Below are 66,943 nucleotides of genomic sequence, written 5' to 3'. Positions count from 1 at the left end.
CCATTCTGAGCTGCCATTTTATTCCTATAAAATGAGGATCATCACACCTACCTCCTGGGATTATTGCTCATTCATTTCTTCCTTCAGTCAGTTGACATACGTTTATTTATTGATTGATTTTTGAGACAGAGTCTTGCTCTGTCTCCCAGGCTGGAGTACAGTGGTGTCAGCCTAGCTCACAGCAACCTCAAACTCCTGGACTTAAGTGATTCTCCTGCCTCAGCCTCCCGAGTAGCCGGAACTACCAGCATGTGCCACCATGCCCAGCTAATTTTTGTATTTTTAGTAGGGAAGGGTGGGCCTCACCACGGCTCCTGCTCGGTGGTGAAAGTTTCTCATTGTCCACTTGGCCACCTGCAAAGTGGCTGCTACTCTCTGGCCCAACCTGGGGGCTCCCCCGACCCGTACCTGTGGGGGGCTCCACCTTATTAGAACTACCATTTTAAATGGACATGAGATCACATCCCTCCACTGCTCAAAACCCTCCTATGGCTCCCACTTCACTTCAAATAAAATCCTAAGCCCTTCTTCGGGCCTACAGGGTCCTACGGGGTCTGGCCTGCCCCTGCCACCTTCCTGAAGCCTCTTCTACCACGGCTGGCTCCCCGCCTGGGGCAGCTCCATCCATCAAGCAGGCACCCACCCCAGAGCCGCTTCCGCCTGGAACCGCTTTGGGGAGGCTGAGTAATGGCCTCCCCGAGACTCCACTCTGACCCCCAGCACCTGCGGACACGTCAGCACCGGCACCTCCAAGGAAATGTGCATAACGTCCCCAGAGTTGCACATCGGGGGCGGGGAAGAAGCGGATGCTTATCCTCCAACTCCCGTCCCCAGGCCAGGGGCTGCTCTCTGGGGGCACCGACTGCCCAGCGTGTCCCCCCGAGTGGCCCAGCAGACTCCCAAGGTGAGTTAGGAAGCCCCCAGCACACACACGAACCATCCCTGTGACTGCTGAAGCCGCAGGGACTTCCCAGGCGGGCTGGGGGACAGGGGTGGTTGTCCCCAATTACTTGTCTATTGCCACATAACAAATTGCCACAAATTTAGTGGCTTCAGACAGCACACATTTACGATCTCAGTGTGTGTGCGTCAGGAGCCCAGGTGTGGCTCAGCGGGGCCCTCTGCTCGGGGTCTCAGAAGGCTGCAGGCAGGTGGCCACCGGGTTGCATTTGCACCTGGAGGCTCCACTGAAGACGCCTCTGCTGCCGAGTTCATTCAGGTCATTGACAGAGTTCATTCCCCTCTGGCTGTGTGACTGAGGGCGCTGGCTCTCTGCTGGCTGTCACCTGGAGGTCACTGTGAGGTCCTGGAGGCCACTTGCAGTGCCTAGAGGCTGCCTGCAGCTCCTTGCCGCGGGGGTTCCCTCAGCACGGCCCGAGTCTCCGATGGTTTAACCCAGTCTGGGGGTGACGGCCCAGCACTTCCACCAGGTGCTATAGGTTAGAAGCAAGGTCACAGGCCGGGTCTACACTGAAGAGGAGGGGATCACACAAAGGCATAGGCACCAGGAGGTGGGGGGCACTGGGGTCACCTAAGGATTGCCTGCCACAGTGGGGCACGGACAGCCTGGGCTGTGCCGTGCGGAGCGGCCTCGCCGCGGGACCGTGCCTGGCTGTCGATGCCGCTCCTCCAGCTACCGCACAATGGGGGCTGCTGTGGGTGTGGGACACTGCGGGGTTTCCTGGGAGCCAGGCTTGGGGGGGCACAGGCCTCAGTTCACCCTCCCATCGCCAGCCCCTTCCCAAGATCACTGAGTGACCTCAGGCAGGTTACTCAAACCTCTGTGCCTCCATGTTCTCAGCGGCAAAACAAGGTTAACAGCGACCCCAGCCACACGGGCGGTTGTGCGGCCACAATGCTCACGAAGGGCTTGAGTTTCGGCCACACCAGAAAGTCCAGAAATATTTGCTATTATTACTGCCTTTCTCTGCCTCTGCTTCCCGGGGAGCCCCCTTCAGTTCTCAGAGAACGTTCCCCCACCCTGCAGGCATCCTTGAGTCTCTGGGCACCATGTGGAGACTCACGTGTTTTGGCAACAGTGCCTGGTACACGTGGGGTGAGTTCTGCCCTGTCCTCGGGGCAGAAGTTCTGTTCCGGGAGAGTTTCACATCTGTCCTGTTGTTGCTTCACAGTAGACTATTAGCGTGATGAATTTTAAAGGGCATGAATATTTGATTTCTCACTCTGCGCTTGGCTAAACAGTGTATACGGTTTCTGGGAATAGCCAGGCCGGGGGATTTCCACCGGCCGGCTGAGCCAGGCGTGGCATCTTGTCCCAGCGGAGTGGCTGTCTCCCCTTTCCAGGTCCGAGGGGGCTTGCTGCGCCGAGAGGGCCGGCAAGGCTGGCGTGTGTCTGGACCTCTCCGGCAGCCCCTCTGACTGGGGGCTCGGCTGGGCCCTCAGGCCTCGGCACAGCGGGGAGGGTGGGGGAGGGACAGGCAGCAGGGCCCAGTGCAGATCTGGGGGCCTGGGCGCTGCCGGCTCACACCCCCATCGTGTCCTTGGGAGAATGGGGTGAGTGAAGAGGCTACGATTTACCACACTTGGAGGACCCCGCGCCCCAGAATGGCCTCGTTCCCTCCGTCCCTCTGAGAGCACCGGCCTTGAGCCAGGCAACCTGGGTTTGAACCGGAGCCCCACCCTCCAGTTACTGAATAGCTCGTCTTGCCTCAGTTTCCTCCTCTGTGGAAGGGGATCACTCAGGAGTTGACAGAGTAGGACCTGAAACGGGGATGAGCGCTGTCACCCTTGGCTAGTGCCAGGGACCTGTTTTGGGTCACACACTCCTTGCACCCCGAGCTGGGGCGGGCTGGGGAGCGGGAGCCGTGCACGGGCGCTGGGCAGTGATGGCACAGGAGGCAGGTCCCCTGGGCATTGAGGGCTGCTTTATTTCACCAGCACCACCCAGTCCCTTCTCCTGCCCCGGGAAGGGCGGCAGAACCTGAGCAGCAGCCCCGCCAGGGCCAGCACAGTGCCCGCGAGCAGCACCAGCTTCAGGCCCGTGAGGACGGAGCCCGCCTTCCGTGGCGAGGCTCCCCCGGCCTCTTGCAGCTGCGCCTCGTCCCATTCCCTCTGGGCCTGCAGTGCCTCCGGGCTGGGCCTGGGATTGAACTGGGCCATGAGCTCCTGCTGCACGAAGCACCTGTAAACGGCCGGCTGGAAGATCTGCAGCTGCCTGCCGCCGGTGGTGAGGTCCAGCTGGGTGTTGACGGCCTTGCCCGAGAGCTGGCGCTGCCACGTCAGGGGGGTTTCGTCAGCTTCCCAGATGACTGGCCTGCGAGGAGGACAAGACCAGCTGCAGGACCCCGGGGAGAAGTGGGGACCGATGTCCGAAAGGAGGTGGGGACAGCAGTGCCCTCCTCCCCCCGGGAGCAGCAAACGCAGTGCCCCCCTATGGAGCACCACGCAGCTGTCAACAGGGAGGTGGGGCAGCACACGGAGCTCCCAGAGCTGGCCCCTCACTGGCTGGGCGACCCAGGCAAACGCCTCCAGCTCTTTGAGCCATTTCCTCATCTGAACACGAGAGTGAGAGGATGCAGTGACCCCAAAGGGTTATCTACAGGAACAGGTGAGCACACTCCCTAATAATGTGTGCACCTGCCCTCTCTGTCCCCATCCCCCCCATGCCACCTCTCACTCGCCCTCCCCAGCCACACTGGCCTCCCAGATGTTCCTCTGACCCGCGGATGCAGCCTCAGCCCTGGCTGTTCCCTCTGCCCGGAAGGCTCTTCCTCGGCCCGGGTGGCCCCCTCCCCCTCCTTCAGAAAGGAACCTTCCCTGCCCCCCATTTACAACTTTATTCCCCCATCCCCACCCCTGTTATCCCTCTCTGCACTCATCACCGCCTAAAATGCTGTATATTTTGCACATCTTAAAATACTACATATTTCTTGCTCCACAAGGGCAGGGATCTTTGTCCGTTTCGTTCTTCACCGTTTCCCAGGTCCCCAGCACAGTGCCTGGCATGTAAATGAGCAGTGAAGATGTGTTCAGTGAATCAACGAACCAGGCACAGCACACGCCCGGCGTGGCTGAAGAACAGCGAGGACATTCAACACAGTAAGGGCAACACACAGCAGCAACAGCTCCCACCGGTGCAGACCGCGGACTGTGTGTCAGACGCCGTGACAAGCACTTTGCGGTCATCAGCCTCCCTAAACATCACACTGACCCCATGAGGCCAGGGCTAGCAAGACCCCTGTGCTGAGCTGGATAATGCCCCCCTGAAATGCATGTGCTCCCCAGAACCTCAGAATGTAACCTTAGTTGGAAACTGGGTTATTGCAGATGTAATTAATTAAGATGAAGTCAAGCAGGAGTAGGGTGGGCCCTAAATCCAAGGTGACCAGTCACAGAGATACAGACAACAGGAAGAACGCCAGGTGATGACAGAGGCAGATGTTGGGGTGAGGCAGCTACCAGCCAAGGGAGACCAAGGATCTCCGGCTACCGCCCGTGGCTAGGAAAAGGCAAGGATTCTAACCAGCACCTCGGAGGGGCTGTAGCCCCACTGACACCTTGGCTTCAGACTCCCAGCCTCTGGAATGGTGAGAAAATACATTTCTGTTGTTTTAAGCCAAAGTTGGTGGTACTTTGTTATAGCAGCCTTATGAAACTAATTCACCCCCATTCTGCCGGTGAGGAAACCGAGGCTCAGACGGAAGCCAGGAGGCCAAAGTCACACACAGGGGAGGGCAAGGGGACCCCATGGCCAAGTATGTGGGGATTTAGGGTCTACGCCACCACCTCCCACCACAGATCCCTGAGGCAAGGGCTGCACCCCTCTGAGCTGCTGCTTCCCCGTCTGTAAAACGGACCTCCTGGGAGCTCGCGGGGCAGCGAGGGTGGGGAGGGAGAAGACGGCACATCGCCATCCTCACAGCTGGGAGTGGGTGGACTTATTATAACACTTATTTCTTATTACTCGGGGGCGGGGAGGTGGACTGGGGAAGAGGAGGAGAAGGGGAGGTTTCCCAGGAGCTCCAGGAAGGAAGACAAGAGCACGAGTGTGAGCTCCGGGAGGCGGGCCCTGACAGGCACCCTGGGGCACCATCCTCTCCTCCAGGGTCGTGCTGACCCTCCCAATAAGGCGGGGACCTCTCAGAGCTCCCCAGCGTCTCGGCTTTCCCCACCGCAGTCTCATCACGCTGCCTGGGCTTCTCCCACCCCAGCTCGCACCACCCTGGGCTGCCTCCCCTTGGACCGTGAGCTTCCTGAGCGCAGGGCCTGCAACCAACCGCCTTGACGACGGCCGAACCTGCTGGGCCGACCCCCTGGAACCCCTCCCTCTGTTCGCAGATTCATCAGGAAGGCTCCCGTCACCTGTAGATGGATCCTAAGGGGCAGGAGAGCCACACAGACTCTGACTCCTGGTTGAGCTCGAAGTTGTCAAAGGTGATGTAACCCACCCCCAGCGGTTCATCATCAAAGCACTGGGCAGTGCAGGCCTCCACCTGCATCTCGGGCCGCAGGCGGCTGGACCACAGCTTCACCTCTCCCAGGTAGAGCCAGCAGGGCGTGGGCTCCTCCAGCGGCTCCTCGATGTAGCAGTACCCCAGGCGTTTGCGCTCGCCCGGCTCCTCGCAGCGGTTACAGTCCTGCCAGGGCTCCCACCGGGTGAAGATGAGCTCCTTGCCACCCAGGAATAGGGTCTCATTCTGCAGGGGCTGTTGCCCCAGGTCTTTGTGTGTTATGTGCAGCCTGGTAACGTCCTGGAAGTCAATCTCGTACTGCGCCACTTGGGTGCCATTCTTGTTCAAGCAGCAGTAGACACCCGTCTGGGAGTGCGACGGCTCTCTAATGAGGAGGCTGCCCTCAGGAGTAATTTCTGTGTTGGAAACACTGGTGAGGTTGGAGGGCGGCTGGTCTCTGCTGTGTGCGAGGTAGTAATGCCAGTGTGCCCCTGGGGAGTCGCAGTGCAGTAGGATGTCATTGCCTGAGAGCAGGGCCCTTTGGCATTGCTTGCCTCTGGGACAGCTGACGGAAACGTAGACCCCCAGCACTGGGACAGCGAAGCTGAGCAGCAGCCCCAGGGGGGTCACCATGGTGGACTGGGACAGTGGCAGTGGGCCGGCTCCACCTGGGCATTGTGAGGTCACCCATGAACTCCAGCCTCAGCCCTGCTCAGTGCATGAACTGCAGCCCGCATGGGCGTGTGAGGTCACCATCCCCTTTTGTTTTGTGACAAGCTGACAACCCTACTTAATTTCTACTCCATTTCCTTGGGATAGGAGGAAACGATGTGTCTGTTCAGGGTTGTCTCTACCACCTGCCTCCTCCAGCTTTTCCCCAGGGGTGAGTCTACACTGCTGGGGATGGTCCAAGAGCATTGAAGTGTCACCTGTGAACATTCAACACATTTTTCCCGAACACCTACTGGGCTCTGGACACACTTCTCAGCACTGGGGATACAGCAGCGAACAAACCCTCTCTGGTTACTGTTCTGACGTCTACACCTCTCCTCCCACAGCCCCCAGCCACACTGCCTCCCTGCTGTCCCTGAACACGTCAGGTGAGCAGAGGGACTCCTGCCCCAGGACTTTTGCATGTGCTAGCCCCTGGCTCTTCCTCCCAGATATCCACATGACTCAATTCTTCCTAAACAAATAAATACTTTTCTCAGCTACCCCTTTTCCAATCCCTTTTCTAAACCCCATCTCCGTCCTGATATTAAAAATAATTATTGTGCTGGCTTGACCAGCTGTCATGCAGTAATTTCACAAACGTTCACCGAATGCCTACCGTGTGCCAGCCGCTCCTCTAATCAGAGCAGTGAGCGGGTTAGACAAAGCCTTTGCCTTCCCTGAGCTTATCTTCTAGTGGAAGAGAAACGCAATAAACAAATCCGTAATACGTAATGACAGGTACAGTTGGTTCTCATCACTTGCGGCAGTTATGTTCTATAAAGTTGCTCAGAACACTGAATTAGCAAATACTGAGCAATTGCTCCTAGGGGAAATACACGGTTAGGTTCCTGTAAGCTTTTGGTCATAACATATTTGTCAACCGATCAATACATAACCTTGTTTTATGTGTATTTTTGTTTAAAGGCACCTTTTTAGTATATACTGTTGATTCATTAACATTGAACTCACCGCCACAGCACTGAAACTTGTGCTGAACAACGCTTACCTAACACACATGATTTCCCTGTAAGGCACATCACAGCCTTCTTGCCTTTAGGAACACTAGAAGCAGAGTGTTGCCTTATTCTACCTGAGCTGGGAACATGTTCCCTCTCGCGTGACTCAGATTTCTCACCACTCTGCACATGTCTGCAAATGCCTATAAAAGCACTGTGGGTATTGATTTTGGAGTTACAAATGAATTTCAGTGAGTAGGCAAATTTGTAAATTCAGAATCCACAAATAATGAAGATCATCTGTAATAATAATTACTCAAGAAAAACAGGGCAGGGAAATGGGGATAGAAAGCAGAAGGGTGGTGTGTGGGTGTGAGCTATTTTAGGGAGGATGATCAGGCCTGTCTGAGCGCTCGCTAAGGACGCCAGGTTTACCAACACCTGAATGGAGTGAGAGAAAGAGCCACGTGGATATTCGAAGGAAGCAGATTCCCAGGAGAGGACCAAACCCAGCCGTGGCTGCCTGGTTAGAGTACTTAAGGGGCATGGCGGCCAGAGTGGCTGAAGAAGACTGAACAAGGGCCATAGAGGGGAGGTCAAGGGTTTATCTAGGTCTTTGCTAAGACATTTGCCTGGCTCCATGGCTCAGGGCTTTCTCAGCTGTGCCCCCAGCCCCCAGGGCAACCTCTCCAGGCTGTATTTGGCAGAAGACTATGCTTAGACTCTCTCTGGTACTGTTGCTTCCACCGTGTCTTGCTGTTGCCCCCACCCTGCAAAACCATCTTGAGTTTTTGTCAGCTTCCGGGACCCTGTGAAGTCCCTCCGTCTAAGACACACTAACATCCATACCCCTATTCCTTCCTCTCCGTCTCCCTCCTTCGCTCTATCTCTGTCTTTCTCTCCTGAGCCTAGAGACTCTTCTAGACAGGTAAGAGGGGCTGTTGGGAAACTTTGAGAAAATCCACTCCGAACTTTCGTTTTATGTAGGTGAGAAGTCACAAACTGGTTGGATGCAGCCTGAAGAAATGTTTTGATTGGCTGCTCTGGAGTGTTTTTAGAATATTTAAATCAGTGACCAACATGTCAAATCCAAGAGATTTCATATGAGAATCTAGAGTCCCTGCTATTCTTTAAACAATGTGGGTGAAGCTTCTGCTTACTGCTATAGTTAAGTAGCTTGTATCAGACCAACCCTATTGCTAATAACAACTGTAGACTTTAAGATAACCATGATTATTATGTCTAAGAGAAGACAAGATGAGGAATTTGAATCTATATAGAAGAAAAGTGGAATATTAGAATTAATAAAATTTGTGAAATTAGAAATGTACTAGAAGGGGTAATAAACTATTAGGCACAACAGAAGAAAGGATTAGTAAAATGAAAGATGGGTCAGTAGAAAAATAGCTATACTGAAACATGCAAAGATAAAGGATAAAAAGACACGAAAAAGAATGTAGGAAGCATATTAGATATTGTGAGACGTTATAATGTTCATGTAAATGGAGACTCAGAAGAAAAGGAGAGGTAGAAACCCAGAAATATTTGAAGAGATACTGACTTAAAACTTTCTAAAACTGATGACAGACATCAAGCCACAAATTCAAGGTCTTTCAACCACACACAGTATAAACATAAAGAAAATCACATCTAGGCAGGTTATAGGAAAAAAAAAAAAAAAAGCATTGCTGAAAATCAAAGAGGAAATCTTTAAAATAGCCAGATAAGAAAAAGACAATTTTTCAAAGCAAAATTTCAAAGCAACAAACATTAAGATTTTCAACTGACTTTTAAACAGAAATAATGGAAGCTAAAAGACAATGAAATGACATCTTCAAAGCACTAAAAGAAGATACCTGCCACTGCAGAATTCTATACCATAGTTAAAATATCCCTTAAAGATGGGGGCAAAAACTTGTAAGATTTTTCAGATGAAAACTAAGAGAATTCACCACAGCAGAGTACGCTAAAAGTAATACTAAAGAGAATTTTCCAGGTAGCAGGAAAATGATCCCCAGTGGAAGCAAAGTAATGCAGAAATGAAAAGCACAGGACAGTAAATATGGGTAAAACTAAATCAATAGTGTGTGTTTTTAAAAGTAATTTCTTGTGAGGTTCAAAATACATGTAAAATAAAAATACTTGACTTCAAGAGCACAATAAATAGAAATTCAATAAATGGAGCTAAATCGTTGTAAAATCTTTGCATTGTCTGGGAAATGTTACAAGTACAAATTTATATTCTAATGAGTTAAGAATTAATGTTGAAATCTCTGTAGTAAATACTAAAAGGATAATAAAAAAGATGTATATCTAATAAGCTAAAAAAGGGGAAAATGAACTCATAATACTTTATAAATCTAAAAGCAAGAAAATACAAAAAGAACCAAAGGACAGAAAAAATAGGAAGCAAATAGCAAGATAATATATTTAAACCCAAATATATCTGTAATTACATTAAATTTAAATGAACTAAATATTCCAATTAAAAGACAAAGATTTTCATTCTTAATACCAAAACAAATATCTAAATATATAATAGCACTTAAAGGAGATTTATTTTAAATAAGATAATATAGAAAAGTTGCAAATAAAAACTTGGGAAAACATCATGCAAACACTAACCCACAGGAAACTTGTATAGTAGCTATACCAATAACAGAAAAGAAGACATAGGGTCACAAGTAATACAGATTACAAGAGACATTTTATAAAATGGCCAATCCAATAGGAAGATATACAATCCTAAGTTTCTATGAACTAAAAACATATAAAGCAAAACCTGATGTTTCTAAATGTCAAAATATACAAATCCACAATCACAGTTGGAGATGTATATCTCTCAATAATTGACAGAACATGCAAGCACAAACTTAGCAGAGATGTAGAAAATTTGAACCACATGATAAATAAATTTAGTCTAATTTATATATATGAAACACTGCACTCAAAAACAGCAGAACATACATTCTTTTCACATTTACATGAAACAGTTGTCAAGGTTGACCATATTCTAGGCCATAAATCAAATCTCAACAAATGTTAATGAAATTGAATCATACTTTTTGGTCAGTGGAATTAAGCTAGACATAAATAACAAAAAGATTAGAAGAATTTTTCCAGATATTCAAAAATTATGCAATGAAATGTCTAAAAAATCAATGAGTTAAAAGAGAAATCGCAATTGAAAATAGAAAGTATTTTTAACTGACTGAAGATGAAAATATAACTTATTAAAACTTACGGGATGCAAGTAGATTGTGCTTAGGTGAAATTTATTGCCTAAATACATACTTTGGGGGAAAAAAGAATGAAAATTAGAGATCTAAGCAAGCATCTCAAGAAGTTGTAAAAAGAAAAGCAAATTAAGCCTAAAGAATATAGAAAAAGGAAACAATAAATACCAGAAATCAATGAAATAGGAAAGAAGTACAATAAAGAAAATTAACAGATCAAAATGTGATTCTTTGGAAAGATGAATGAGATTGCTCAAGCCCTAGCCTGACTGACTGAGAGAAGAGAGAGAAAGCCAAATAAATAATGTCAGTAATGAAAAAAGAGACACCACTTTAGCTCCTACAGGCATAAAAAGATAAGAGGACATTACAAATAACTTTTAGCCAAAACTTCTGCAAATTTAGATGAAATGGACAAACTCATGGAAAAACTCAACAATGACACAAGAAAAAAAAACTGAATTGTTCTATATTTAGTATTAAAGAAATTGAATCTGTACTTTAAAACTTATGCACAAAACCCCTCTCGAGCCCAGAAAGCTTTAGCAAAGAGTTCTTTCAAACATTTCTCAACAATTAAGAAATGACATCAGTCTTACAAAACATTTCCAAAAACAGAAAAAGATGGAACACATCTGAACTTCTATGAGGCCAGCATCACCTTGATACCAAAACCTTCTAAGTACATTACAACAAAGAAAAACCTCAGGTCAATATCTTTTATGGGTATAGACACAGTATCCTAAAGAAAATATTAGCAAATTGATCCCAACGATTAAAAAACAAACAAACAAAAGAATAAACATGACCAAATTGGGTTTATCCCAGGAAGGCAAGTTTAGATTTATATTTGAGTATCAGTCTATGTAATTCACCACATTTAAAAAAAGGAGAAAAACCGTATCATTATCTTAGTAGATGTAGAAAAAGCATTTGATGAGATTCAATGCTCATTGATAGCTCAAAACTCTTGGAAAATCAGGAACAAAAGGGAGTTTTCTTAATTTGATAAAGTATTTCTATTAAAAACCTAGAGCAGAATTATACTTAATAGCGAGATATTGAGAGTAACACAAGCATGTCTGCCATCAACTTCTCCTTTCAGCATTTTACTGCAGGTAAGTGAATTTAGCAAAATAATTAGATACAAGTTCAAATATAATTTATGTACCAGCAACAAAGAATTAAAAGATGAAATTTAGAAGACACAATTTATGATAGCATGAAAAAAATCAAATACCTAGGAATAAATATAATAAAAGATACATGTAAGTCCTCCACATTAGTAACTACACGTTATTGAGAGAAATTAAGGAAAGACTAAATCGTGGAAGAATTTATCACATTCATGGATTGGAAGACTAAATATTGTAATATATTGATTCTCCCCAAATTTATCTTTAGATTCAACAAAGTCTTGATTTCAAAAAAGAAAAAAAAGATATTTTGGGTGGAAACTACAAATCGATTTCAAAATTTTTATACAAAGGGCCAGGCATAACCAAAACAATCTTGAAAAGCAATGTCAGGAAATATTTACTACTATATATTATGACTTATTAAAAAGGTATAATAATTAAGATACTGTAGCATCGGCACAGGGATGGATAGATAAATTGTATCCATCAGGGTCCAATCAGGAGACAGAAACCACATCAGCAGTGTCTTGGCCTCTAGATTTTACATTTGGTCTCCCCCTAAATATCAGGAGCCTGAGCAGATAAGAGCTAGGTTTTTGTTAGTCACCACTTTGACCTTGACATTATCTGCCCAGGGCCGAGCTCAGAGGCAGCACCAGGGAATTCTTGCTGAATGAACATCTAAGCTAGCCAGTGAAGACACCCCTTTCTGCATAGACTGACCACGAAGGCTTATGGTCTGGGAGAAAGAGCCTGATTTTCTGTTGGAAAGTAAACCCCTAGCCCCAGGGGTGGGGAGGTGGGCGGGGGAACAGGAAAGAAAGCCTGGGTGAGGGTGAAAGGCAGGGCTATTGCCCTGGTCCTGTCACCTGTAGATGGAGGCCAAAGGGCAGGTGAGCCACATACTGTTGGTCAACTTGCTCGGCTGGTGAATGTCAAAGATGAAGTATGGCTGGCTGATTTCCTTGTTGTGGTCGCAGGGTACATGGCAGGCTTCCACCTGCAGCTCAGGCCGCATGCGGCTGTACGGCGTCTTCCTCTCTCTCAGGTAGAGCCAGCAGGGCATGGGTTTTTCCAGCGGCTCCTCAACATAGCAGTACCCCAGGCGTTTGCGCTCCCCGGGCTCCCCACAGCGGTTACAGTCCTGCCAGGGCTCCCAGTTGGTAAAGACGACTATCTTGCCACCCAGGTGTAGGGTCTCATTCTTCAGAGCTTTTTGGTCCAGCTCTTTGTGCGTAATATGCAGGGTGGTGGCGTCCTGGAAGTCAATCTCGTAACCCACTAAGAGGGTTACCTCATTGTCCTGGCAGTGATAGAGGCCTGTCTGGGAGGGCTGGGGGTTGGTCAGTTGGAGGCTGCCACCAGGCAGTCTCCTTGTGTTAGGCATCAAGTTGAGCAGGGAAGGATTCTCCCCAAGAATGGAAGAGAAGTACCAGAGTGCCTTGGGATGGTCACACTTCAAGACAACATCATTGCCCGTGAGTAAAGCCTGCTGGCATAGACTCTTATAGGCACAGCTGATTAATATGTGGGCCCACAGAGTGGGGAAAGAAAGGCTAACCAGCCACAGGGTGGCCAGCATGGTGGACCAAGACGACAGAAGGAGTCTAGGAACCCACCCTGAGCATTGTGAAGTCACCTGCAGAACTCGAGGATCAGCCCTCGGCAGTGGAATGAACCCTGTTCCATTGTACTTCTGGACTACAGTTCAGTTCATGTCATCAAATGGTATGGCATGGGTTGTAGGGCTGAAAACACAAATGGCCATAGGAACTGGGCACAAACCAAAATGAGTAAACTTAAGTCAGAACAAGTGGACTAAAAAGGCCAGTATTTGGCTCCACATACTCCATAGACAATGATGACTTCATGCCCATCAGAAAGAAGGAGAGACACACAGAAATCACTGGTCTCTACCATTTCCAAAATCTGGTGGGAAAACATGACAAGGACCTCCTATCTTGTAGATGGGGAGGATTCCTTAATTAGTACCAAATTGGCTCCTTGGTGGGGGTGGGGCTTCCCAAACCATTGTTCCTATGGCTCATGTCCCCACTCTTCAGGGAGAGATCTGCTCTTCCCTTATCCTCCTTGGCTACACCCGAAGTGGAACTGGAAGATGTGCCCTCCTTGCGACATCAAAAGTTTTCTCAGCCTGCTTTCTCTCTCCCAAAGTTTGGGACCTAGGAATCCCTGTAAACCTCCAGTCAAGTTCCTGCGTAAAAAACAAAACAAAACAAAAAAAGAAACCATATCCACAGTTCTGTCCAAGATCTTCTTCTTCTTCCTCCCCCTCCCCTTGCCCCTCCCCCTCCTCCTCCTCCTCTATCTCTCCTCTCTCTCTGTCTCATTGCAGGTAACTTAAGCTGTATAAAGCATCCTTGGAGACCCATATCTTTAATCTCTCTTTCACTGAGACATCTGTCCACCTGAAAGGATTTTCTGGTAATATCTTAATTCATTGAGAGATTTTAAACAATCGTTAAAAACAATTTAACTAATGCTATAACCTTGATTTTACCCCTGCCAAAAGCTGAGTTCTAATTGGGCTTTGTCTCTCAGTGGCCAACATCCACTCCTAACTCCTATATTCCAACTGCTTCCCCTGAAGCTGCGAGTTCATTAAGTACATGATCTGGCTTCCAAAGTAGCTCAGGCAACAGTCTCCATCCTTCTGGTTTCAAATAAGTTTTCTTGTTCCCAGTGTATCTAAGTCAATGCCATGTATTTTTATTTTTGATTACATCAGCACTACTGACATTAATTTTGGTATCTAGATAGGCTATTGGCTATTGGCTACTGTAATAAACTTCCCCCCAATCTCAATGACTTCAAACAATGAAGGTTTGTTTTTCACTCATGCTGCATGTCTATTGCGGGTTGACGTTGTGATCACTCAGGGATTCAGCGTAGTGGAGCAACTGCCATCTCAAACGTTTCCAGTTTCTTCAGAGGAGGAAGAGCGAGCTCCACAGGATTTCAGGCCTATATTAAGTGCTCTGTCCTTCCATGACACATGCCACTTGCTCACAAAACATTGGCCAGAAACAACTATATGGCACTACTAGTCCACCAAGCCAACAAAAGAAATGGAATTCTGCTATGTCCAGGAATCTTTCGGCAAATGGCAGTAGTGATGATCACAGCTAAGGTTTATTACAAGGAGTATTTCCTCTGGTGTGTCCCTTTATAACATAAAATTAAAACCATTTCCAAAATCTTCCCATCAGTTCTTCCCTAAAGTTCCATTGGCCAGGATTGGGTCCTATGTCCAGATCTAAATGAATCCCTGAAAAGAAATGAAGTTTCCATAGCTGGCTTAAACCAATCAATGAGGCAAAAGGCTTGGATACTAAAAACTACAGAAGACTGCTAAAACAAGTTAAAGAATATCTAAATAAATGGAAAGACATCCCATGTTCATTGGTAGGAACACTTAACATTGTTAAGATGTCCAATACCACCCAAAACAATCTACAGATTTAACTCAATGTCTATCAAATTTCCAACATTCTTTTTCAAAGAAATGGAAGCAGATCCTAAAATTTACATGGAATTGCAAGGGGCCCCCAATAACCAAAACAATCTTGAAAAGGAATAAAGTTATTTCCCAACTTTGAACTTACTACAAAGCTACAGTAATTAAAACAATATGGTACTGGCATAAGAGTAGACATATAGACCACGGAATAGAATAGAGATCCCAGAAATAAATCCTCACATATATGATCAACTGATTTTTGACAAGGAAGCCAAAATCATTTAATGGGGAAAGGACAGTCTTTTCAACAGATGGTAATAGGAAAACTGAATATCCACATGCAAAAGAATGAATTTCAACCCTTATTTTATACCATACAAAAAATTAAAATGCCTCAAAGACCCAACTTAAGAGCTAAAGTTATAAAACTCTTAGAAGAAAATGTTGGGGAAAATCTTTATCACATTGGATTTGGCAACAATTGCATGGATATGACATCAAAAGCACAGGGAACAAAAAATAATAGATAAATTGAACTTCATCACATTAAGAACATTTGTGCACCAAAGGACACTATTGAGAAAGAGAAAAAAGCTGAAGAATGGAAGACAATATTTGCAAATCATGTATCAGACAAGGGATTAATATTCAGAATATATAGAGAATTTCTACAACTTGACAATAAAAAAACAAACAACCCAATTCAAAAACGGGCAAAGAACCCAAATAGAAATTTCTCCAAAGAAGATATAGAAACTTCCTTGTATGGGACAATAAGTACATGGAAAGATGCTCAACATCTTTTCATTGGGGAAATGCAGTCATTGGGGAAATGCAGTCATTAGGGAAATGCAGATTAAAACCACAATGAGATGTCACTTCAGCAATTCCACTCCTAGGTATACACCCAAAAGAGTGGAAAGCAATATCTATCTGCACACCAATGTCCACGGGTGCACCATTTACAATAACCAAGAGGTGGAAACAGCCCAAGTGTCCATCATCAAATTAATGGATAAATAAAATGTGGCATATACATATCATGGGATGCTATTCAGCCATAAAAAGGAATGAAAATTTGACTTTAATATATGCTACGATATGGGTGGACCTTGAAAACACTATTCTTAGCGAAATAAGCTAGACACAGAAGGACAAATGTTATATGATTCCACTTATATGAAGCACCTGGAAGGGGCAATTTGATAGGCAAAGTAGAACAGAAGCTACCAGGGGCTGGGGGCAAGGGGAATGGGAAGTTATTGGTTAATGGGTACAGAGTTCATGTTGAGGATCTTGAAAAAGTCTGGGTATACATAGTGGTGATGAGTACACAACATTGTGTATTGTAATTAATGCCACTTAATTTTATACTTAAAATTATTTAAAATGATAGATACTATGGTATGCATATTTTACCATAATAAAAAAAAATTTTTTAAGTGGAAAAGGGTTGTGAATGGGTGAAATTTTACAAAAAGTTGCCAGGGGAGGTACTGCAAAGGTGACCTCTAAGTAAAGCCCTAAAGGAGGTGTTGGATAGTGTGGACATCTGCGGGAAGGGTGTTCTGGCAGAGGGAGTTGCACGGACAGTGGCCCTGAGGATTGTGAGAAGCATATTCGGGGACAGCGAGGAGGCCAGAGAGAGTGGCAGGAGGTGAGGCTGGAGAGAGATCAGGCCACGGTAGGAGTTTCTGCTAGGAGTGAGGAAGAGCACCGGGAGGTCTTCAGCAGAGGGACGTGATCTGACTTGAGTTTTAACCGGATGCGGTAGAATAAAACACGCCTGGGTGCCGAATTCACCGGCTAGTAGCCAGTTTGCAACCTCCCCAAGTCCGACGGGAGGAAGCGCACAGGGTTCCTGAGGATGCGCTTCCCCCGGCCGCCGTCGGGGGCCAGCAGAGTCGCGCCGAGCGCCCGGCCCACTGCTCGCGCGCCCCGCCCCACCGCGCCGGGACACAGGTGGCTGATCCCCGGGAATCCTGAGGCGGAAACCAGTCCCCAGCCCCGCGCCTCCGCTCGGTCCCTTTAAGAGCCAGTTTCCGGAGGCCTGGCCTGGGGCAAGGGATGCCCCGGGGTGGAACCAAGAGTTGGGAACGGGAGGCGGTGAGAACTTCCTTAGTCAAATTCCAACTTTTCCTGGGCCGAATTCCCCTCCGGCGTCCCCGAGGGGGCAGAGCTCCCCTTCCGCGGACTTCCCTTGGCTCTTTACGTCATCTAGCCGGGGGGCACAGGGAAGCCCGAAGCGCCTCCCTGCACCCAGCCCCGAGGGTCCCAGAGCGACTGGAAAAGTCAGGCACTACCGACTGGCCCCGCCCCGCAGCGCGCACCTCGGCAGGTCCATCGCCAGCCCGGGAGGGGAGTGTGGGCAGGAAGGAACAGGTGCGCGGCGGGACCCGCCCCCTCCCAACAGGTGGATCACCCCCAGTGGGGCTCGGTTCTCGTGGATCGCGATCCGCTCAGCCTGGCTCGAGCCGAAGAGGGCAGGACGGCATCCGCAGTCCCGAGCGCCCTCCCAGGGAGCCGGTCACTTGGTCCTGGCCCTGGGGGGCTGGAGCGTACCTGGGTCAGCCCACTTCCGGGGAGGGAGGCGAAGGAGTCCCTCCCCACCGCCACCCCCAAGCCCGGTCCTTGGCTCCCACCCTTGTGTACCTGGGCGAATCCATTCCTCAGGGCGCGCGGGGGCGGGTGGCTCGGAGAGCCGCAGTAGGCCAAGGAAGTTTCCTCGGATCGCTGAAAGCCTGCGCTTCGTCCACGTTGTCTCCGTTCCTTAAAACTTCTAGAACGCGGCAGGGTGGACTTGGAATAGGGAAGAGGAACGGAAGCGAGAAGGGGAGGGGCGTGCACCCCTCCCGGCCGTGGTGCGCGCCGCGCCCCCTACCCTCCGGTACTTGGGAAGGGACGCGCGGGCCGGGCGCGCCTAGACGGCCGCGATGGCGCTGGTGGCCCGCGGGCTGTCCCGTGGGCTGGCCTCCCGCCCGGCCGCCACAGGCCGGGGCGCGGTCGTCTTCGTGTGGCTCCTTCTGAGCACCTGGTGCACAGGTACAGGGCGCAGGGTCCCCGGCGCTGCGGGACGGCGGGAGGGGTCTCTAGAGCGGGATGGGTAGAGCTGCCGAGGCGGCGGGAGAGCGGAGGGGGGAGGGGGGAGGGGACAGAGACTAGGACCTCCGGATCCACTGGATCTTCGGAAATCCGTCGTGTGCCGGGGTGGGTGGAATACCCCATCCGTGTAGGAGAGCGCTTCCCCCACCCCTTGTCTAGAGATAGCAGGAAGTGAAACTCCCCGGACGGTGGGTCCCCGAGCTGCAGGGAGAACACGACTCTTTGTGGGGCGGGGGGTGAAGGACCGCCATATCACTGAGTGTCGGAGTAACGGGGACAGGGCCGGGAGGGCTGGATCGGACGCTTCCTGGAGGGAGAGATCGAGAAGCAGTGCCCAGGCCTCGGGTGGGGTGGGTGTGGGACTGGGGACTTCCCACTCCCGCAGCCCCACCTACCTCCCGCGGTCTCCGAGTATCTGTACGTAAGAGTCTGGGAAGATGGACTTATGGACTCGAAACCATCTTTGCTGGCAAACTTTCACCTAGATCGGATGTTTGTTTGTATCGGGGTGAGGGGGCTTTATCTTTCAGGGAGCTCTTGGGCGTGGCCCTTTGAGATGGCCTTGGGTAGGATGAGGTCGCCGGAGGCTGATGGAGATATTGTGGGGGCTTTAGCCACTGCCTGGCAAAGCAGTTCCATCACACAACTCCAGAATTTTCCCTCCGAATTCAAAAAACCCTGGGTGACTTGGAACCCTTGGTGGTTTGTTCTGAAGTGGGCCTGGGGCACTGGAGGCATTGCAGGGGCCACTTGGGCTTGCCTGTGCGGGCCGCAGAGAGAGGCCCTTTTCTGTGAGAGAGCTGCCACAGGGAACAGGGTGGTTTGGAGGCCACAGGCTGGGGAGAGAGATGGACAGGAGGTTCTAAGGACACTGGCCATGTGACTGTATACCTGCTACTTCAGCCCCACGGGTCTATAAAATGGGCATGATTATCGTAGCTACTGTCACAGTCCTGGGGATTAAGGAAGTACACGTGCTGGGTGCGCCATAGAACCGTACGCCGTGTCAATCTGGTGACAGTGATGTTGCTCCTTCCTGTTGGGGCACCTGCCCAAGTTCACAGCCATCCCTGCTGACTCTCCTCTTGCCCTCAGCTCCTGCCAGTGCCATCCAGGTGACCGTGTCAGACCCCTACCACGTGGTGATCCTATTCCAGCCGGTGACCCTGCCCTGCACCTACCAGATGACCACGACCCCCACGGTACCCATCGTGATCTGGAAGTACAAGTCCTTCTGCCGGGACCGCATCGCCGACGCCTTCTCCCCGGCCAGCGTTGACAACCAGCTCAACGCCCAGTTGGCGGCTGGTAACCCAGGGTACAACCCCTACGTGGAGTGCCAAGACAGCGTGCGCACTGTCAGGGTTGTGGCCACCAAGCAGGGCAATGCTGTGACCCTGGGAGAGTACTACCAGGGCCGGAGGATCACCATCACAGGAAGTACGTTGGGCGGGGCAGGGGGGACAAGGCCGGGCTTGCTTGGGTGGTAGGGCTGGCGCCCTTGTGCCCAACCTGGGGTCCCCACCCAGAAACTCTTGAGTGCCAGTGTCTTAAAGGACCAGTGAAGAGAGCAGTCCTTCCTTCTATCCATCCATCCATTCCTTTTATTTAACAACAAACACTTGTGGAGCACCTAACATATACCAGGTGCTGTTCTCGGCCCTGGCAATACAGTAATCCACAAAATCATCACGTTGCAGTGAGAGAGACAAACACAACTTATACTATCACGTGCGTGAAGGTAAAGAAAACTGGGCGATGGAGGGAGAGGCAGGGGTTCATTCTGTTATAATAGCAGTAATACGAGCAATAAGAAGTACAGTTTACGTAAGTAACAACTTACAAAGTGTCTCCCTCGTGCCAGGCTCTCACCCAGGTTTATATGGATTGACTCATTTTAGACCATATAGTAATCAGATGACTAGATTCTATTGTCATTTTACAGAGGCCCAGGGAGATAAAGTGACTTGGATGGGGTTGCACAGCTGGTAACAGCTGGGATTCTAACTCAGCCACTTTGGGTGGTCAGCAGAGGGCTCACAGAGGAGGTGGTGTGAGTGACTGAAGGGGCGAGAGATTTTAATGGAGAAAACCACAGCCCGGCGGGCACTTTGCACACACTTCCACTGAGTCCTCGCCACCACGCTTTACACTGCGACAACTGAGGCATGGAGAGGTTAAGTAGTTCATCTGGGTGCGTAGGTAGTAACCGTCTAAAGCTGGGACCCATGCAGCCCTGAGAGCTCTTGCTCCTAACCGTAATGAAGCCTCCTGATAGGAGGTGCCTGCTGGGACTCAGTAAGGGAAAGACATTCATTCATTCATCCGTTCAGTGTTTATCCAGCATCTACCCTGTGCCAGGCACTGCAGTAGTGCTGGGAATGGCGTGGTGATTGGGATGGCTGAGGTCTCTGCCCTCAAAGACATGACATTCTAGCGGGGTGAGCTGGCAGTAAAAAAGCAGATATAGAAAGAATAAGAATTTCAGAGAGTGCCAGGTGCTACAAACAGCACCAGGTGATGTGCTGTATGGAATGGCTTGGACATGCCCACCTTACGACCCCTGAGAATGTGATTTGAGGAGGGACTGGGTCTGGCCCTGAAGAATCTAGAAGGCAGAGAGGAAGGTGAGGGGCAGTGGGCCTGGGATGAAGGCTCACCCACTTAATGGACATGTCCTTTCACTGTCTGTAACAAGGATTAGAGTTGTAGTCTTGGGCACGGCGGTGGGGGGAAGGGAGCATCCTATTGCAGACCCCGAGAAACCAGGCCCTGGTGCACACTCCTTCCTTCCTGCTGTGGAACGGGGATGAAAGACAACGTTCCAGGGACAGCCTGTCAGTCCTGCTCTGGGGAGGGACCAGGCTTGCTTGCCCTGAATTCCCATGGGCGGTTCAGCCTGTAAGCATCCTGCTGATATTGAGGCTGGAGGGCTTCTTGGGGGGTTCAACCTACTCAGGCCTCCTCCCCTCTAACCCAGGAGCTGCTCCAGTCTGGACCAGGCAGGACTGCCCAGCCTCTGTCGGGCACAAAACTCCAGAATGACCCTCTGGCTATATGGGTGGGGACCCCTTCGTGCTCTAGGCCTGGGTCTTTCTTTTTTTTTTTTTTTTTTTGAGACAGAGTCTCACTTTGTTGCCCGGGCTAGAGTGAGTGCCGTGGCATCAGCCTAGCTCACAGCAACCTCAAACTCCTGGGCTTAAACAATCCTCCTGCCTCAGCCTCCCGAGTAGCTGGGACTACAGGCATGTGCCACCATGCCCGGCTAATTTTTTTTTTTTTTCTATATATATTTTTAGTTGGCCAGATAATTTTTTTCAATTTTAGTAGAGACGGGGTCTTGCTCTTGCTCAGGCTGGTCTCGAACTCCTGAACTCAAACGATCCACCTGCCTCGGCCTCCCAGAGTGCTAGGATTACAGGCGTGAGCCACCGCGCCCGGCCAGGCCTGGGTCTTTCAAGCTGCCTGGACCTGGGTCCTGGTTTGATACAGGCCCTGGCAGGTAAACATCCATTGTGTGCCTGTCCTTTCAGGAAACCCAGTACCCAGGAGAGCTTCCTCCCTTTCAGCTGTGAGGATGGGGAGAAGTGGACTTCTCTGGGGTGTTCCTATGGCCCTAGGCTCTAAAAGTGAAAGGGCCTGGGCCAGCCAGAAAGGTGTTCACCCTGGAGGTGTCCCTCGGGTCCGGGTGGGTCCTGCCTCCTTTCCATTCATTCTTCCCTGCGTTGAGTGATGTGGGGTGCCGAGGCAGGAGTCCTGTTTCTACCTCTCAGGCTCTTTGGAGCCCCTCTGCCCCCCTCTCTCAGCAGCACGGGAGCAGAGGGCCATGAGACCTCTGAAATCATGAGGGCCACCTCTGCCACGTATCAAGAGGGAACCAGAGGCCTGGCTCCTGCTCCCATCAGAGACGGGGCATCTTCTCCCTGCACCTAAAACAATTAAGCAGTGCCTCGCCCGTGTGATCTCAGGGCCAGCTGGGGACCGGGAACAGGGTGCGCCTTGCAGGAAGGAGGTGGGCCCAGGCCTTCGGATTGATCTAAAGAAGCCGGAAAGTCATGTTTTTTGTGGGTTTTGAAAACATCATTCAGGCCAAACAAAACGCATTGAGGCCCAGACTCAGCCCACTAGACTCCCAGATTTCAGCTCCCGGGCTGTGCAGACGTTTGCTGTGACAGGGGCTTCCCGCCCACCTCCCGGCTTCCAGCAGGGACTGGCTGTTGAGCTCCAATGCTCGGGAGGCGCGGTCAGGTCTGCTCTAAAGATACAGGTGGAAAAATAGTGGGTCAAGAAGGCGCTGTGGAAAAACTGGAGGATTTAGGAGAACCTAGAGTTTTATGAGGATTCAGTGAAAGAATGTGTGGAAAGGGGCCCAGCACGTAACAAGAGCTTGATAACCGAAGGCTGAGATGCCTGACCGCGGAAGGGAGGCATGTCCTCAACTCCTTCCCTTCTGCTCCGAAGGTCACCTTATCCGGAGGCCTGCCATGGCCTCCTTGTTTAAACTCAAACAGCCCCCAGCTCCACGCCTGCCTGGTACTCCCTGTCTGCCTTCCCCGATTCATTCTCTCTGAACTGCTTATCACTGTCTGATGTGTGACATAGTTAGATTTTTATTTATTTATTTATTTTTGAGACAGAGTCTCGCTTTGTTGCCTGGGCTAGAGTGAGTGCTGTGGCGTCAGCCTAGCTCACAGCAACTTCAAACTCCTGGGCTTCAGTGATCCTACTGCCTCAGCCTCCTGGGTAGCTGGGACTACAGGCATGTGCCACCATGCCCGGCTAATTTTTGCTATATATATTTTAGTTGGCCAGATAATTTCTTTCTATTTTTTTAGTAGAGACGGGGTCTCGCTCTTGCTCAGGCTGGTCTCGAACTCCTGACCTCGAGCGATCCACCCGCCTTGGCCTCCCAGAGTGCTAGGATTACAGGCGTGAGCCACCGGGCCCGGCCCCATAGTTAGGTTTTTTTATTTGTCTCTTTCCAAGTTAGAGCCTGAGTTCTGTAAGGCAAGGATTCATAATCTGTTCTCCGCGGCGGTGGCTCTCAAATGTTTTGGTCTTAGAGTCTCTGTGCACCCATAATTACTGAAGTCCTCAACAATTTATAGCCAGCGGACTGAGAGGAGTTTGACAAATGTTTTAACGACAATAATAAAGTCATTATAGGTTAACATAAATAACATGCTTTTCATGGAAAAAGAAACATATGTTCCAAAACCAAACACATTTTAATGAGAAGAGTGGAATTGTTTGATAGTTTTGCAAGTCTCTGCAGTCAGGCTGAATAGGAGGGGCTGGATTCTCAAAGCTGCCTCAGTGTCCATCACATGTCACTTGTGGCTCTGGAAGACTCTACAGTACAAAAGGCAAATAACATTTTGGTATTATTATGCAAATAACGTTGGGCCAGGTGTAGTGGCCCACACCTGTAATCCCAGCACTTTGAGAGATTAAGGTGGGAGGATTGCTTGAGGCCAGAAGTTTGAGACCAGCCCAGGCAACATATGGGACCCCATGTTTAAAAATTTTTTTTTTTCCTCTTCTAAAGATGACATTTTAAAAAAAGAAAAAGAAAATAACTGACCTCAGGGATCTCCTGGAAAGGTCTCAGGGAACCCCAGGGTCCGCAGGCATGCTTTGAAAACCTGCTTTCCAGTATACAGAGTGTCTCCAATACTGCCTAGAACATAGGGTGCACTCAGCAATTATTTGTTGGGTGTTGACTGAATGAATCAGGTGTGTATTTGCATGTAGCCCTGTGCCCAGAATGCTGGAACAGATGACAAAGGTTAAGGAAGATCAGCGTGAGAGAGCGGGTTCATTTCTGCTCCTGGCCTGGCCCCATGTCGGGCGCTGGGGGCCCAGCAGTGACAGAGACAGACTAGCTCCTGTGGCATGGAGCCGGCATTCTCACAGGATGATGGGCGGTCAGCCCCTAAGCTGGGTGACGCACCTCAGGGCTTGGGCAGGGGAGCTACGGCACAAGCCAAGGCAGGCAGGAGCCCCGCACGCCGGGGACGGTGCGGAGGCCAGTGTGTCTGGAGTCTCCTGAGCGGAGGAGATGGGGGGTGGTGAGACCGGCCTGATAACCAGAGGCCAGGTCATGCCAAGGGCCTTGTGGGCCCAGGGAAGGTGTCTGGAATGGTGTAGACAGGTTTTCTGTGGACATGAGGCCTGCCTTCTGAGGAAGGAAGAAGGCTCAGGTTCTTTCATTCCTCTGGCGGTTCCTGACAATGTCCCAGTGGGTGCCAGGTGGTGTAGATGGGGCACCCGCAGTTACTGCTGTCACAGAGCTGTCATGGAGGAGGACGGGGTCCACAGGCAAGGTGGTAGGCAGGTCGCCGGGTACGGGAGCGGCTGGGAAGGAAGCGGCTGTGGAGTTGAGGGCATTTCCTGGCTGTGATGTTCACCTCTGGCCTGTTCCTGTCCCCCACGGGCCTAAGGCACAGCTGCCCAGTGGGTGCCCCTGTCCCACACTGGTGAGTCCCTGAAGGAATTTAACTAATTAGGGCCTGAGGAGTAGAGAGGAAACCGGATGTGGTGAAAGACTTTGATTAGTGGCATAATTAACAGGTTCCTTGCCTGGGACTGCTTCAGCCCCAGCGTCCCCAAGCTGTGGGCCTGGCCTGGAATGCGGGGAGGGAGGTAGGGAATGGACAGGCGACTGGGAGGGTCTCAGTCTCTGTTTCCCACACGGACACACCCGCTCTTTAAGGCTGCCTGGGCACCTCCTGCCATCTGGAATCTGACCTGTCTCTGCCTCCTTGCTCTGGGCCTGTCCCTGGGGTCTACACGAGGCCCCTGGCAGTGCAGGGCGGGGCTTCGGCTCTGACAGGTGGCGCAGAGGATGGCTCTAATGCGCTGTCTCTGGAGCCAGACTGTCCCTGCCCCACCACTGACGAGCTGCATGACTTTGGGCAGATTAGGTGCTCTCTCCAGACCTGGTATCTCGTCTACAAAACAGGAATGCTGATGGTACCCACCTCACAGACTTGTTGGAATAACCCGAGTGAAGTGTTTAGAACAGGGCATAAAGGGCAGCATGCCCTTGTAAGAATTCTGTCATTGTCACTCGATTCACCTGCAGTGCTGGTGGTGTGCTGGGAGCAGGAGTGGGCCGTGGCCCTGCTGGGGTTAGGTGCCCCCACCCCTAAGGTGCCCTTATGCCATCTCGTGATCCAGATGCCGACCTGACCTTTGACCAGACGGCGTGGGGAGACAGTGGTGTGTATTACTGCTCCGTGGTCTCAGCCCAGGACCTCCAGGGGAACAATGAGGCGTACGCGGAGCTCATCGTCCTTGGTGAGTGGGCCTGGGCCCTGAGAGCCTGGGGGGAGGGAGGGCACGGCCCCTTTGTCCACCTCTGTCTGTCTGCCCTCTGCCCTCCAGCTCACCCTCTGGGCTCTCTCGCCTGCTTTGCTCTCCCCTCGGCACCGCCAGTCACTTGGGCTTTTTTGGACCCTGCACCCCAGGGAGGGTCCCCTCGCCACAGCGCTTCCATCCAGCCAGAGCCAAACTAAGAGTACAGAGAACTGGAGACTCGGCCTCTTCCCAGTCTCGTTTTTTGAAAATCCAGATGTGATCAGAGTTGATTGGCAGTGAGTGAGGATGGTTGGTTGTGTGTAAAATCGCAGGGAGGCTGGACCACCTCCTGCCACATCCCCAGGGCCACATGTCATCCCGGAGGCCCTTGCCAAAGAACAGGCACCTTGCCATCCGGGACAGCGCTGCGTGGCTTGCACAGAGAGTGTGTAAGTTTGAGTGAGACCAAAAGGAAGCGGACTCCAGATGCCCAGGGGCAGGATGGGGTATCTGGCTGTGAGGCCAGACGTGCAGGGGACATCGCCACTGGCCAGGTGCCCTGCTGCAGCCGACACACGTAGTCTCGTGTGGCATGTGCTCTGTTGAGAGACGCTGCCGGGCTGTGCACTGCCATCCCCACACGTGTGAATAAGCATGTGCCTGGGAGCGAGTTCCAGGACGCCACAGGACAATTCACGTGTGCACTGTTGGCCCAGGAACCTCCGTGTGTCCTCTGGGGAAACATGCCATCCGCATCAGCAGTTCCCAAAATTTAGTCTCAGGGCCTGTTTACACTCTAAAAAATTATTGAGGGTCTCCAAGGTTTTTGTTTTAAGTTTTTGTGGGTTATATCTCTAGTTGCTTAATGTATTAGAAATTGAAACTGGGAAGTTTTTAAAGCGCAAGAAACACAAGCATGTAGGCCATTAGCCAACAGGGCGATGGCGTCATCGCGTCTTGGAGCCTGGGGAAAACTCCTCCGTACTTGCATGAGAGAACAAGAGTGAACAGGCACATAATGTCTTAGTGTTACCAAGTTTTGGCCAAATGGCCAGGACCCCACTTTGAGAGCCACTGATTGACACGTGTCCTGCACCGATGCAGGGGCAGGTGGTGCCACGTGTGAGCTCTGGGGAGGACGTTGGGGGTGCAGAACCAGGTGTGTGGGCCTTCCGAGACACAAGGGTTGCGGGACACAGAGTTCTGGGGTCCCTGAGAGGAGGCACAGGGGGAAGACATTTGCATGTGACAATTCACGAACTAAGATCGAGCCCTCGTGGGTCGTGGAACTGGCAGCACATAGGACTTCTGCCTTGGTGGGCCCCTTCTGTTTAACAAAACTTTATGATTGTATTGTTATGAAGACAATTCATTATTATACATTTTTTTCAGATTTTAAAATAAAATTAAAACATCTTCGTGGGCCCTAGGGCACTGTGCCTGCTCTGCCTAAGGATCAGGACTATGCCTGTCCCCTGGGTTGGGACCCTTTGGGCTGCTAGGATCCATGTGTGAGGAAAACACGGGGTGTCCAGGCTGAGGTAGAGCCTTCAGAACGCCATGGGACATGTGCTGGAACCCTCCGTGGCATGAGAGCTGGTGGACTGTGTGACGGAAGTCTTCACACCTACCAGCACCCACATCTGGGCAGGGGTGGAGGGCAGGAGCCGCATGCCAGGACCCTCCTAGGCCACCGGCCCTTCCCCGCGTCAGGGCACACCTGCGACTTGAGCGGCTGGGGCTGGGTGTAGGGGCAGGGGCAGCCTGGGCTGGCTCCCGCCAGCATAATCTGTTTCTCTTTTGTCCCTCCAGGCAGGACCTCTGGGGTGGCTGAGCTCTTACCTGGTTTTCAGGCGGGGCCCTTGGAAGGTATGGGGGGTGGAGTCTTCTCTCGGGGGTTCCCACACACCATTTATTGCGACCGACTCTGGTGTTCCCCTCCCAACTAAACCCCGCTCGCTGTGGAGCCCCCACTAACCCGGCCTGACGAGGACGGAGTAGCATGTAGTGACCGGCTCTGTGTCTGGGGTTGGGCGGGCAGAGGAGGGCCTGGGGTGCAGGCGGGGGCTCCTGTGACTGGTGCCTGCAGTGCTCTTCAGGCGGTGGGGCCTGGGCAGCAGGCTTCCGTTCCATCCCGGAGCAACAGTCTGTCTTGCTGTGGCCAGGGTGCCTGTTGCTTTCTGCCTTGTCTGCTTGAACCCAGGGGTCTGGCCTGGGGTGCAGAGGGGTGGGCGCCGCTCTGCTGCTGAGCCCAGCCTCAGGCTGCGGGTTCCCCATAAGCTTTGCACGTAGTCCCCTGCGCCGGCTCTGCCTGTCCGTCCCTGTTCTCTCGCAGACCTCCCGGCTCAGGGCCTCTTCTCATCTCCCTGCAGACTGGCTCTTCGTGGTCATAGTTTGCCTGGCCTTCTTCCTCTTCTTCCTCCTCCTGGGCATCTGCTGGTGTCAGTGCTGCCCGCACACCTGCTGCTGTTATGTCAGATGTCCCTGCTGCCCGGACAAGTGCTGCTGCCCGGAGGCCCGTAAGTCCCCTCTCGTGACCACCCCTACCTGGCCTCCTTTCTGGGTCCAAGGGAAGAAGGTGGCTGTCTGCCTGCCCCCCGGGACAGCGCCACCGGCCTGGAGCTTATAAAGTTAGCAACAGGGAGAAAGCAGGCCAAGGAGGGTCTGCTATTTCAGGTTATCATTTACTTACTCCAGCTTTCAATTTATTTTTAATTTTCATTAATTTTGAGTGTTTTCTTTGGATAGTATAATCCATGCACATGGTCAAAAGAAAATACCCAACAGTATAAGATAGTCAGGTGGAAGTCAAGTTCCCTTTAAAAACAAAATCTTCAGTGAAAAAGGTAAGAAGCCACACAAGGTTTGTAGCACCACATAAGTTACGCAAACTTTTAAAAGCACATGTCCACGCAAACACTACACGGTTTGCCCGGCTACTCTAAGGACGTGTCAGAGTGGGCACCCGTGGAGGGCTGGGAGCGGACGTGGGGCCAGAGCTGAAGGTGGAGGAAGCAAACCAAATGGGAGGGCAAGAGAGAAGAAAGAGTCCCCTCCTAGGGCACCACAGCTGTCGCCAGTCCCTAGTTTCCTTCAGGAGAGTGTCTGAATAGACCAGCGTCTCTGTGCAGTGTCCACGGAGCAGTGACAAGCATGGGCAGGTGGAGGTTTGCAGCCTGCCCCACGCCTGACCTGCTTGGAAGCCCAGTGAGTGACTTTCCCTCCCCGAGGCTCAGTGTCCTCCCCTGTAAGATGGGGCTGGTGGCAGAGCTCGCCGTACTGGGTATGCCTAGGGATTTGGTGAAGTCACATGCACGGCATTTGGCTCGGGGCTCGGCTCAGACATAACGTTCTGCACACACTGGCTTGTCGGGTGTTGCCGCCGTCAGCCTCAGTAGCCACTGAGGGCCTTGGCGGCAGTCAGAGCCCTGCCGTGCACACCGGTGACCTCAGACAAGCAGCAGTCCCTCTCTGAGCCCTGTTTCCTTCTCTGGAAGGTCCCAACCTGACAGGGTGTTGGGAGTGTTAAGGGAAGACTGTCTGAAAGTGCCCAGCATGGGGTCGCAGCTCAGTCCCTGCTGGCTAGTTTTATAGTCATTGGTCTCGGTGGTGGCACCCTGGTTCCTCCGGAACAGTTCCACTGGCCATCCCCGCCCCTCCGCTGCCATGTCAGCTGAGAGCTTCTTGCTCAGGCGGTGGGTGTTAGTCCATCTCACAGATGGGCTGCAACCAATGTTGTAGTTAGCCCCTAATTAGGACGGGGCCTGCAGCCAGGACTGCAAATGCCTGCCCCATGGCTGCATTCCTCTGTCCCCAGGCCACATTTCTTCCATCCTGAGACCCTGCTACCCCAGCCAGATGTCCCGTTAACTTCCTGACAGAGGGCCTGTTGGTTCTGCCCCCACAGACCCGTCAGGGGACAGCACCTCCCTCTGCTAAGTATAAAATGGCAAATCTCCTGAGCTAACAAGGGGCTTCTAGGTAGGGCTGTGCACTTAGCCTTCTGCTTCCAAAACAGTCAGGTGAAGGGAGCCTTTGAGCCCATCTCCCCCTTCCACTTTCCTGTTCAAGTCCCAGGGAGGAAGCAAACTGCCTAGGGCCCACCGACTTCGCTGCAGGAGCAGCCACCAGAGCCCAGCCTCTTGCCAGGGGGAGGAAGGAAGCAAGGAGGATTTGCCCTTGAGCTGTCAAGCCTAGAGCCTGACACCGGGTGGGGGTGGGTGTGGCCCAGGAGTTGGAAACACTGGAGATACTTTGCTGCTCGGCCAAGGCAGGCAAGTTAACTCCTGAGGCTCCTGCCTCAGACTGACTCCCATTGCGTCTGGGTCTGGAAGGTGACACAGTTGGGTGGACCCAGCAGGTATGAGTGCGGAGTGGGCATGGGCTCCTCCCAGATGACTCACTGTTCTAGAGCAGGGGCTCAGTCACCAAAGGGTGGCCCCTGCTCAGCCACCAAAGGGGGTGCTTGATTCCAGCTGTGGGGACAGTGCTGGGCCCTGCACACAGGCTTTATCTAAAGGGGCAGCTCTGCCCACTGTCGCCCCGTAAGCAGGCAGGCCCAGCGTGGCCACATCTTCCAGTAAGTCGGCTGGAGAGTTGGAACCTTACGTCAAACCTTTGATTGTCAAATGTTGGCAAACCACCCTACTGTCAAGCCAAGCATGCTGGCCTGCCACATTGGGGCTGTGGGCTGCCAGCATGTGCTGCCTACTCTAAAACCTCTATGAGGAATCACACAGGAGGTGGGGACGTGGTGAAGCCGATGTCCCCAGCCTCAGGGATGCTGCAGAAATGGAATGAGGACCAGCAGGGACCCAGTGCCTAGGAAAGCTTTACAGCAGAGGGGGTGTTGGAAAGGTTAGGCCCATGTCCCTCCAGAACCCCCACGGTTGGAAGGCAGCGTGGCTTTCTGATGCAACTGTGTGTGTCCTCCCAGTGTATGCTGCTGGCAAAGCAGCCACCGCAGGCGTCCCAAGCATCTACGCCCCCAGCACCTATGCCCACCTCTCCCCAGCCAAGACCCCGCCCCCACCAGCCATTATTCCCATGGGCCCCGTCTACAACGGGTACCCTGGAGGGTACCCTGGAGACTTCGACAGGAGCAGCTCAGGTGAGGCTTGGGGAAAGCAGAGCAGCTGGGGGTGTGGGTGCAGGCTGGGGATGGAGGTGGACTTGGGGAGGGAGGAAGGGCTGGGAACGCAGGGCTTTGTGCCTGGTGGATAGCCACTGACAGCCAATTTCCCCTAGTCGGAGGCCACAGCTCCCAGGTACCCCTGCTTCGTGACGTGGACAGCAGTGTGACCTCAGGTGAGAACCCATCATTCTGAGGTTGGACATGCCTGTAGGGGAAAGAGCTGAGTCAGCATCCTTCCTTCCAAGCTGACCACCTCCAACCCCTTGTCCCTAGAAGTCCGTAGCGGCTACAGGATTCAGGCCAACCAGCAGGATGACTCCATGCGGGTCCTGTATTACATGGAGAAAGAGCTGGCCAACTTTGACCCTTCTCGACCTGGCCTCCCCAATGGCCGTGTGGAGCGGGGTGAGCAGGAGCCCTGGGGTCTGGGCTTCTTGAGGGGGGAGGGGGAAGCATGACTTCTGATACCTGCCCTAGCCATGCTTGCTGCAATCCCTTTCCCACCATGGCCCCTAGAGAGGGTATGAGCCAACAGGGTGACACTGCTGGACCTCAGGCTCCTGACCTTAAGTCCTAGCCTCCCCCAGCAGTGACACCCACCCTTTCCTTACAGCCATGAGTGAAGTCACCTCCCTTCATGAGGACGACTGGCGATCTCGCCCTTCCCGGGGCCCTGCCCTCACCCCGATCCGGGATGAGGAGTGGGGTCGCCGCTCCCCCCAGAGTCCCAGGAGGTGGGAGCAGGAGCCTCCCACAGAGCGGCCAGGAAGTGGCTGGCGGGCTGGGCGGCCCCGGGCCCGCTCTGTGGATGCTCTGGATGACCTGCGGCCAGACTCTGCTGAGTCAGGGGAGAGGTCGCCCCCAAGTAGTGGGCGGAGAGGCCGGGCCTACGCGCCCCCGCGAAGCCGCAGCCGCGATGACCTCTATGACCAAGACGATCTGAGGGACTTTCCAAACTCCCGGGATCCCCACTATGATGTCAGGTCTAGGGATCGTCATTATGCTGACCCCAGGTCCCACTACCACCGGTCCCGGGACCCTCGGGACAATGGCTCCAGGTCTGAGGACCCTCAGTATGACCGGCGGCTGCTAGAAGAGGCCTTGAGAAAAAAGGGGTCGGGGGAGAGGAGACCTTACAGGGAGGAAGAGGAGGAGGAGGAGGCCTACTACCCCCCGGCGCCTCCCCCTTACTCCGAGACCGACTCCCAGGCGTCCCGAGAGCGGAGGCTTAAGAAGGTGAGCGCACGCTGACTTTAAGACCCTTACTGGACCCCTCTCCTCCGGACCTCCCAGTTAATACTCTTCTTTTTTCTCTCTTGCAGAACTTGGCCCTGAGTCGGGAAAGTTTAGTCGTCTGATCTCACATTTTGTATGTAGCTTTTGTACTTTTTTTTTTTTTAATTGGAAGGAACACTGAGAAAGCTCTTCCCCTCTTAAGTCTAAATAAAATTTATAATCACAAGGCTGAGTCTGAGAGAAGCGTCTGTTTCGCGGCGCAAGGTGGGAGGCCCAGGCGGCTGCGTCCACCCGTGTGGACCGGACCCACCGGCCCGGCCTCCGCCCGCTGCCGGGCTAAGTACGTGCCCCGCTCCGCCTCCGCCCGGCCCTGCGTGCGCGCGCCGGCCCCGCCCCGACGTGCGCATGCGCCCCGCGCCTCCGCCTTCGCGCACAGCGGCGGGGCCGCCGGGAGCGCGCGCGCGCTCCCTTCCTTCCACCCACTTACCCCTCCCCCCCGACCTACTTTACTGTCCCCAAACACCACCGGCCTGCCTGGTCCCCGGCGGCCCGAGCCCCTCCTCCAGGCGCCCCGACGTTCCATCCGGGCCTGCATTCCAGCCGGGCAGCGCGCGGCGGGCACCGGGCGGGGGCGGGTGGCAGCAGCAGCGACCTCGCGCCCCGCCGAGACCCGGGGCTGCGCGCGCCCGCCCGCGGAGGAGACAGACAGCGCGCGCGCTCCCCGGGGGCTGCCCTCCCCCCGCGCGCGTCGGTCCCGGGCTCGCGCCGCCGCCGCCGCCGCCGCGCGCGCGCAGCTCAAGTAAAGGAGGAAAAAAAAAGGGGGAAAAATAGAAAGCGGCGGCGGCTGCAGCAGCGATCCGCCGCCGGACTGGGCCAGGCCGGGCGGCGGACGCGCGGGCCGGGGATCCGGGGCACAGGCGGCGGCCATCCAGGGCGGGCCGTGTTAAAAAAAAGTCGCGGCGGCGGCGGCTGCTCAGGGAAGGAGGCCCGAGGGCCGCGTGCAGCGGGCGGGGGGCAGCCGCGAGGCGTCCCGGGGCCTCGAGCCGCCGGAGCCGGTGGGCGGGCGGAGGCAGCGGCGGCCGGAGAAGGCGGTGGCTGCAGGAGCGGCGGCGGCTGCGGCGGCGGCGGCATCTCCTCCTCACATGACCCCACTGTTTGTCCCCGTGATCAGCGCGAGCGGCTCCCGTGTCTCCTCCGTCCCCTCCTGCCGCGCGGCGTGAGCGCCGGGCTCGGGGCCCCCCCCGGCCGCCCGCCCCCTCCCCTCCCCTCCCTCCCCTCCCCTACCCTCCCCTCCCCCCGGGCCCCGCGCCCCCCCCGCCCCCGCCCCCCCCATGGACATGTTGGACCCGGGTCTGGATCCCGCTGCCTCGGCCACCGCTGCTGCCGCCGCCAGGTAAGAGCGCCCGCCGGGCCATGCCCCGCGTCCCGGCCCCGGACCTTCGGCCTGTAGGCCGGGCCGCCATGATCCCGAGCGGCCAAGGCCTGGCTCAAAATGGAGGCCGCGAGGGCGGGGGACCCGGTGCCTGATGCCCCCGGTCCCCGGCCCCGGCGGACCCCCGCTTCACACTGGGCCGGGCGGGGGGGGGCCTGCACCTGAGCGGGGGGCGCGGGCGCGGGCAGCCCTGAGCCCCTCTCCGCCTTGTCCCCTCCGCAGCCACGACAAGGGACCCGAGGCAGAGGAGGGCGTCGAGCTGCAGGAAGGTGAGCGCTCGCGGGGCCCACCGGGGCTGCGGCCGCGCCCGGGGAGGGGGCTGGGGGCGCCCGGGCCGGCGCGACCAATGACTGTTCCCCTGCCCTCCTCCGGCCACAGGCGGGGACGGCCCTGGGGCGGAGGAGCAGACGGCGGTGGCCATCACCAGCGTCCAGCAGGCGGCGTTTGGCGACCACAACATCCAGTACCAGTTCCGCACAGAGACTAATGGAGGACAGGTGAGCGGCGGGCCAGGCGCCTGGCGGCCGGGGAGGGTCGGGCGGGCGGGCTGGCGGGGAGAGTCTAGGACCTGGCCCCAGCGCCGGTCTTGCCGCTCTGCCGCCCCCTGCAGGTGACATACCGCGTAGTCCAGGTGACTGATGGTCAGCTGGACGGCCAGGGCGACACGGCTGGCGCCGTCAGCGTCGTGTCTACCGCTGCCTTCGCGGGGGGGCAGCAGGCTGTGACCCAGGTGGGTGTGGACGGGGCGGCCCAGCGCCCGGGCCCCGCCGCTGCCTCTGTACCCCCAGGTCCCGCAGCGCCCTTCCCGCTGGTAGGTGCCCAGCAACCCCTGGGGGGTGGAGAGGGGACACTGGCTCTGCTCCTGGGGAGCCTCAGGGGGTAGGGCAGGTGGCTCGAAGATGCTGCCTTCAAGCTGTGGGTGTCAAATCCCCGTCATGCACAGGGAGACCTTGGGCAAGAACTTTTAGAATGTTTTTTTTTTTTTCTGTAAAATGGGGATGATATCTCTAAGAGGAAAGTTTATTAGAGTTAAAATGGATTGGCCAGGCAAGTGATTACTGAGTATCTGTGAAGTTTCAGGGCTATCCAAGACACAGAGTGGCACACACAGAAGGGTCCCACTCCTCTGTTTATTGTGGAGAATGTAGTAAACAACAAACACAGCCACAAGGAGATGGGAGAGGGGAACAGAGATGGCTAAGGGTGGCCTCCATGTCCTGCTCCCCAGGCTGTGATCCAAAATCCCTTCAGCAATGGCGGCAGCCCAGCGGCCGAGGCTGTCAGCGGGGAGGCGAGGTTTGCCTATTTCCCAGCGTCCAGTGTGGGAGATACCACAGCTGTGTCCGTGCAGACCACAGACCAGAGCTTGCAGGCTGGAGGTAAGTGGGGGAAGAGGCCAGGTTGGAAGACAGGGGAGGCAACAGGCCTATCAGGGAGAGAAGCCCCCCAGCTGGTTCCAGCTCTGCCCCTGTTGTGGCACTAACCCCCACTCTCCCTGCAGGCCAGTTCTATGTCATGATGACACCCCAGGATGTGCTTCAGACAGGAACACAGAGGACAATTGCACCCCGGACACACCCCTACTCCCCGTACGTGCAGGAGACTTGGTCCCATGAGCAGGGGCCACTGGGAGGGCCTGGTATTGGGGCCGGAGGAAGGGGGTGGTTTCTGGAATAGGAGCTGGGCAGTTCAACACACAGCAGGCACAGGGTATAATTTTTGGCCTATTTCTGCTTCTCTAGTGCAAGTAAGGAAAGTGCCATTTCCTCTTTCTACACATAGATTTATCTTGCAAAGATAATTTCCAACTCTAACTGCTTAATGAATGCTTGGACCAATAGGCCTGAGATAATATGTGCCCATTTTTTTTTTCCTTTTCTAGAAAAATTGATGGAACCAGAACTCCCCGAGATGAGAGAAGAAGAGCTCAGCACAATGAAGGTAAGGATAAGGTGGGGCTCCTGGGCCATCCCAGGCCACCTGGCTTCGCAGGCTCAGCCTGTCGTGGTGTTTGGGTCACAGATAGGCAGCTCTGGCCCGTTACGGGGCACACTACAAATGCTTGAGAGGTGTTTGTTGAATGCTGGGAAGGTAGAAACTGCATGGGGAAGGGAGAAGGTGCAGCATCAGAACAGTCAGGGAGCGTGAGCTGGAATTGGCCGTGTGTTTTGATATACCGGGCTAGTGATTTCAAATTAATGACCAACATCGAAAATGGCAGACTGCACATTCCCGTGTGGATTGCCTGCCCCCTTGAAAAACTGGGTTGATCTGGCTCACCTGGGCCGACCTTCCCATGCGCTAGCTGTTGTGTTCACATCCCTCGGTCCCATGCCTGCCTGGCCTCCAGAAATAGCTCCGGTCTGCCGGGGAGCGCATCTGAAGAGGAAGCTGCAAGAAGCTGCGCCTCCGGCTGGCTGAGGCCAGAGCATCCTGCCCTGCTCAGAACTCTCACCTAAGGTCAATTTTGGCCTTCAGTGCTGTCCCCTAGACCCCCTGCTTCAGTCGTAACCACTGCAGTGGGCACAGTGACGTGCAGGTGCCAGGGGAGCATTTGCACCCAAACAACCGTCATTCACCAAATGTTTACTGACGGTGGAGTCTGGGCTGGGCAGCATGGGCCCTATGCCAGGTCTGGAGCTGGCTGGGAGTGTCAGGGAGGCTCAGAGGAGGGAGGGCTTGTGTCTGGCCGAATGCTGATGGGGGGTGAGGGGAGGCTTCCTCAGGAAAGCATTCTTTGGGAGCATCTGTCGGGGGCAAGGCAGTGTGGGTCAGGTCGCTTCAGGGGGTGCCGGTTTGGTTGTGGCCGAGGCTCCATGTGGAGTGCAGCTGGGAGGGTCTAGGCAGGCCTTGGACGTCAGAGTGAGGTGCTGAGTTCTGAAGGTGTTTGGGGGGGGTTGCTGGCCCACGTAGCTGTGTTCTAAGCAGCTCACTGAGCTCAGGCATTCGCTCAGCGTGCCCTGGGCATTAGCCCATCCCGGCCCTCAGACACAGTGGGTAACAGCACGCGGTCTCAGCTCGGTGTGTTCACTCCGGTGGGAGAGGCAGGGGAGAGGCAGAAATCGTACGTGGCTACAATGTGACGTCAGGGAGCAGAATAAGTTACATGAAGGGAAGTGAAGCTGGGTGGGGGAAAGGTGAGGCAGCAACGTGCCCCGAAGGCCTGTCTGAGAGGCAGTGTTTGAGCAGAGAGCTGGATAGGCCTTAGGAAATGGGCCGGTCAGGACTCGGGAGTCCCGGGCGGAGGCGACAGCCGGTACAAAGGCTGGAGCAGACCGGGTGGGATTGAGAGAGCAGAACTCTGGAGGGAAAAGAGGAAGTTGGCGGGCTGGAAGGCGCAGAGGGCTTGGAAGAGGTCCCCAGTGTGGACGTCCCTGCCCCTGTGGTTTTATTCTGGTGTGATCTGTGTGTGAAGGTGGGTTGGCGGGGGTGCTGGGAAACCTGAGGTTTGGAAAGGAGGCGGCGACAACAGGTGTGGGCCTGAGACAGGCAGGGGAGGGCACAGGCACAGGAGAGACTCCAAGGCTGAACCAGGGTTTCATGCCGAGCTCGGTTGCTTTGGAGGGAAGGAGTGAGTCTGAGCTTGGTTTTGGGGGGTGTGTTGAGGGGCCTCCAGTGGGCTACCCTGGCAGTCCTGGCTGCACCACTTACTGGCTATATGGCGTCAGGCTGGTTGTCCGATCTCTGCACCTGTCTCGCCCCTTGTAAAGCCGTGTTAACTTGCCTGCCCCAAGGCTGCTAGGGAGGGTGCAGTGAGTTGCGACGTGAGAGGCTTCGGCAGTGTGTGGTGTGCCACACGGTAAAATCTGGTGATGCCACCTGGCCACCTTCCCGCCCTACTCTTACTCTTTGCCTCTCCCTAGATTAAGCCACTTCCAAACAGTCTTGAGTGAGTCTTTCTCATCCTATGGAATGCAGTCTTCTTCATAAGCTTGCCGTTACCCTCCAGCTGCGTCCTACAGAATGTGTGACCTGCCATCTGCCCCTCCTCCCCGTAGCCTTGGCTCATTTCTCCACCAAAACAGCTCCACTTAAGGTCACCGTGATGACCTCATTGCCAAATCTACTGGCTTCCTTTCCTGTCTGAGTTCCAAGCATCTGACCCTGCTTATTCTCCTCCTTTTGGGAATGTTCCTTTCTGAGCCACCCTCTCCGATTCTCCTGTGCTCTTTGCTTCTCTCCGCCCGCCTCCCATTCCTCAGAACAACCCCCCAAACTTCTCATGAGACGCTTGTCAGGATCTCCAGGGTTCTCCCAGGAGGTTCAGAATGAGTAGATCAGAGAGAGGCCCAGGCATCTGTTTTCAGCAAGTTCCCAGGTGATTCTTCACCTCGGGAGAGTTTGGGAAACTGCTTTGGCTGCTGGTGCTCTAAGGCTGGTCCCTCTTCCACCTGCCTCAGATGTACAGCACGTGAGGCCCAGGGGTGGCTCGTACTAGCTCCAGGTGATCTGGAGCTCTGTTCCCAGTTGCAGGTGTTCATCATTTCTCTTTCCTCCGGAAGAGTATGTGACCCATAAAAAGGTGAGAACTGCTTGCAGATGTCCCCCGGGCTTCCCTCACCACCTGGATGCTGGTCGTGCTCTACACTGTGTTCTCACGCCAGACCCGTATTTTGAACTGTCCACTCAAAATCCCCATCTCTGGATGTCCTTGGGACACCTCAGACTCAACTTGTCCAAAACAGAACTCACCCTGTCCCCTCTCCAAAGGCTCCATGCAACATTTCACGTTCCGGAGTAGCAAAGGACACTCCGATCACACTTACCCACACCAGAAACCAAAGCCAGAGCCACTTTCGACTCTGCCCTCTTCTTCCCTGCCCTCCCCACACTCCACGGTTCTGTGCGCGGTGGATTCACAGCAGCTTCTCTTTCTCCTTTGCCCCTTTCCCACCATGTCTTGGTGCCAGAGCGTCCATCTTGGAGTCGCAAGCTCCAGTGCCTGCCAGGGCCTTGGGGGAAGTACACTGATGTGTCAGAAAGGAAGGGGGTCCTGGTGAACTGGGCCACACGTGTCCTGCCTGCCAGGGCGGCCCTCGCACAGCACCAGCCCGTTGCTGCCTTGTCAAAATTTAGGGCACCTGTTGCCAGAGCCTCTGAGAAGCCAGAAATCCAGATCTTTACTTAAAGTCTGATTTTTAAACATCTCATTGAATTGCTTTCTCTGTTTCATTGATTTCCATTCTTAATGTTAAAAATCCGTTTCTACTTACTTTGGGTTTAACTTGTTGGGTTTTGTTCTTTGGGAGTTTTTTCCCCCTAGTTTCTTAGGGTGATTCTAAACCTTTCTTTTTTTCTTTTTTTTTTTTGAGACAGAGTCTCACTGTGTTGCCCGGACTAGAGTGAGTGCCATGGCGTCAGCCTAGCTCACAGCAACCTCAAACTGCTGGGCTTAAGCGATCCTACTGCCTCAGCCTCCCCAGTAGCTGGGACTACAGGCATGCACCACCATGCCCGGCTAATTTTTTCTATATATATATTTTTTAGTTGGCCAGATAATTTCTTTCTATTTTTTTAGTAGAGACGGGGTCTCGCTCTTGCTGAGGCTGGTCTCGAACTCCTGACCTTGAGCAATCCACCCGCCTCGGCCTCCCAGAGTGCTAGGATTACAGGCGTGAGCCACCGTGCCCGGCCTCTTTTTCTTAGTATAAGCCTGGTTGCAAATTTCTCTCTGATGACACTTTAGCTGCCTCCTGTTTGGATGTGTTGTGTTTTTGTTATCATTCACTTCAGGGTATTTTCCCGTTCTCCTTGTGATTTCTTCTTTGACCCTTGGGTTATTTAGAGGTACATTGCTTAATTTCCAAAGATTTGTGAGTTTTCTGGATATTGCTTTTGTTATTGATTTTTAATTTAGTTCTGCTGTGGTCAGAAAACACACTCCGTATGTATAGTTTCTGTTCTTTGAAGTTTTTTGAGACTCACCTTACAGCCCCAGATGCCGTCTAGCTTGGTGACAGCTCCACGTGCAGTCGACTAGTGCGTGTGTCTGCCCCTGTCGGGTGGAGTGTCCCCCAGTGTCAGTGAGGTCAAGTTGGGTGAGTGTTTAGGTTCTCTGACCTGAGTTTTTTGTCTACTTGTTCTGTCAATTACTGAGAGAAGAATGTGGACGTCTGTCAACTGAATCTGTGGATTTGTCCAATTCTCCCTTCAGTCCTGACAGGTTTTTTTTTCCAAGATGAGATCTCATTCTGTTGCCCAGGCTGGAGGGCATCGGCATCATCACAGCTCACTGCAGCTTCCAACGCTTGGGTTCAAGCGATCCTCCCACCTCAGCCTCCCAAAATGCTAGGATTACAGGCGTGTGCCACCACACCCAACCCAGTTCTGGCAGATTTTGGTTCCCAGTTGTGCTTTAAGTGTTACATGGGTGTGACTGAAGTGCTTCTGTGGAGTGGACACATCCTTGATCTTAATGGGTCTGCCTCCATTTCAGATACCCTAACGGTCTTCCCAAGCCAAAGGCCGGACCATGTCACCACCTGCCTAGTGGCAGGGCGTAGACGCAAGGGCCTGGGCCTCTAGAGGATGAGCAGGTGAGGCCCAGGCCTGTTGGCAGAGCACTCAAGGCCTTGACCCCCTAGTGCAGCTTCTCCCCACCCCCACCTGCAGTGTATTTTCATGCCACCATATCTGGGATCTTGCCTCTTGTCTGCCTGATGTCCTTCCTCTCGGGAACCAGCCCAAGTGTTCCTAAGTGTTTCTCGGAGGATTTATCTCACCCCAACTCCCATGCAGAAGCCATTGCTTTGCCGAGACATTCCCAGGCACTTTGTACAGTCTTTAGTTGTAACGCTTGTGCTTTGCTGTCACTATTGACGTGCCCGTCACAGTGGCACTGAGTGCCAGTGGGTCAGAACTGGGGCTGAGTCCACCTAGACTCCAGCCTGGAGGAAGGTCCTGCCCGCGTGAGGGCAGGCAGGAGGCTTTCAGGTGTGACCGCTAACTGGAGAAAGTGTAGCCGCAGCACGGCGCGCAGGCTCCTGACGGCCGGGCCGCAGGAGGGTAGAGAAAGACACTGGGACGCCATCTCTTGCCCAGTTCCTCCGTTGAGACCTCGGGAACAGAGCACACTACTGAGGAGCGTGGCGGGCGATGCCCCCAGGCTGGGGCTGGACTCTTAGCTCCATCGGCCACAGAGTTCCCAAAGACGGGGATGTGGCTGTCTTTGTTGGGAGGGCTCAGGTCACCATGATGGTGACAGGGTATTGAGCACTCACTGAGCTAGGGCTGGGCCTGGACAACACTCAGTCCCAGGCACCATTCTTGTCATGGTATCAGGGGTTTCAGAGGAAAGAGAAAGCAAGGGAGGAGGAGGGTCCGTGTCACTGGAGGGTGTTGTCACTCAGGCCAAAGTGGGAGGCACTTGGAGGTGGGGGGGGTTGGTCAGCAATAAGAGGAGAAAACAGGGACGAGCGTGGGAGTGGCCTGGTAGTGGGCCACGAGTGTTCCGAGGAAGGGCAGGAGGGCGAGGTGTGTTCTCTGGGTGTGGCAAGTAGTGGGCATGCTCTGGCCCCAGTGTCCCCTGGCCACCACCTTGCCTTCCTTTCCGCATCCGCGTAGCTCCATCCCTCGCTCCATGAACACCACCGACTACGTGAGCCATCCTGGCAGGGGGCTCAGGGCGTGTGGGGCAGGAATCGGGGTAGCTGGGCGTGGTTTTGTGTCCTCACAGTGCCTGTGCTGTGCTCCGGAGGTAACGCAGGGCTGGGACAGCCTTGCTGCAGTCGGCCCCGAACCGGAGGTCTCGGGCTGCAGCGCATGCGGCCCGGCTGGTGTCGGAAGGACGGGCTGTGGGCCCCGGAAACGCACGTGGCTGTGCGGGGGGGCAGCTGCCGCCCAGCTAACAGAGTTTGAATGAGACTGTGGAGTTCTGTGGAGAAAAATCACAAATCTGGGTTTTTCATGTAAAGTCTTCCCTTGGTTTGCCATCCCGGCCTTCAAAGTGGGGTTCATGTTGTTCCTGGGGGAGCCACGGGCAGCTGCTGGGGTCCTGGGAAAAGGATTTTAAGCAGGGGTGAGACGTGGTCAGACTGCAGTTTCAGAGATGAGGAGAGAAACAAAATCGGGGCCCAGGCTGTCGGGGAGACTGGAGAATCGAATAGGGGCTGCGGGGCTGGTGCGGGACTCTGGCCCTCTCCTGCCTCCCAGGAGTACGTGCCCGCTGTGGCCAGAACTCTGTCTTTCAAAAGATGCCAATTTTGATGAGAAATTTCCTGATTTTTAAATGTTGACTCAAATTTTGGAAAGTATACTGGGCAGGCCAACAAAACAAACTGGAAGTCCCTGGTTTCTGATTCCTGCCTAAAGGTATGTGGCACTCGAGGGTCAGGGTTTCTTTGTTCTTCGCGAGAGGCTGGCGTGGAGCTGGCTGCCTGGGTTCAAGTCCTAGCCCCACACTTGCCGGTGCTGTGATGGGGCGGGGTTTGTACCGTGCCTCAGTGTCCTCAGGTCCAGGCATCCATCCCGAGAGGGACGCCGCTGGGGCACGTGCAGAAGTGCCATAAGCGTAGCCGCCGTTGTGGCTGTTGTTCCCGCAGTAGAGCGGAGGCGGAGGGACAAGATCAACAACTGGATCGTCCAACTCTCAAAAATCATTCCAGATTGTAACGCGGACAACAGCAAGACAGGAGCGGTGAGTGTCCCCTGTCCCCCGGCCAGGCAGCCACCTGACCTCAATTGCTGCAGTGGGCCAGGTCCCCCAGCCCCTTCCAGAAAGTCTGGGCTGGGAGTTGGGCCCGGGAGTTGTCCAGGGTGGGCCACTGGGCCGAGCGCTCTGGCGAGCTCGCCCCCACGCCTGCAGAGTAAAGGCGGGATCCTGTCGAAGGCCTGCGACTACATCCGGGAGCTTCGCCAGACCAACCAGCGCATGCAGGAGACCTTCAAGGAGGCCGAGCGGCTGCAGATGGACAATGAGCTCCTGAGGCAGCAGGTGGGTGCCAGGGCCCGGAGCTGGGTGGAGCGCCCAGGAGCTCCGGATGCAGGAGCCAGCCCCTGGCTCCCTTGTCCGTGTTGTGTCTGGCAGATCGAGGAGCTGAAGAATGAGAACGCCCTGCTTCGAGCCCAGCTGCAGCAGCACAACCTGGAGATGGTGGGCGAGACCACCCGGCAGTGACGCCCGCCCCCAGCGCAGCCGCTGCCCGTGCCGGCCTCTGCTGCCCCTTCCCCAGCCCTTAGCACAGAGAGGGACACATGCCCCTCCCCCAGCTGCGTTTTTTTATAGTAGATTTTTAACAAAAACGGGGAGAAATAATGCATTTCTGTGGATACATTGCCCACCACCCTCAACTTGGAAACAACGTCCTTCCTCCCCATCTGTCTTCTCCCTTCTCCTGCCCTCACTAAGCCCCGGCACGTCTGGTGTTCTCACCTGGAGGCAAGAGAGGAGGACAGGCCCTGCCACGTGTGCTGCCTCCTTGGTCTCTAGAGGTGCTGAGACAGGGTGCTTGCGGGAAGGAGGGGAGCCTGTGGGGGCCACCCCCGGGGCCTGGGCCTAAGCAGGGAGGCCACGTCCCCCCCACCTCCTGTTTCTGGATCCCTGCTCCCCTTTGGGGGTATGTGTGTATGTGCGTGTGTGTGCGTGTGCGTGCGTGTGTGTGTGTTAATTTTCTTTATGGAAAAATGGACAAAAAAATAGAGAGAGAGAGGTATTTAACTGCAATAAACTGGCCCCATGTGGCCCCCGCCTTGTCTGATGGTGTCTGTCCGTGTTGGGAGTGGGGAGGCAGCCCGGGGGCTGCAGAGCCCCGTGACGGCAGGGCTTCCGCTGTTGTATCCACGGCCTGTCCCAGTCATCCCGCACCACCTGGTGCCTGCTGGTTGGTTGGGTGGGTGGAGGAATTAAGGAATGAGCGTCCTCTTTGAGGCTCTAGGTCTGTGTATGTGGGTGGGGGGACCTGGGGTCGAGGACGTGTCCCATGTTGGAGGAGAGGCTGGGGTCTCCTAAGTTCCTGAAAACAGGACTGGCTCCTGGCCTTGCACTTCTGGGCTGAAGCCCTCCCCTCTGCACCAGCCAATGGTGGGGCCTGGCCTTGAGCCCCCCACCCCCAGGGAGGGCAGGTGGCCAGGAGGCCAAGCTTGGCGCGTCAGCCTGTCGCCTTGTGCTGTGGCTCTGGCGCCGGTGCTGTGACCCCTGCCCCTGGCGATGACGAAACCTGGCCTGAGCTGAGATGCAACGACGCCTGGCAGGGCTGGGGGATGCTGCGCATCTCCCCTCGGGTGGGCACGCGGCTGCTCACTGGACACATGGTCCTGCAGCCCCGTTCAGTCCCACCCACTCCCAGGAGCTGGGCCTGGTCACCTTGCTGAACTCTCCACCCTGCCCCCATTCCAGGTGCCCCCAACTGGTCTCTTCCCTCGAGAGTCCCGTCTCCTTTTGCTGGCCGTTCCCATCTCGGGCCTCCCGTGTGCGTGGGGAGGGAGATGGCAGGGAGCAGCCTCGCTCCCCAAGGCCCCGTCCGTCCGCATTTGTGGTTTTGAGTGGGCCTTGGCAGCAGTGAGCCACCAGGAAGGAGTGTTCATTCCTTGGCAGCAGCTTTCCTGGCCTCCGGTGACAGGGTTGACAGGATGGCCCCGGAGTGAGAGGCAAAGTGGCAAAATGTCCAAGGCCCATCACTGGAACCAGGGTTTGTGGGTCCCCCTGGCCTGTGGGCACCCTGAGGTGGTCCAGGCAGTGGGTAGGAATGAAGGTGTCACAGTCGGGCAGCCTGGGCTTATTCCCCATGTGCTGGAGTCCTGGGAACCAGCTCCCAAAAGAAGTCCCAGGTCTGTGGTACTCGCCAATGTCCATGGTGTAAATTCTCCCACCACTGCTGACTGCAGGGTTCCAATGTGACGCCACTGAATGTGGAGTTGGGATGTGCACAGTTTGCTGAGCCAGGTCTGGTGCACCACTGTGCCCTGCTGTTTTGGGGGGGCAGAGTGGGATAGGAAAGCCTGGTGGTTAAGAGCTCAGGCCCAGAGTCAGGCTGGGCAAGCGTGGGCACCGCCTTGGTCTCTGCCTGCATTTCCTTTCCTGTAAGTGAAGGAAACCGTTCTCCAGGGCGGGGAAAGCTCCTAAGGAGCAGAGTCTGGGAAGCCAGGCCCCCTAAACCCAGAGCAGAGCCCAGTTGGGGCCACTGGGAGCTGCTTAGGGAACAGGTGGCCCAGGCCAAGGTACCACAAAGGTGAGCCAACATCTGCCTGTCTTTCATGGTCACGAGCTCACCGGGGCATTTTCCAGTCACTTGGAGCCGCATCTCGAGGTTCTGGCATTTGGGACGTGCTATGTGCATACTGGGGCGCACACTGACACTCACCTGCACCCGGCGACCCCATGTTCCCTGCTAAACCTGTGCGTGTGCAAAGAACCTGAGGCTGAGGGGCCTGGTGCGTGCCAGCCGCGCTGTGTGTGAATGAGGCTGTCCGGGAAGGGGGCGGGCAGGAGAGGGGCACCTTGATGCTGCTCACTGACCAGTTCGACCTCTGAGGCAAAAGGGGGAATTTTTGTCGAGATCAACAGGGTGACGTCATGCTGGGGAAAGGGTTCCCTCGGTGGCTGTCCAGCAACATGTGTCTGCCGCCCCGTCTACCCCACCCCCCAGACACACCTCTGCTGGCCGAGGGTGACACAACCCTGTTCCCTGTCACTCTGTTCCCGCTTATCTCCCGCCTTTTCGGCGCCACCACCTTCTTGGAAATGAGTTAGGGCAAAGGGGAGGGGGCTTAGACCACCGCCTTCCCCAGCAGGCCCCATAAAAGCGGCTGTAGCTGGGTCCCAGACACAGAGAGCAAGTTCTAGACCCAACAGCAGGACAGCCAGACGGACAGCACAATGGCACTGAACGCTCAGATCCGGGCTGCCTGCCTTCTCCTCCTCCTCCTCCTCGCCAGCCTGACCAGTGGCTCCATTTTCCCACAACAGGTGAGAGCCCACGGGACCTGGGTCCTCGCAGGGCAGCGGGGGTGGGAGAACCAGACCCCGGGGAGGCAGAGCTCAGGACAGCTCAAGGGGCCTGGAAGCTGCTTAAAGAACAGGGATGGGGGGACCTGGTGGCGGGGACAGGGGCATGGGGCCCCGGACTAATTTCTCAGGTGTTTACTGAGCACAACTACTTGGTATCAAGTCTTACTCCAGACGGGGGATAAAGCAACGCATAAGGTAGATGAGAGAGAAGAGTTTCGCTCTCATGGAGCCCATCCTGGTCAAGGAATTAGTTAATGAATGATTAAAACATAAACATGGTGTTCAGTAAACGGTATTCCGGAATAACATAAAGGATGGTGGTAGAGTGACCATGGGGGCCCGCAGACGGGTCAAGAGGTGGCCAAGCAAGTGTTTGGAGAGCAAACGAGACTTGACCTGTGCCTCGGAGGGTAAGAGAGGACACTGAGGGGCTGTGCAGACGCTGGCTTTTCCTCCCAGTGTGGGGAAACCCCTGTCGGCTTTTAAAATGGGGAGAGCCACGATCTGTTCATGTTACAAGTCTCTGCTGTGTGCCGGGCCGCCTGTAAGAGGCAACATGCGGGAGACTGGCGGGGAGGGCGGGGTCCCAAACCAGAGTGGAAGCCGTGGGGAGAGGAAGAGACAGGTCTGCGAGGCTTTTAGGAAGCAGAGCGGCCTGGGGGAGTGTGAGCGACAGCAAGAAGGCAAGGCCCCGCCTCCGAGCCAGCTGTGTCTGAGAGCTCCTCAATACCCCTTCTTCTTTCCCAGACGGGACAGCTTGCAGACCTCCAGCGCCAGGACACAGCGGCAGCCAGGGCCGGCTGGACGGTGAGAGCAGAGGGATGCCCTTCCCGGCGCCCCCCTTCTCTGCCCGGCCGCCTCACTCTCCCTTCCTTCCCGCAGCACGTGCTCCAGCAGCGAAGCCGGCGGGACGCCCACTTCCCCATCTGCGTTTTCTGCTGCGGCTGCTGTCGGAAATCAAAGTGTGGGGTGTGCTGCAAGACGTAGAGCCAGCCTGGCGCCCCCCAGGCCTCCCCTCCCTTATTTATTCCTGCCCTCCCCCCCCATGCTGGTCTTGGAATAAAATGACTCGTTCTATCTTCTGTTTTCCAAACAGGAGTGTCTGCTGTCCTTTCTCCCAGCCTATGACAGGGGCGTGTTCCGGCCTCTGCCTTGCCAGGGCGGGTGCTCGGTGGGGTGCGCGGGGTTGGTGTGTGCTGGAGGTTGCCAGGATTCTTGGTGAAGCAAATGTGTTTTCTGTTCTTTTCCTTCTTTCTCCATTTCGAAAGACCGGGGAATTTATGTTGAAACAGCAAGAGATGAAAGTTAAAGTTTCCTCTCCTTGAAACAGTTCTCACAGTGAGACCCCGGGCTCCTTCCAGGGCTGCACAAGGCGGAAACTACTAAGATGTTCTTTGCTATTTTCACTCTCCTTCTCTCGTGAGTGTACAGTGGAGTTTTCCAGAAGCTTCATGACACGTGATGACATCATCGCTGTGTTGGCTGAGGGATTGTGTGCTTGTGTATCTTGGGCTTTAAAAATTCCCAATGTCACTTTCTAATACATTAAGCAACTATACATGAGCTTTTTGGAGGTCTCAAAAATTTTTCGGAGGGTAAAGGAATCCTAAGACCAAACAGTTTGAGAACCATGACCTTCAGGATCTAGTAAACCAGTGAGGCAGGTTGGATTTGTGTTGGAGGAGCACCTTAAAATGTATTCTCTCAGTAAGGATATACTTTGCACTTGAAACGCTTAGCAATATGGTTCACCTCCACAGGGAATTAAGTTCCCTCCCATTCTTCTCGAAAACAGTATCTCTCTCATTCTGATTGCCCCACTTTGGATAGAAACAGAGACACATGATGTATTTCACTATCCTCTTAGCGTATAAGAAAACTCGGGCACTCGCATGACGGTAAACGACACTGACCCTTAGCCTCGATGTTGGGCATGGACGGGGTGGGAGGCCTGGGCCCATCGGAAGACGATTCCAAGAGTTGGCTGCCATGCCCGCAAGTGGGCAAAGCTGGCTAGACCTGCTGATTTTTTTCAAGAGAAGGTGAAAAGTTGGGGAGAAAGGATCTGGGGAGAGCTTGGCCTCCTGTTTCCGAAGCACCTTACTTGCATCTTCTTCCCAGCCGGAGCTCCGCCTCCTCGTCTTTAAAAGGGGAGAAGCATCTTTTTAGCACTTAGCTCATCTGGCTGTGGAGCTGTCCAGCCAAGGGGATGAGTGTGAAATTGTTTTGGAAACTGACAAATGCCACATAAATCTAAAGGATGAGTATTGACAGGGGAGGGTGAAGACCTCTCCCAGCCCCTCCTTATAGGGCCTGGGAGGTGGGAAACCGGAAATTGCCAATTGCATATAACCCCCGGTGCTCTCAGCCCTCTCTGGCAAGCAGTTCTCCAGGGTGGTCCAAGAGATGCGAGAGGATGTAAAGCAGAGGCCCTCAAAATTTAGTGTGCATCACAGTATCCCTGGTAGAATGCAGATCACTGGGCCTCACTACCAGAGTTCCTGGTTCCGCAGGTGCAGGGAGGGGCCCTAGAACTTGCATTTCTAATAAGTTCCCGAGGGCAATGCTGATATTTTGGGTTGGGGGAGCCCCACTTTGAGGACCCATGGTGTGAAGCTGCCAGCACCGACTGAGGGCAGCATGTGCCTCTTGGCTGGACCAAGTCCCAGCTCCCTTTCAAGGGGACTTTCATGGGGAAGCCTGAGAGCTTGATTCTGCCTGGAGATGAGTTTTGCTTGGTCCACACAATTTTTATTTTATTTTATCTAATTTTATTTTAGAGATAGGACCTTCCTCTAGCACCCAGGCTGGAGTGCAATGATGTGATTATAGCTCACTGCAGCCTTGAACTTCCAGGCTCAAGCGATCCTCCTGCCTCAGCTTCCAGAGTAGCTTGGACTACAGGCATGTGCCGCCACACCTGGCTAATTTTTTATCTTTTTTTGTAGAGGCAGGGTCTGAATATGTTGCCCAGGCTGGTCTTCAACTCCTGGGCTCAAGCAATCCTTCCACCTCTGCCTCTGAAAGTGCTAGAATTACAGGTGTGAGCCACTGTGCCCAGCTGCACAATATTTCAGATAAAATTGGGCTAATACCTAAAAACCAGGACATTTCACATAAAAATCTGAATTCCTGCTGTTACAGGTTTAACTGTGTTCTCCTCAAAATTCATGTTGAAGTCCTAACCCCCAGTAAGTCAGAATGTGATTTTAGTGGGAGGTAGGGGCTTCAGAGAGGACCCTTTGCAAGTTAAAATGAGATAGTTGTGGTGGGTCCTAATGCAATATGACTGATGTCCTTATAAAAAGGGGAAATTGGGACAGAGACGTACACAGGTAGAACACCATGGGTGACGAAGACAGCCGTCTACAAGCCCAGGAGAGAGGCCTGGAGCAGACCCTCCCTCACAGGCCCTCAGAAGGGACTGACCCTGCAACACCTGCATTTCTGATTTGAAGCTTCTAGAACTGTGAGACGGTAAATTCTGTTTTTTAAGCCTCTGATTTTGTGGTGCTTGGTTCCGGCAGCACCAGCAAACTAACCCTGGGTCCCCTGCAGATGGGCACCTGCTCTCCAGGCTGCCGTCCCCGCACCCAGCCCCTCCCTCTCACTCGCTCCTGTGGGCTGGAGCCCTGAGAGATTCCGGACGCACCTGCCTGCACGTCCTCCCCCCGGAGCAGTCTTCGGCTCACACCCCGGGGGGAGAGGCAGCCCCAGACCGCACAGGCACACGGGGTTGGTGCTGACACTAAGGGCTGTGACGTACAAGCACCCCAGGATCTCGGCGTCCTCCCCCACAGCCCAGGCACCAGGCCCCTCTCTTCTCCCGCGGGACCCAGGCGTCCAAGCCCCACCCCACTCTCAATGGGCCTTTGTCCCTGACTGGGAAAGGCACGGGCAGAGTCTGACATCACGAAGCTGAGGTGGGGGCGGGACTCCCCCTCCCCAGCCAGCCTTCCCCTGACTCCTCGCTCCTGGTCCCAGGGATTTCCCGCCCCTCACCCCCTGGGTTCTCCCTTGGAGAAAGGACCCTCCCTCCCTACTGCTCCGGCCTGAAAGAGGACAGGTGTCCCCGTGTGGCTGAACAGCTCATGGTCGAACCACTGCTACAACTTGGTCACACCTCCTCCAGCTCCCCCCACCCCATCTTGCAAAGGCCGTGACCAGTGGGAGGGGCTGTGGTGGCAGCAGGACCACTGTGGCATCTGCACACAGAGGGCCCTCACCCAGCTCAGAGTCAGCGCAGCCCTCTGCACCCAGCACCGTTCCAGGGACACAAGGGTGCACGAGAGGCACAAACAGGTTTCTGCCGGAGCCCTGTCCTCTGAGAGCCCCCAGGCCAGCGGAGAGGCGAGCACACCAAGAGCACGAACGACGCGAGGGGGCTGCGCAGGGACAGCGCTGCAGTGGAGGGCTTGGCGGCGGGGGCGGGAGGAGGCTTCCCCAGGGAGCCGCATCCGGGCAGCTGAGCCTGAAGGATGAGCCGGCTGTGGCCAGTGCCGGAGTGGCCAGTGCATGGGGTGGGGACAGCTTTTCAGGGAGAAGGAGCAACAGGTACAAAGGCCCGAGTCCAGAGATGCCACGGTGTCTCTGAAGGACACATTCAGCCACACACTCCATGTTTATTAAGCCCAACTGCGAGCCAGGAGCCAGTCTACAGGCTGCAGTCCACGAGAAGGATGCAAACCAAGCCCCCGCTCTCATGGAGCTCGCGTTCCCATGAAGACAGTTGACATGTATGGTCGTTTTAGATGGCAGGAGAAGCCAAGAGGAAAATGGACCAGGATGACTGAGGGGGAAGCCACTCTGGGGAGGCCGGGAGGGCCCTGTCTCCTCCCCCTGCCCACACCAGCCTCTGCTGGCCCCTTGGGACTGAGGTTACACCTGACGTTGCCAGAGGACAACGCCTCCTGTCCCTCAGCCTGAGACTTCCAGAGGGATTAGACTGCCTCCCCAGAGACCCAGAATCAGGGCGCAGAGTGACGGAGGAGCGGGGAACGAGCAAGGCAGCCCCCCATCCCTCCAGGAAGGAGCTCGTAGAACCCAGGCATCAGGCTGCCCTGTCCGAGCCCCGTGGTGACAAGGGCCCCTTTGTGCCCCCCTCCCCCGGGGGCAGGGAGGAGCTGGGCCCTGGAGGCAGGCGGCCCCTGGCACCCGGGGGGAGGGGAGGGGCCGGCAAGTGGGGGCCTAGACCCTGGGAGGCAGGGGACCGCAAGCTGGGCCGGCGGCGGGTGCAGAGGTGCAGAAGCAAGAGCACCCAAGTGAGTACTGCGCGGGGAGGCCGGGGCGCGGGGGAGCAGAGCCCCGGGCCACCCACAGCAGGGCAAGGTCAGGTGCTCTGGATGAAGGAGGGTCACTGTGAATGGCCACTAATTTAGGCCGCAGGAGGGTGTGGTTTCGGCCTGCTTTGAGAATGGGCTGGGACGACTGTAGGGACAGCAACGAAGTGGGCTTTGGGAAGAAATCTCAGAGAGAAAGAACAAAAGGCCCTCCTGGGCACCCCTCGTAGCTGGAGGTTCTGCAAGAGCAGCTCCCCTGGGGCCCCCAAGTGTGGGCAGGTGGGGTGGAAGTGCCTGGGGCTGGGGGTGGTCAGGCACTGGCGCCCTGCGGTGTGGGAGTGGGTGGGGGCCGTGGGCTGTGAGCGAGCGGGTTCTGGCACCTGGCGCATGACAGGCGTGTGTGCGCTCGCGTGTGCACACGTGCATGGCCTCCCACGCACCTCTCTGGTGCGAGTCTGTCTGCATCAGTGTTTCTCAACTTTTTTCATCATGCCCCCCCAGGGAAACTTCTGGAGTGTTTTCCCTAGTTCCATTCCTGCCCTGAAATTTTCACACGGCAGATACGCCATATACATGCCTGTGGACGTGGCGTTTTAGAGAACCACGACACGTTGTAACAGCTAAGACTGTGTTGCCCTCCCGCCCCCCAGAGCAGTTTCAGTCGTTGGGCATGCATGGCCTGCGTGCCCGTTTCCCACGTCGGCGTGGGCCGTGCGCTGGCCCTCACCTGTGTCTGTCCTGCACCGTCCTGTTGCAGGTGCCAGGGCGGCATCTGCCTTGTGCCCGTCGGCGTGTGTCTGGGTGGACCCGCCTGTCGCTGCAGCTCAGTGTGTGTGTGCAGGTCCTTGTGTCTTTGTGAGCCTGGCACGCGGGCAGGGCTGCAGGTGGGCCCGAATGCCAGGCCCCGTGTCTGTCCAGGTGTGTGCGGAGCCCAGGTGTGCCGCTGTGGCTGTGTGAGGGCTGGCACATCTCTGTGGGGACAGGGGTCTCTGTGCCTGCGAGTGTCTCTGTTGTGTGAGCCTCTCCTTCCAGCTGGGACGAGACCCGTCACATTTCACACCAGCGTTCGGATGTGTCTGACTGTGCAGGAGTCTGTGACTGTGGGAAGAGGGCAGCGGAGGCTGGGAAAAGCAGCCGCTTGGAAACCCTGGCTCCAGCCCTGAGGCGACACACAGAGCAGCCGGGTGCCAAAGGCTCATAAACACCCACCCCAGTCCTTCCTGGCCCCCTCAAAGCCCAGCCAGGAGTGCCTGACTCCTGTCTCACTCCCCACCTACCCTGGCAGGCCCCCCAGGATGAGGCTCCCTCTCCCCAAGGGAACAGGACTCTTTTGTACCGGGCACTGGCCTCTGGAGAGGGTGGGGACACCAGGGGCCGTCTGTGGGGTGGGAGAGGGCGGCAGGAATTCACACGGCATGTTGGGAATGCTGATGCCGTGAAACCCAGTCATTGATGGGACCGAGTCCCTGTGGCCACCCCCGGGCCTCAGCCGTGGGACATCTGCTCCCTCGCCCCGCTCGCCACACCCCCTGCCTCGCGCCCCATGCTGCTGTCTCCTCCCCTCCCCACAGTTCTCCCACATCCCAGCTTGGGGGGAGGTGTCGCTGTGAGTAGCTTTGCGGCTGTGTGGGAGGGTCCCGAGCGTCCACGGGAAACAGAGGCCACGTGGGCAGCCTTGCAACACGCCGCCACCCGTGCAGGAGACGCTGCAAGCGCAGGGCGGTGGGTGCTCGGGCCGCTGCCCCCTCGCTCCCATCCGACTCTCCTTCCAGGTTGGCTGGCAGCCTCAGTGGAACCAGAGGACATTCCCCACTCAGGGAGATTGAGGTGAGGGTCGGGTACCACCTTCCCCTTCCTCCTGGCTTCCCTTGATTCCTCCTGGCCATAGTCATCAGGACATCACCGCTGCCTAGAGACAGGACGGCTTGGTGGGTAAGACTGCCAACCAGCTGTGTGGTCTTGGGCAAGTTACTTAACCTCTCTGGGCCTTGGCTATACAACGAGGCTAATAATTGCACCTGCCTCAGAGACATCAGATGAGTTAATAGAGTGAAGTAAAGCACTGGGGCCTGGCACACGGCCAATGCCATGTGTTTGTAATTATAAAAAGTTATAAATAATAGCAGGAGCAGCTCACACCCAAGCAGGCCCCTTCCTGAACCCTTGACACAGAACACCCCCTCACGCGCCCTGGACGGGGTTGACCCTCTCCTCTTCTCCCCAGCTGTCGCTCACTTGCTGCACAAAATGATATTCCTCACGGCACTGCCGCTGTTTTGGATTATGATTTCAGGTAATGGCTGGGGGTCCTGGCCCCTGAGCAGGCTGGGGCTGTTTCTGGGGGTCCCTGGCCCCCCAAGGCCAGTGGCAGGTGATGGGAGCGGGAGGGGGTGATCCATGGGGGACACGACCCTCAGCCTCAGTGCCCCTGCTCTCCCACAGCCTCCCGCGGGGGTCACTGGGGGGCCTGGATGCCCTCGTCCATCTCAGCCTTCGAGGGCACCTGCGTCTCCATCCCCTGCCGCTTCGACTTCCCCGACGAGCTGCGGCCTGCGGTCGTGCACGGCGTCTGGTACTTCAATAGCCCCTACCCCAAGAACTACCCCCCGGTGGTCTTCAAGTCACGCACCCAAGTCGTCCACGAGAGCTTCCAGGGCCGCAGCCGCCTCCTGGGGGACCTGGGCCTGCGCAACTGCACCCTCCTGCTCAGCAGCGTCAGCCCCGAGCTGGGCGGCAAGTACTACTTCCGTGGGGACCTGGGGGGCTACAACCAGTACACCTTCTCCGAGCACAGCGTCCTGGACGTCATCAGTGAGTCCCCCAGAGGTCGTGCGGGCACCGAGGGGCTGGGGCAGCGCCGTGGCAGGCAGGGCTGTCCTCCCCAGCACCTCCCAGGAGGGTGGATGGCAGATCTGGGAGGCGCTGGTTTGGCCGGGGGTGCAAAGCTCAACGCCACAGACCGTGCAGACGACAGAGATGAACAAAGCAGGGCCCAAAATAGTCTTGCTGCCCTCAGAGGAACACAGGTGCTCTTACTCTTCTAGAAACAACCCGGTGGGGCCCAGGGGTTGGGGGCAAGGCCTCTGGATCCCCGCTTGAGCAAGGTCACCCTGGGCAAGTCACTTACCGTCCCTGGGCCTTGGTCTCCTCCTCTGTGAAACAGGGACAAGAACAGCACTTACAGCTGATGAGTGAATAGTCGTCAAAGCTCAGAGCAGGGCCTGGCACCGGCACCCAGCTCTGGCTAACGAAAAGCAGGCCCACTGCTGTCAGCCCTCGGAATTGTTAATTACAGATTTTTTAATGTAATCTCTTCATTATTAAATATCAGCTAATTCAGATATTAAAAAAAATTTTTTTAGGCCAGGCCAAATAACATGCAGCTATGGCCAGATTTGGCAATCAGAATAGGGCCCTCTGCCCAATGTCTGCGAGGCCCACGGCTGGGAGCCCTTGGACCCGGGTTTCCCTGCGGCTGGAGTCTGTAGGAGGAGCCAGGTGACAGCCCTGGTGTGGGAAGAGGCCACACAGGTGCAGCACACACGCGTGCACACACACACCCTACACACACACACACACCCCACAGGCCCTACGCACACCACACGCTACATACAGCACTCACCACACCACACACGACATACACACAGACGCAGGTGGAAGGAGAAAAGCAAAGCTCACATGGGAGAGGAGAGAGGAGCCCAGTTTTACCCGGTACTAGCTGTGGCCTCAGTTTCCTCATTTGCAAAATCAGCAAAATACTAGCACCTGCTGGCATCGCTGCCAGGACCGGGCAAGCTAAGTGCTGTGGGGTGCTCAGGCAGCTGCTGTTACTTATTCCCCCTGGCTGGGTCTGCGGAGGGTTTCTGGGCCAAGGGTAACCTAGAAGGGGAAGGTGGAAGGGAATTCTGTACCCAGAGATGGGGGAGTTGGACAGGGTGGGGGTGACCCGAAGCCCAGTGCTGCTTCCTCATCCTTCCTTCTCCCCACCTCGTGTAGACACCCCCAACATCGTGGTGCCCCCGGAGGTGGTGGCAGGCACGGAGGTGGAGGTCAGCTGCCTGGTGCCAGACAACTGCCCAGAGCTGCGCCCAGAGCTGAGCTGGCTGGGCCACGAAGGGCTGGGCGAGCCGGCGGTGCTGGGTCGGCTGCGGGAGGATGAGGGCACCTGGGTGCAGGTGTCGCTGCTGCACTTTGTGCCCACCAGGGAGGCCAACGGCCACCGGCTGGGCTGCCAGGCCTCCTTCCCCAACACCACCCTGCAGTTCGAGGGCTACGCCAGCCTGGACGTCAAGTGTGAGCCTGGGTGCGGGCCGGGGGCGGGCTGGGGGCGGGGCGGGGCCGGGTCTGCCGCACCTGCCCGCTAACCTCGGGTGGTGTCGCGGGCCTCAGACCCCCCGGTGATCGTGGAGATGAACTCGTCGGTGGAGGCCATCGACGGCTCCCACGTCAGCCTGCTCTGCGGGGCTGACAGCAACCCCCTGCCGCTGCTGACCTGGATGCGGGACGGGACGGTGCTGCGGGAGGCCGTGGCCGAGAGCCTGCTGCTGGAGCTGGACGAGGTGACCCCCGAGGAGGACGGTGTCTACGCCTGCCTGGCAGAGAATGCCTACGGTCAGGACAACCGCACCGTGGAGCTCAGCGTCATGTGTGAGTCGCACGAGGGGGACCCACGGCAGAGCGATGAGGGCAGAGCGGCCTCACCCAGGGCGAGCGGGGGCCGGAGACGCAGCTGAGGCTGCAGGTCAAGATTCCTTCTGTCTCCTCCAGTATCTGGTGCACCTGCCGTGCACCGCTCTTACTGCAAGGCACGATCAGAAGACACAATTTCCATCCCTGTCCCCTGTTAAATACAGTTTCCTGGGGGCAGCCCTGGGTGGGCCTGGTGTAGATGTGGGCCTGGCCTGGGAACCTGCATTTTTAAAATGAACCCTGTTGTAGTTCTAATGGAGAGTTGAAGGGACCCCAGGCCTCACCGGGGCCCTTATGTGCACATAGACATTATGGCGTGGCCAGAAGTGTGCTGGTCAGGACAGGATTCTTAGCTGGGAACTAAGAAGGGGCCATTCGTTCATTCCAAATGTTTATTGAGGCAGAGTGCCCGGGGCTGAGGATAACAACAGGGACAGCCACAGCCAACATGTACTCCACAGTGCCTGATGCTTCACACACACTCATCCCCAGGCCCCCCTGCTAGGCTCCTTCCAGGCTCACGGACACTGTCCCTCACCGTCCTGTCTAAAACTGTAACTACCCTGATGTCCCATCCTCTGGCCCCATTTATTTTTCATCGCAGAACTTGCCCCCATCTTGCTACATACATATTTTATTTACTTATGTAGCGTCTCCCCACATGGGCTTTGTTCAAGCTACAACAGTGCCTATTACTCAGCAGTTCTCAGTGAATGTTGGAGGATCATCTCTGTGAGGTTGGAACTATTATTAAACCCATTTTCCAGATGAGAAAAGTGAGGCCCAGAGGTATTAAGACATGGGTCCACACACAGCTTGGAAGGGGATCCAAAGACAGGCACTCTGGCTGCAAAGCCCCTGTTCTTGCACACAAGCCAGCCAGGACTGGGGTTACCTGAGCCATCCTGAACTAGTGTGCTGGGTTCGGGGTATCTGGAGTCATGTTTGAGGCAGGGGGAGTTGGCTGGCCGGAGAAGCACCTTCTGTTTCTGACCATCAGCTCCCTGTCCTGGCCCCCAGATGCACCCTGGAAGCCGACGGTGAACGGGACAATGGTGGCCGTGGAGGGGGAGACGGTCTCCATCTTGTGCTCTACACAGAGCAACCCGGACCCTATTCTCACCATCTTCAAGGAGAAGCAGATCCTGGCCACCGTCATCTACGAGAGCGAACTGCAGCTGGAGCTGCCGGCAGTGAAGCCTGAGGACGACGGGGAGTACTGGTGTGTGGCTGAGAACCAGTACGGCCAGAGGGCCACTGCCTTCAACCTGTCTGTGGAGTGTGAGTACCCCCCACGTCCACCCCCACTCCCAGATGGATGGCCCGATGGGGGACACCTGGATTACTGAGAGGTGACCATGTGTCCCAGCCGGTGTCAGCCTTGCCCTTCCTCACCCGCAGATAGGGAGGGCAGGGAAGCTGAATTCACAGCAAGAAAATGGAAATCCCAACTGAGAATACTGTGTTTCTGCATCCTAGGGTGGGCTTTTGACCAGGTAGATTTCTGGATTCTGTGGCCACCGAACCTCTGCATGAACTAAAACAATACCCGTGATGTCTAACCCTGGTAGAGCGTTGCTACGTTCTAGGCACTGTTGGAAGCACTGCACAGGGACCCACTCATTTCATCCTCATGACATCCTTATGAGAGGTTCGATTACTGTCCCTAGTTTACAGAGAAGGAAACTGAGGCCCAGAGACGTTATGCCATTTGCCCAAGGTCACACGGCTAAGAAAATAGCATAATTTGAGATTTAAATCCCGGTGGTATGGCTTCACTCTTCTGTACCACCCAAAGTTGACCTCATCCTAAGTTCTGACATCAGAATACATTGATGGAGCAACTGTTATGTGCAAAGGGCTGTTCAGCTCTGTGGGAGGTGGGAGATAGGACTGAGAGGACAGCAAGCTTGTTAACAGATACAGTGTAGCTAGAGAAATGAGACGGAGGCACATAGAAAGCTACTCTCTTGGAAATGAAACTCACCACCGCTCTGCAAACCAGCACCTCCCCTGACCTCCGCGCCCCGCCAGCCCTCCCAGGTGCAGCTCCCCTGTCAGTGTGCACGCCCCTTCCTCAAGCAGCTCCCCCCTCGAGTTTCCCTTTCCCCCGTTTCCTCCTCAGCTCCTTTCTGGCCTCTGGCATTAGTCTCGAAACTCCTCCTACGATGGCCCTCCCCACACAAGTTTGCCAGAAGGTTCAATGAGATTCAACAGGTAAAGCACTCAGTCGCGTGTCCGCTCCGTGGCACGTGCTCAGTACGCTGCACGTGGCCGTAATCAGTACATGGTAGTCCTGGCTCATGGCTGCAGGGCCACCTCCCATGGCAGAGCTGAGGCGGCCCGCTCCTCTGAGACAATGATCTTCCAGCGTGTTCGCCCGTGGCTCTGCCCCCTCAGTCGTGGCGGGTGGCTGTACGGTACCCCGCTCTCCCGTCCCTGTGTGCCGTCAGGGCTGGCTGACCCGTTCTCCCGTTACACCCCACGCCGGTGGTGCTTGTGTGTCAGAGCCAGGGAAGCCTCTGAGGATCTGACGGAAGCCTCTGCACATGAGCACCAGCATCTCACTTGCGTCCTCAGCTCAGCCACAGACCCCTCCTGTGTAATTAGCAGCAGACAGCAAACATTCTTAAGGAATTGCATCCTCCGCAGGGGTTATCTCGTGGTCCCTGTGGTCACGCTGTGAAACAGGTGTGTGTTATTATTATCCGTCTTCACTGGGGAGAAAACTAAAGGTCAGAATTCCGGAAGCCATGTAGCCATGTAGCTAGGAAGGTTGGTCAGAGCCAGGATTCTTCTAGACTCCTGTCTGCCCCAGCTGTTAGACTTCCGGCGGCTTCCCCTCCTCACAGCCCTGGACACCCAAGCACTCACTTCATCTGGCTTCTCTTGAAATCAAACAAACAGATTGGGAGTGGGTGGCCTTCAACCTGCTGGAGTGGAGGGGCACGGTGGCCCTGTCCCCCTGCCCCACCTGCTAGCTCCGCACTCCTCGCCAAGGCCAGTGTCAAAGTGCCACCCTCTGTCCGTGCACCTGATGTCCCCCGGCACCAGGGCTTTAATGTTCGCTGACAGTGGTGGGTGATCCTTGGGCAGGGCACCCACCTGTCCTACCTGCCAACCCCAGGGACCCGCACAGCATGGGCCGTGCAGGCGGCGTCCACCCCCGCTGAGCGCTTGCAACGTGTGGGGGACTAGTCTGAGCACGTTACGTATTTACCTATTTTGTTCTCACAACCACGTGAAATGGGGACAGAGGACAGTTCTTCACCCCAGTTTAACACAAGGAAACTGAAGTGTTGCCAGTGTCCAGGGCTGAATCCCAGCTCTGTCTCCGTCTTGCTGTGTGACCTCAGGCAAGTGACTTCACCTTTGCCAACCCTCAGCCCCATCCTCTGGAAAAGGGTTTGAATACAGTTTCCACAGAGGCAGCTGTGAGGACTAGGAGAATTGCGCTGAGTGTCCCCAGCGCCTGACACTGCTATGTGCTCCATAGATGCCATTGTCTTTTCCCACTGATGTTCCCTTTGGACTCCAGGTTGGGTATCTGCCGTGTGTTCTGCCGCTGAGGCTTTGCTCCGGGGCTCCCTCTGCCGGGACGGTTCAAGCTGTCTGGCCATAGTACTTGGGTGGGATGTGGGGTGTTCATGACACATTTACGCGCCCACCGTCGGAGTCCCGTAGCCCCCTGTGAGTTGAGGACCCTGAGCCCTGTCTGTGCACTTGAGAACGGCACCGCGGAGGCCCAGGGGTGCTGCGTGGCCGCGGCCAGCCAGCAGGTGGCAGCGCTGGGACTCCAGCCGCAGCCTTCCCGTCCCTAACTCCACATCCTTTGTACCTTTGTCTTTGGGGTTTGTCTTGTGTCACCTCAGGGGTTCAGAGTTCTTCCAGGTTGCCCTCGGAGCTACCGCGCACATGCACAGGCAGGGTGCTGCCCTTGACGCTTGTCACTGAAGCACCGGCAGGGATGTCTTGAGTAGAAAGTTTTAAAAAAGTTTGATCTATTTTTAGTTCAGGTTTGTTAGTAGGTGGGCCAGGGGTCTTTTGCCGGTGTGTGAGTGGGTTTGGGCCAGAACTGAGACCGGTGCTCAGTCTACAGCAAGCAGAGGAGGGAAAGAGAATACAGCTGAAAAAGAGACATTCGATGCTATAATGTAACTTCTTATTTTGGAAAATGAAAGGAAAAAAAACCACACCAGTACTATTTTTGTAATCAAATGGCAGAAAAGCAAAGCTCAACAGAATGGCTTTGGGTGGAGGGTGGTGTTTGGTGCTGGCGGCAATGGGGGTGGTGCAGGACAGGCTGAAAGTGGGGAGTAGAGGTAGGGGAGGCCGAGGGCCCAAGGAGGCTGGGGGATGGGGGAGCTCAGGAGCTGCTCCCCGCTCAGTGGGCGCAGGGAGGAGACAGAGCAAGTTGTCTTGGTGGAAATAAGAGACCAGCCACATCAGCATGTGACATGGGTAGGGGACAAGTGACAGAAGTGGATGATGAGCGGAGGGAGCACAGCTTCCAGGGTGCTCAGAGGCAGGACCTGCAGGGAGGGGGGAGGCTGTTCCGCAGGTATTCGAGGCAGGTGTTCCAGGTTGAAGGAGAGACACAAAGACACTGTGGCAGGAAAGAGCTCTGAGCCTGAGAAACGGCAAGGAGGCCAGTGTGGCTGCAAAGGACTGAGCTGGGGGTCGGGAGAGAAGGAGAAGGAGTGTGGCCAGGGCCTGAGGGGCCTTGTAGACCAAACAATTTGGATTTTATTCTAAGTGATCCAGGGAGCCAGCGGAGGAGGGTTTTGAGCAGGAGTGCCATAATCTGACTATGTCACAAGGTGAACACAGAGGCGTAAGAGAGCAAGCAAAGCGGGAACACGGCTCACCTCTGCGGGGTGCTCCTCCTCCCAGGCCGAACCTGAGGCTGGAGTCGCCCGCTTTGGGGTGACTAGGGAGGTTTCCACAAGGGAGTGCCCCAACCTGTCCTGAGATGGGGCTGATCTGGATTCCGGAAAGAAGCACAAAATGCCAGGGCGATCAGTCCAGTGCATTTACTAGGGGACCTTACAGAGTGCCACGGAGTGTCCTTGCAGGCAGCGAGAGAAAGGGGTGTTCTGCCCAGCTGTGTCTCCACCGAGCGTTCTGGGTACGGGGTTTATAGGAGGGTTTAAGGACTTTGGCTCAGGGCCGGGCTAGTTTCTTTCAGTGTTGTGGACAACAACCTGAACCCCTTCCTCAGAGCCTGGGAATGTCCGAGGCCCCATCTTGGGTTCACGCCTGTGGGGAAACATGCAGCTGGCCGGGTCGCAGAGCGGTCAAGGCCCTCTGGGTTTCTCAGGACACAGAACAAAGTGGGGGGAACTGGCTACCGCCCCCACCCTCGGCCACCCTGGTCTGGTGTCAGCCGAGGAGTCCCCCCAGCCGCAGCCCCACGCCGGCCCCAGGCCACTCGCAGTCTCGGTCTTTCCCTCGCAGTCGCCCCCGTGATCCTCCTGGAGTCGCACTGTGCGGCGGCCCGAGACACGGTGCAGTGCCTGTGCGTGGTGAAGTCCAACCCGGAGCCGTCTGTGGCCTTTGAGCTGCCGTCGCGCAACGTGACCGTGAACGAGACGGAGCGGGAGTTCGTGTACTCGGAGCGCAGCGGCCTCCTGCTCACCAGCATCCTCACGCTGCGCGGCCAGGCCCAGGCCCCGCCCCGGGTCATCTGCACCTCCAGGAACCTCTACGGCACCAAGAGCCTGGAGCTGCCCTTCCAGGGAGCCCGTGAGTGGCGTGGCCCGGGGGGGGGCACGGGAGGGACTGCACCTGGAGCCAGGAGCCCCCGCGCTGGTCAGTCAGTGCCAGGATGCGCCGGCTACGTGAGTCTTTTGACTGTCATCCCAGCGTGCCTCCTGAGGACCCAGGTGTCCTCCCGGCCACCAGCACCCCTGAGGGAGCCTGCGTCTTCTCTGTCCTCAGACCGGCTGATGTGGGCCAAGATTGGGCCCGTGGGAGCCGTGGTCGCCTTCGCCATCCTGATTGCCATCGTCTGCTACATCACCCAGACGCGCAGGAAGTGAGTGCCAGGGTGATCTCGGGCCGGGCAGTCTCCAAAGGGGGCTTGAGGCGGGGTTGGAGGCTGAGGGGGGGCAGGGAGGGCGGCGCTGTCTGTGGGGAGGGTGGATCCTGCCGGGAGAGTGTTCAGCTGGACGCGGGGCAGGGGGGCTCCTGTGACGGCAGCCACTGTTTACAGCATCAGTCGCTGCCCGTCTCCCCGCACCCCTGCCATGGCCTGGCCTCCTGTCTCCAGGGGACCCCCCACCGCCCCCCACATACTCCAGTGGGAGAGGAAAGCCCAGGGACCCCTGCAGCCACAGCGTCAGTTCCAGTTTTGCCCAGAAGCACTAAAGATTACACACATCTGTGGCAACAAAAACACTCCCCAGCTCCAGGCCACACCACCTGGCACCCCTGAGCCGCAGCCACTTTTCTTCCTTGTGACACACACGCATCAGCTGTCCTGAAAGTGAATTAACCTCCTTGTTCCACATCCTGGCAGCAAGAGGGGCAGACAGACCCAGAGCACATGAGGGAACTCAGAGAATCCAGACCAGGGTCCTAAAAAGTGGCAGAGACCAGGGCCCGGGTTCTCAGCCAGGGCAGAAGTCCCAGCCACGGGAGGGGTGGGCCGCGGTGCCCAAGAGGAGGTTGGTCCTTCTGGAGAGGCGGTTTGCCCCATCCTAGAGAGACAGTGGGAGCAGCTTTGGGGTCCCTTAGGCCCAACTCCTAAGGTAGATGGGGGTGCAGACAGGGAGGGGAGAGGGGGGCCTGGGAGGCCCACTGGGGCTGACTTGTCCTCCCCTGCAGAAAGAATGTGACAGAGAGCCCCAGCTTCTCGGCAGGGGACAACCCCCCCGTCCTGTTCAGCAGTGACTTCCGCATCTCTGGGGCACCGGAGAAGTACGAGGTGAGGACAAGGGCCCTGCAGCCCACAGCCAGCTGGGGACCAGATGCCAGGGACACCAGGGGCCTGGGAAGAGCCTATGAAGCTGGGGGTGTGGGTGGTGGCAGCCTCTCAGAGGAGGAGAGGAAGCGAGTGGGAAGTGGGAGGCTGGGTTGGACCTGGAGGCTGGGGAGGAGGTCCAGGCAGAGGCTGTGTAGGGGACTACAGGGTGTGGGGCCCAAGGGAGCCCTCACCCTCCCTGCCTGTGTCTGTGACTGCATTTCCTTCTCCAATAGTCCAGAGAGGTCTCTACCCAGGAATGTCACTGAGCGCCCCAGGAGGTAGGTTCCAGGGGCCTCAGTGTGCCTGCCTCTGGGCCCTCCTTGGGCCTTGGGGTGGGCGTGCCTGTGTGTGCGTCCCCGCCAGGCGTCCAAGGCGGTCTCTGGCTGAGTCTGGCCCTGTCTGTTCAGTCCCATTGCTGCTCCCTCCTGTCTGTGGCCACCGTCCGTGCGTGTGTCCAAATGCCTGTGGGGCGGGGGAAGGACAGCGTGATGGGGAAGCCCCAGGCTCGCCCGCAGGACCCCCCAGATTGAGGAGGGAGCCCACGCCAGGTGCAGACACGGGGCGGGGGAGCTCCTGAGCCAGCCATTCCCCACATTGGGAGAGGTGGGAGCCCGACTAGGTGGCTTTAATGTGGGAAGGTGTTAGGGGTTAAACTGTGTGCCCCCAAAATTCCTATGTGGAAGAAGGCTTCCTGGAGAAACTGAGTTTGTGGGCACATTTCCAGCTCAGCAGCGAGGAGGGCAGGAGCCCCAGCAAAGGCTCCAGAGTGGGACCCGGTGGCTGCGGGGCTCACTGGGTGACGCTCTTTGAGGAAGGAGGGTCACAGGGCGCTTCTCTGCACTCAGGCGCCAGGGGAGCACAAACACTCAGCCTTCGTGTCGGGAGACGGTGGGGACGGGCCTGCTAACGGGCTGTGTCCCCTCGCAGAGTGAGAGGCGCCTGGGGTCTGAGAGGAGGCTGCTGGGCCTTCGGGGGGAGCCCCCGGAGCTGGACCTGAGCTACTCCCACTCGGACCTGGGAAAACGACCCACCAAGGACAGCTACACTCTGACGGAGGAGCTAGCTGAGTATGCTGAAATCCGCGTCAAGTGACGGAGCTGGGGGCAGCCCGTGTGGCCACCCCCCCCTCAGGACCCTCGCTGGCCCCCACTGGCTGCGGGCTCCCTTCCTCCCTAAAGTAGCAGGGGGCGGGGCAGGAAGGGGCTGGGGCAGGTGCCAGTGAGGTCCTGGGGCCTGGCCTCCCCTCCTTCCCAGCCCTCCCTGCCGGCACCCACACCCCACCACAGCTCCCCTCCAACCTCCTTTAACCTCGTCTGTCTGGAGGGGAGCTCGTCTGTCCATGTTATTTATTGCTGCCCCTGCCTGGTCACCTGCCCCCACACCTGGCCCCAGGGCCTTTACACAAGGGACATGAAATAAATGCCCCGAAGCCAAATACCAGTCTAGATCCTTATGCTTTTTGACCCATCCTTGGGGAGCCTCTATCTCGCTGTCTCTAGAATAATCAGAGTTCCTCTTTGCTCTCTGCTGGGCCCTGTGTAGGACCAAGGGCCCGGGGACTCCAGTCCTGAGCCCTGGCCGACCGCCATCAACTTGTTCCCACTCTGAACTGGCAGCTGCAGGCTGGGTCCGGTTTGACTCCTGGGTGATGTCACATAGCAATCCTCACTCCTGCTTCTGCTGCAGTCAGTTCAACCAGCAGCACTGGGCTCGCTCGTGCACATGGCCACGGCTCGCCACAGTCCCCACCGTTCCCTGTCGTCCCACCCAGCACTGCCGCTCAGGGGCGGGAACCACAAATCTCTGTGTGTCGTGAGTCTGCGTTGGTTTGATGGCTGTCCCTCACTTTCGGGCTGCGCTCTGCTGCATCAGCCTTTCAAATGTCACTGCATTTGGTTCAAGAAACATTCCTTAAGCACCAGTTGCATACTGAGCACCTTCAGGAAGCTCAGGCTGTCCTGAGAAGGGACCGCCAGGACAACCACTATGAAGATGAGAACACTGGGACTCAGAGAAGCTAGATGACTTTCCCAGGATCCCGGAGCTAGAAAATGGTGTGGGCATCCCTGGAATTTGTTCTGATTAAAAATACACTTTTTCTATAACCCCTGTCAGGAAGTTAAAGAGGGCCAGAGTCTCTGGTGTAAATCGTACTAATGACTAACATTCATTGAGTGCTTACTATGATTCTACCCAGTTTATATTAATTAATCTGTTTCCCTTCTCTGATGATAACAATAGTTCTCAACATGTGGTCCCTGGGCAGCAGCGTCACCTGGGAACTTGCCAGGAAGGCTAATTCTCAAGCCGTACCCCAGATTGCAGGAATCAAAACCAGTCCGGGTTTTGACGAGTCCCCCAGATGACAACTGGAGGTGCTGAGACACAAAGAAGTTCCATCACTTCTGAGGTCCCCAGCTGGTAACTGGGGAGCCCAGATTGGAGCCCAAAGCCCTGGCTCCAGAGGCCGCTGTGGTGGGGACCGAGCCCCGCTCGCAGGGCCTGGGTGCTGACCGAGCACAGCGGCAGGAAGGAGGCGGGGACTGCAGGCAGGGAGGGTTTCCAGACGGCAGCTGTCCCCGGCTTTTGAAGCAGACGGAGGATACAGGACAGAGCCCAAAGCAAAGGATGGAGGCAGAATAAACAAACCATGTTGGGAGGGAAGGTGACACGGGGCTGCTTGACTGGAAGGGGAAGTCCACACGCAGGAGGAAAGAGGAGATGTAGGCCTGGGAACGGTGGGAAGGGGACTCTCTGTGAGGCCTGCCCAAGCCGGCCAGGGCTCGCCCCTTCCTCACGGAGCTCAGAGTCTTGCAGGGAGAAGGATGTGAAAGAGCCTCACGGGTAAACTGCAACTTGTGACGCCTGCTCCCGAGGGCAAGCTTGGGGCTTTTAGAGCACAGAATGTCGGTGTGACTTCGGGTCTCATCGGTCAGGGGAGGCTTCCCTCTAGAAGGAAAATCACACATGTGTGAAAGCCCCAAGTGGGAAAAGGTTTGGCGAAATTCCGGGAGAGGAAGCAAGGCCGGAGAGCTGTGAGCTGAGGCGGAGAATAGGTCGGGCCTCTCTGCGGTGGGGGAACTTTCTTGCAGATCTGCACACATGCTCCCGGCCCCGCCCTGGCACACCTGTCCCCTGAGGACAGACTGGCTCCAGCAGGTCTGGCCTGGTAGGAATTCCCGCTGAGGACTTCGGCCTGAGGATACCTGGGCAGGGCAGTAGCCCGGAGCCCAAAGTGCAGCCCCAGCTCCAGGCTGCTGCACAAGGTGACCCCAGGAGGGGTGTGGGGTGACATTAACGTCACTATTCATGCTTCATGTAGTATGTAGCAGAACAAAAGGAAACCAGCATACCAAACTGGCTTTGGATGAGACTAAGTAAATAAAAAATAAATGCAAAATAAAAAGAAAAAAAATAAAAGAAAAATCAATCAAGTGCATTCATTTGAGGAAATGTATCAAATAAACATATTTCAGGTGGTTCTTAGGACAAAAGTCCTGCAGGTTGTAGGCAAACCTCTCAAGTCGGGGAAACGATGAACTAATCTGTTGCAAAGACCATACCTCAGGAGGGATAGCCCTCAGTGGCGACAAACAAGTCAGACCCAAATTCAGGGTCACTCTTGGACTCTCTCCACTCTCCTCCTGGACCCCACCAGAGTTCAACACCGAGCCTATGCTGGGCTCTAGGGGTACAGCACTGCCCTAAAGAGCCACACTCTGACCTCCTGGAACCGGCACTCTGCAGAGGAGACAGATGACAGCCAGAGAAGCAAACAAACACACTACGCAGATCAACAGGCAGGATGGAAGGTCCGAGTATGCGGGGAAAGGCTGCTGTTTTAAAAAGAGAGGTCTTTTATCCCGGCATGGTGGCACGTGCCTGCAATCCCGGCACTTTGGGAGGCTGAGGCAGGAGGATCCCTTGAGGCCAGGAGTTTGAGGCTGCAGTGAGCTACCACTGTGCCACTGCACTGCAGCCTGGGCAACAGAGCAAGACTTGTCTCTCAAAAGAAAGAAGGAGAGAAAGAGAGGTAATTTGAGTCGAGACCTGAAGGCAGTGAGGGAGGAGGCTCTGTGGGTTTCCAGGGAACATGGGTCCAGGCAGAGCCTGGCAGAGGCCCACGTTCAGCACGTACTTGCCATATTCACGGGACAAGAAGGAAAGCGCCCGAGTGCGGTGATGGAGCAGGAGTGGTTGCCCAGGGGACCTCCCTCACAGAGGGCCTGTGGGCCACGGGCGGGACTCGGGGCATGTGGGCTTCTCCTCTGAGGGAATCAGGAAGCCGCTGGGGAGTAGGCTCAGAGGCGTGCTGTGCGGGGCCTTGAGGTGGCAAAGACCCACTGGCAGCTGTGGGCAGTGAGCACAGGTGGGCGGCAGCAGGGCGAGGGCTTGGGGCACGGCCGTTGCCGAGAGAGGACTGGAGGAGCAGCGGGGCGGGGGCAGGACCTGCTGTAGGGGAGGCCCGCGGGGACAGGAAGGCTGATGGCACTTCTCCCTTGGGAAATGCCGAGCTGGGGCAGAGTCAGACCCCATGACACAGTGACTCACCCCCGCTGACTCAGAGAGATGGGGACAGACGATGAGATGAGGGCTGGCCGGGCTGGAATGGAGGTGAGCACGTCTCGTCGTCTCTGATGCCACGAGGGATGGGAGGCCACGTGCAGGAGGTAGGACACCCAGGCACCAGGCCTTGGTAATGACACAGGCCTCTTTGTCCCTTCCCTCCTGCCAACCTCCTGAGTTGCTCCTGACTGAGATGCCGGTCCGTCCCTGGCCCGCCCCCAACCCTGTCGCTGGGACTGTGCCTGGGGCGGGCAGCTCCATTATCCTCGCGGATGAAAGGGCTCCGGGCTGGCGCTGGCCACTGTGACGCTTCCTCCCCGCTGAGCCGGGCAGGGGTGGGGACTCACAGCAGTGC

General features: G+C 55.6%; 5 protein-coding genes across 11 annotated transcripts; 4 read left to right on the top strand and 1 right to left on the bottom strand.

Moving 5' to 3' along the window:
- Positions 1-2,886: 2,886 nt before the first annotated feature.
- FAM187B (family with sequence similarity 187 member B) lies at positions 2,887-6,044 on the bottom strand. Its single transcript, XM_045532345.1, has 2 exons — positions 5,323-6,044; positions 2,887-3,274 (listed from the first exon to the last, which is right to left on the bottom strand). The coding sequence occupies exons 1-2, from the start codon at positions 6,042-6,044 to the stop codon at positions 2,887-2,889; spliced, it is 1,110 nt and encodes a 369-aa protein (XP_045388301.1).
- Positions 6,045-17,550: 11,506 nt separating this feature from the next.
- Positions 17,551-31,937, top strand: LSR (lipolysis stimulated lipoprotein receptor). 4 transcript variants are annotated; one of them, XM_045532341.1, is made up of 10 exons: positions 17,551-17,979; positions 19,135-19,479; positions 25,222-25,341; positions 27,154-27,210; positions 27,714-27,860; positions 30,278-30,451; positions 30,589-30,648; positions 30,749-30,880; positions 31,089-31,711; positions 31,798-31,937. In XM_045532341.1, exons 1-10 carry the CDS (start codon positions 17,871-17,873, stop codon positions 31,831-31,833), a joined length of 1,803 nt encoding a protein of 600 aa, XP_045388297.1. In that variant the 5' UTR covers positions 17,551-17,870; the 3' UTR covers positions 31,834-31,937. The 4 variants fall into 4 exon arrangements, with proteins under 4 accessions (XP_045388297.1, XP_045388299.1, XP_045388298.1 ...); XM_045532342.1 differs by having other exon boundaries at positions 17,848-17,979; positions 30,752-30,880; XM_045532343.1 differs by lacking the exon at positions 27,154-27,210 and having other exon boundaries at positions 17,584-17,979.
- Positions 31,938-33,014: 1,077 nt separating this feature from the next.
- Positions 33,015-42,835, top strand: USF2 (upstream transcription factor 2, c-fos interacting). Of its 3 annotated transcripts, none has more exons than XM_045532338.1 (10): positions 33,015-33,104; positions 33,366-33,412; positions 33,522-33,640; positions 33,754-33,954; positions 34,372-34,522; positions 34,645-34,732; positions 35,026-35,084; positions 41,684-41,778; positions 41,947-42,075; positions 42,169-42,835. In XM_045532338.1, the coding sequence occupies exons 1-10, from the start codon at positions 33,043-33,045 to the stop codon at positions 42,256-42,258; spliced, it is 1,041 nt and encodes a 346-aa protein (XP_045388294.1). In that variant the 5' UTR covers positions 33,015-33,042; the 3' UTR covers positions 42,259-42,835. The 3 variants fall into 3 exon arrangements, with proteins under 3 accessions (XP_045388294.1, XP_045388295.1, XP_045388296.1); XM_045532339.1 differs by having other exon boundaries at positions 33,022-33,104; positions 33,754-33,873; XM_045532340.1 differs by lacking the exon at positions 33,754-33,954 and having other exon boundaries at positions 33,022-33,104.
- Positions 42,836-44,727: 1,892 nt separating this feature from the next.
- LOC123624485 (hepcidin antimicrobial peptide) lies at positions 44,728-46,180 on the top strand. The gene is made up of 3 exons (XM_045532337.1): positions 44,728-45,045; positions 45,835-45,894; positions 45,970-46,180. Exons 1-3 carry the CDS (start codon positions 44,956-44,958, stop codon positions 46,072-46,074), a joined length of 255 nt encoding a protein of 84 aa, XP_045388293.1. The 5' UTR covers positions 44,728-44,955; the 3' UTR covers positions 46,075-46,180.
- Positions 46,181-50,264: 4,084 nt separating this feature from the next.
- On the top strand, positions 50,265-63,457 carry MAG (myelin associated glycoprotein). Of its 2 annotated transcripts, XM_045532335.1 has the most exons (11): positions 50,265-50,348; positions 52,139-52,193; positions 52,591-52,659; positions 52,809-53,177; positions 54,363-54,659; positions 54,756-55,013; positions 56,076-56,336; positions 60,513-60,800; positions 60,996-61,092; positions 61,884-61,983; positions 62,950-63,457. In XM_045532335.1, the coding sequence occupies exons 3-11, from the start codon at positions 52,614-52,616 to the stop codon at positions 63,112-63,114; spliced, it is 1,881 nt and encodes a 626-aa protein (XP_045388291.1). In that variant the 5' UTR covers positions 50,265-50,348; positions 52,139-52,193; positions 52,591-52,613; the 3' UTR covers positions 63,115-63,457. The 2 variants fall into 2 exon arrangements, with proteins under 2 accessions (XP_045388291.1, XP_045388292.1); XM_045532336.1 differs by lacking the exons at positions 50,265-50,348; positions 52,139-52,193; positions 62,950-63,457 and adding an exon at positions 62,256-62,288 and having other exon boundaries at positions 52,614-52,659.
- Positions 63,458-66,943: the final 3,486 nt, after the last annotated feature.

The sequence above is a fragment of the Lemur catta genome, chromosome 19 (genome assembly GCF_020740605.2).
Source record: "Lemur catta isolate mLemCat1 chromosome 19, mLemCat1.pri, whole genome shotgun sequence".
NCBI lineage: Eukaryota > Metazoa > Chordata > Mammalia > Primates > Lemuridae > Lemur > Lemur catta.
Note: the sequence above shows the minus strand (reverse complement) of the source record. Positions and strands in the feature narration are given on the sequence as shown.

Bases quoted from the DNA above. Each gene is read 5' to 3' on its own strand.
- LSR (XM_045532341.1), top strand. From the start codon at position 17,871: ATGGCGCTGGTGGCCCGCGGGCTGTCCCGTGGGCTGGCCTCCCGCCCG. The intron at 17,980-19,134 runs GTACAGGGCGCA...TCTTGCCCTCAG, and splicing joins TCTGAGCACCTGGTGCACAG to CTCCTGCCAGTGCCATCCAG. The intron at 30,881-31,088 runs GTGAGCAGGAGC...CTTTCCTTACAG, and splicing joins CAATGGCCGTGTGGAGCGGG to CCATGAGTGAAGTCACCTCC.
- LOC123624485 (XM_045532337.1), top strand. From the start codon at position 44,956: ATGGCACTGAACGCTCAGATCCGGGCTGCCTGCCTTCTCCTCCTCCTC. The intron at 45,046-45,834 runs GTGAGAGCCCAC...CTTCTTTCCCAG, and splicing joins GCTCCATTTTCCCACAACAG to ACGGGACAGCTTGCAGACCT. The intron at 45,895-45,969 runs GTGAGAGCAGAG...TCCTTCCCGCAG, and splicing joins CAGCCAGGGCCGGCTGGACG to CACGTGCTCCAGCAGCGAAG.
- USF2 (XM_045532338.1), top strand. From the start codon at position 33,043: ATGGACATGTTGGACCCGGGTCTGGATCCCGCTGCCTCGGCCACCGCT. The intron at 33,955-34,371 runs GTAGGTGCCCAG...CCTGCTCCCCAG, and splicing joins CCGCAGCGCCCTTCCCGCTG to GCTGTGATCCAAAATCCCTT. The intron at 34,523-34,644 runs GTAAGTGGGGGA...CTCTCCCTGCAG, and splicing joins CCAGAGCTTGCAGGCTGGAG to GCCAGTTCTATGTCATGATG.
- FAM187B (XM_045532345.1), bottom strand. From the start codon at position 6,044: ATGGTGACCCCCCTGGGGCTGCTGCTCAGCTTCGCTGTCCCAGTGCTG. The intron at 3,275-5,322 runs GTGACGGGAGCC...TCCTCCTCGCAG, and splicing joins CCCTTAGGATCCATCTACAG to GCCAGTCATCTGGGAAGCTG.
- MAG (XM_045532335.1), top strand. From the start codon at position 52,614: ATGATATTCCTCACGGCACTGCCGCTGTTTTGGATTATGATTTCAG. The intron at 56,337-60,512 runs GTGAGTACCCCC...TTTCCCTCGCAG, and splicing joins CTTCAACCTGTCTGTGGAGT to TCGCCCCCGTGATCCTCCTG. The intron at 61,984-62,949 runs GTGAGGACAAGG...GTCCCCTCGCAG, and splicing joins GGGCACCGGAGAAGTACGAG to AGTGAGAGGCGCCTGGGGTC.